The sequence below is a fragment of the Sander vitreus genome, chromosome 12, assembly GCF_031162955.1.
Source record: "Sander vitreus isolate 19-12246 chromosome 12, sanVit1, whole genome shotgun sequence".
Lineage (NCBI taxonomy): Eukaryota > Metazoa > Chordata > Actinopteri > Perciformes > Percidae > Sander > Sander vitreus.
In genome coordinates, this window is record NC_135866.1 from 13,110,916 (window position 1) to 13,178,026 (window position 67,111).

General features: G+C 41.0%; 1 protein-coding gene and 1 pseudogene across 2 annotated transcripts; both read left to right on the top strand.

Annotated features, from left to right (window-relative positions):
- The first annotated feature begins 1,630 nt into the window (after positions 1-1,630).
- On the top strand, positions 1,631-19,147 carry LOC144526427 (desmoplakin-A-like; annotated as a pseudogene). The gene is made up of 24 exons (XR_013502753.1): positions 1,631-2,028; positions 4,144-4,228; positions 4,447-4,565; positions 4,893-5,037; positions 7,027-7,151; positions 7,326-7,379; positions 7,490-7,657; positions 7,847-7,951; positions 8,033-8,128; positions 8,223-8,348; positions 8,555-8,707; positions 8,826-8,980; positions 9,347-9,473; positions 9,634-9,820; positions 9,940-10,162; positions 10,381-10,562; positions 10,770-10,908; positions 11,331-11,524; positions 11,665-11,827; positions 12,203-12,287; positions 12,417-12,524; positions 12,795-12,893; positions 13,056-14,873; positions 15,422-19,147. The product of XR_013502753.1 is annotated as a desmoplakin-A-like (transcript).
- A 992-nt stretch (positions 19,148-20,139) lies between these two features.
- On the top strand, positions 20,140-56,754 carry LOC144526429 (tensin-3-like). Its single transcript, XM_078263908.1, is given in 30 exon segments — positions 20,140-20,518; positions 28,377-28,544; positions 28,776-28,826; positions 29,100-29,222; positions 29,678-29,742; positions 30,780-30,863; positions 32,014-32,126; positions 32,627-32,687; positions 32,862-32,937; positions 33,010-33,139; positions 33,390-33,455; positions 34,686-34,705; positions 34,707-34,788; positions 39,281-39,759; positions 39,761-40,475; positions 48,759-48,855; positions 48,857-48,925; positions 49,019-49,152; positions 49,309-49,392; positions 51,354-51,483; positions 52,229-52,788; positions 52,897-52,983; positions 53,072-53,203; positions 54,682-54,777; positions 55,087-55,164; positions 55,352-55,429; positions 55,633-55,801; positions 55,886-55,954; positions 56,131-56,160; positions 56,292-56,754. Coding segments are annotated over 29 exon segments (4,173 nt in total). The 5' UTR covers positions 20,140-20,518; positions 28,377-28,394; the 3' UTR covers positions 56,437-56,754.
- Positions 56,755-67,111: the final 10,357 nt, after the last annotated feature.

Sequence of the window (67,111 nt, forward strand, 5' to 3'; positions counted from 1 at the left end):
AAACCACCTGAACCTAGTAGGGAGAAAAAAAATGTAGGGTGTGTCTTTAGTTGAGTGTGTTTCATGTTTGTAACAGGTCTTTCAAGAGACATAGGTCACACACGTCAGGTCAGGTTTTTCAAATATGCATTTAAAAAGTAAAACAAAAAAGGATAGTAATGCTAAGGTGTTGGTTTCCATGACCCATGCCTCCATCTCCCCCCATCTCTCTCTGTTCTCACACGTCTATGTGATGTAGTGTTGTAGTTGTGCGGATTCAATGGCTATAGCTCAAGGATAAAACACCAGAGGGCACAATATGTCCGTCAGCCTAGTCGACTATTCTTTTCTGCATCGGTCATAAAGGCTGTAAGAGTTTATTATGACCTACGACCAAAGCACTTCAGGCATTGTTAAATGTTTAAGTTTCAGACTTTTCATTTCCCACACTTTTTTTTTTAAACACTGCCTGACACTAGGCAGTGTAAGGTATGTGTCACCCTACACACTCGTCTTTTTCACTCCCTTTCACTTTTCAAAACGCCTATATGTCATGTGCTGTGTGTTTAGAGGAATGGAGAGATAAGAGAGACGTAAGGACAATGTGAGAAAAAAAAAATGGAAAAAATCTACTTGGTGGACTTGGCTCAGCTATAAGCAGCTATGCAAAACACTGAACTCTCAAATGGACTCCTTTTGACCTCAAGAATGTTGAACCCAGGATGACAAATTCTTTGCTCAACCACTATCTCTACTCACTCTTCTGGGGATTAAATGTGTTGGCTGCTGTATTTTTTAATTATTGTCAGCTGTGTGTATAGCGTTATTACTTGCCAGACTTTAAATGAGCAAACATTCCTGAGCTATAACAGAGAAGAATAAGAGCAAGCTAATTTATTGGGAACATAAATTTAAGAAGAAATCCCATTATGAGTTTAGAATAATTCTTCAGAGGGTGTATACATGAGGTTCAGTGAGCCTCAATGAAAGGACAGGGAGTACATAGCAAAAATATTATTAGAATGTATTTCTATTTTATTTTATTTTATTTCAGGAAAAATGCACAGTGATCAATATCACTGTGAATGTGTTAGTATCGGCCAAAAGCTGATTTTCAACTGCTGTCCCTTTGCCAGATGCATGGTAAATGGTCCATTAAAACAAAAATAATGTAAATCATAACAGGAAAAGGCAGAATTGTCCAGCTTTTTGCAGTCATATCAGATGTTATTCCAACAACTTTATGAAAAGATCAATGTAGGCCTATTCCAATTAGACTTCACAATATAGTCTATGAGGTGCACCTACTGTAACAATACAGGCATAACTCAAATTTACCAGAGATGATTAAATGTCTCAGACATTAAGCTGTTTATATAAACCTATATAGTTGAAGATGGAAAACAAATGTCTTTGTTTATAACAAGATAGGCAACTTGTTTATCCAGTAGTGGCAAATTAGCCTACTTAACACGCTTTAAGTCACTTTCCCAGGACTATATTCGTCACCAATGTTGTAATTCCTAATAATTCAATTGAGAAATCCAAGTTATGATTGCAACATAACTTTTTAGCAGAATGAACCGAGAACCCATTGAGCCCAAGTGTTTCGTAAACACAGCAAGGTGTGGTTTCTGTCCAAAAGCGGTCAGCTTCCGTCTATTCACAGCAGACCATTATCTGCGCAACAAGAGACGGTGAGGGGAAGAGGTGCGCGGTCTGTCCTCTGTCTGGACAGCAGAAAAAAAACGACGCAAACTTGAATACTTTCTTCAAACATAAAAAAAACAACAACTTGGCAAACATGAGTTTGTACGGCTCAAACCAAAGACTGGCTACCGCGGGCCAGAGAAGTAATTCGCGACAAGATTTGGCGAACATGACGACTTCAGGTCGAAACGACGTGTTCGTCGGTGGAAACGGCTTCCAGGGAGATTACCAAGGACAGGGCACCATCTACACCTCCTTCTCCAGGACCTCCATGCACGGCGGGGGGGCAGCGAAAGCGCAAGTCCTCGGCATGGGTGCGGGCGGAGGTGGTGGAATGAAGTAAGTAATCACCTGTTGCTTTGAAGTTAGTTTTACGGAACGAGTGTGTGTTTGAATTTGCCATTAAACGTTCATGTTCTTCCTATAGATAACAAAATGCGAAACATAAACTGCACATTCTTGAGAAATATGTCAGCTGTGTCGAAGCAAAGCCATAAAATCCAGTTGGAAATGTTTTAGGGGATTATGTCGTTATCAGTGGGCTACTACCAAAAAGAGAAACATGTCACCAAACGGTTCCAATAAGGCCATAACGCCATTGAAGAGCACAACCATGTTACTGAATTCTGTAGAGCTAATTGTTGAGTTCAAGAACACAAGAAGTATCCTGATTTTCTAATTTGATTTCTTAACATGTGTTTCTAAATCAGTGGCGTAACGAGCCAACACCGGGCCCCTAAACAGGATTATCAAGGCGGGCCCCCCTACTACAGCACGTGATGACGGGGCAATGTCCACGAGTAGGCTACCATCAATAGGACAGGATAGGATCATAGAGACACAGCATATAAGAGATGAGATGACTGACAAAATCAGGAGTAGCCTACGCGCACCAACAACAACAACAAAAAACACTGGTGAATGTGCACCATAACACATGAAAAAACACACAAGGGCAGTCCCTCCAGGATTTCCTGGCGTTTTTTTTAGATTGTTGCGGCCCAAAATGACTGATTTCGCGATAAAAGTTGCGATGTCTTTTGTATGTTTGTTGCAATGAAGTTGCAGAAGACAGTGAAAGTTGCAAAAAAAAGTTTTTTGTATAGTTCTTTAAAAAAAAAAAAAAAAGGAAACTTGTTTTGGGGAGAATAATAATTATTACTATTAATTAATTACTCTGGGCTGAGATTCCCTAGGAACCTTACCAAAAAGGCTCAGGATGCTGCAAATGTTGGTATAACATTCATACGGTTTAATAAAGTACTTATTGAACTTTAACTTAGCATTGCACTTCGGTAACGAGTGTAGCTGTCCTCAATTTAGGTCATCCTGTACGTCTCATGTCCGGTTTTTCCTGCATCCACCGTGTGTGATTTTGTGTGTGTGTGTGTTTGTCAGTCGCTCTGCAGAGATCAGACAGGATGTAAACAGCAGCAGCTTTCAGTGACTTTAGAGTGAAAAAACATTAGAGGGTACATTGATGTTAAAATGTTTACAGGTTGGCAGGACGGTCTGAAATGTTCTGCACGGTCTTTCGTTGTACGTTTTGTTGGTAAATGTGAGATGTTCGAGTCACACACAAGAGAACGGTCTCTGAAACAAGGAAATGAATTTGACCCGTTCTCACTCCCGCTTGGTCAGTGGCCAAATGCGATAGGGGGGCCCCGGCTGTCAATCAATATCTTCCAGTCACGCGGGCCCCTGATTGGTCCGGGCCCGTAAGCACCGCTTACCCTGGTTACCGATAGTTACGCGTCTGTTCTAAATACTCCTAGGTCACTCCTGATCTGTTTCATAATATTCTGAATTACAGGAACTACATGAACACTCCCCTTGAATGTCCTCCCACTGCTATCATCCATCATGATGTCAGTGTCTAATTTATAACAGTGATGTCTGTGACAGAGCTTTTCAAACTATTTCCATTTCTGTGTGGAAAAAAAACTCCCAATTGCTTAACTCATGATGAACAGAGGTTAAAGTAAAATACAGGATGTGCATGGGGGAGTTGCAAACTCTTTAAAGAGAGAAAGTCAAGAGTTGGTTGGTGTATTGGTGACCCTTTGGTGACCTGTTTCCATGTCCATGTGAGTTTGTGTTGGGATTAAAATACTAGTTTATAATTGTTAAAGGATTATGCCTCATTAGAAACTACTTTGGCCTTTCTTTGATTTTAACACTTTATTGTTGTTGTTATGCCATGTTGTTCATTAAGAATGTTGGATCAGATAGTATTCATTTTAGTTTCCATGAAATCCAATGATCATTTACAAGCATTTACCAATCTAGTAACTTATTAACTATATCAACAGTATCTGTCTTTGAAACAGTATAATCAAAACTTAAAAAAACCAAACAAATAAAACAAAGCTAGCTGTACATAGAATTGATTGATTAAAACACGTATTACGAGCTCTGGAAATGTATTTTTTTGTTTTTTGTCCTTATGTGTAGTGTCCAGGTAATTCAGCAAAAAGCTTTGTTCCTGACAAACCAGTGCCAGGAGTTCCTGCAGAGAGCGACTATGATATTCCAGAGTGTAAGTGTAGCACACAGATTACACTGAACATAATTGATCCCAAGTGTTTGTTTTCACTTCTAGTGGTAATTGGAATGGCATTGACTTCATTGTTATAATGTTTTCTGTTCACACATCAACATGATGATGTCATATCAGATTTAAAAAAACAGATATCATCATCAGTATAATTTTGCAGGTGGCTAGAGTTCAGTATCTATACTGTGTGATTTTTATAGGGGGGTCCAGCCGTGGAGGTAGACAACCTGTTGATCATGGCTGCAGAAACCATGGAGCAGATGAAGGTCTATGGCAGAGAGCTGCAACAAATGCGTATACCTAATGACATCTTCAGAAGGTAAGAAAAGAAAAGTGCAGTGTGAGTTTGTTTGCTGTATTTTCATGTTGGCATTTGCACGTGTTCATTCATGACTGTGTATATGCATTCTGCCCACAGGTTAATGAGTAAATTTGCCAATATTTGAGGTCATAGAGTAGCATCTTAATTTCATTTTGTAGTTAAACCAAACATTTTAAAGACAAAGTTATTCTGAGGAGTTATGTGCTCTCTGAACATTATTGTCATTCAGCTGTATTTGCCAAGATGAGCTCTTTAAGCTCTTAATCCATCATTGTGCCTTAGAAGATTCACAAAGTATTTTCCTTTTTTTGTACAACTCTACAGCTTAGAACAGTTCCAGCACTTGCATGGTGCTTTGCAACAGCAATTGGTCAGTAGTATGACCATACGACGGAACAGAGGCAGCGTGGGTTCCCTTGAGGGGGGGAGGATCTTCAATGATGCCATGGCCTGGATTGCCCAACAGAAGGTGAGCTCTTCATACGTCAGAGACTTTTAAGAACATTTAAAAAAAACAAAAACATATATGGCTAATGTGTCTGATGCCTTCTGTGACAGCATCATCCACAAACATCTTGGCAAAACTCCGTGACCAAAAGTTTTTTGTAACCTGTTTGTGCAGAATGAATAGCTGCACCTGCATGTGTGTGCATGTCTGTATACCTGGGTGAATTAGTGTACTGTGCAGCATTTTGTATGTGAAGGGAGGAGGAGTAGGGGGAGGGGGAAGTGTGCACTATCATTTATTCTGACCTCCTGTAACTGAAACCATCAGGACACACTGCCAAAACCTGATCCGTGAGTGAAAGAGGCCTGGGGGGAGAGGGGGTGAAGAAGGATTGAAACAAAGAAGAGGAAAGAGCTCTGCCATTTGAGAAAGAGACGGCGAGAGAGAAATGCAGAAAGAGAGACAGAGTTGGGAAAGAGGGAGGGGGATAAAGACGCTGGGGGGGCAAAAAGAAGTAAAGGAGTGTGATCTCTGACACTCTACGCTGAGTCAGTTGTTATAGGACAGGGTAGTTCAGCAGAACTGTAACATGCTCATGGGGAAAAAGTCATTCTACTCTCTACCTCCCCCCACTCTCACACCCAACCAAAAAACACACCCTGTCATTCTGTCAACGCGTCAAGCCTCACCCTTTATATTTAGTAATTAATTTCCTCCCTGTCATCTGGTGTAGAAACATTTCTTATATATTTTTTTCTGTGACAGCCTTTGCACTTTAGGTATTTGCTTTTTTAAAACTCCAAAACTGGGAACATATCACCTGATGCACTACTGCTGCCATTTTTACTTAGTGTCTCTATTTACTGTTTACTGTTACGTTTTTAGTTATTGTACCTACAGTCCAACATATAACTTTGTTGACCTTTCTACTCTGGACATTAGCTGTACTGCTGACAATCTCTTAACAGCCAAGTCATGTGTAGCTTCAGTCAAGAAGGAAAAGGGAGTGGTGAGAGAACAAAAGCTTTGAGAGAGAGAGAAAAATGCGAGTTAAGAGCAGGGACTGGCTGAGGTCTGTTTGCCTGCAGAGCTCTTATCAAAGCTAAGTGAGTGCTGCAAGCGAGGGGAATAGTTGGGATAGTTTCCTGCTTAACAATGGACTTAATGATTATATGCTGCCACCTAGAGGACAAAGAGTGAAAGAAGTCAGGGAATTGATAGCAGGCAGACTAGTGCATGTGTTGAGATTTAGAATAATATTGCCTTAATTCTTTAAGGAGGGCTCAGTGGGTTTTCTATTGTTGAAAAAAAACAAAACATAACAAGACTAAAACAATGAGTTGATTATATGAATAAGGATTGCCTGTGTAGCTAAAGCCAATAAAGCTTAGTCTTCTGTGCTCCAGAGCTTCATTGTTTTCCTAAAACTATTAAAAAACACATTGATGAGCCACACCGTTGCATTGCATGACATGTTGCACATGTTGTTACTTTGAGTCAATTCCACATACAGTACACTGTCCTGCAGACTAGAGCACTACATGTGTATTAATTCGCAGCTGAAAATAGTCCCCAAGAAATGCACAATTAACTCCTGTTTGAGTAGCATTTGCTAAACACTGCAGTGCCCAGGTGTTTAGGAAAATTACAGAGATTTAAGAAAAAAAGATTTTTTTTATTTGTGAATTATTTTAAATGATTTGTCTCTTTGGTAGGAATAAATAGGCTTAGGGCAGAGTTCCACAGGTAGGAAGGGCAGAAATCATTGAGAGATGGATTATGCATTGTTTGTTTTTCATGGAGTTTGTTGACAATAAAAAGTAATGATGCCTTATTCTTAAACATGTTTATATATACAGTATAAATATATTATTTCATGAACCATTATACAGTAACGTTCTACAAAATATGTAATTTTGCATCAAATGAGGTTAATTTTCACGTTGTTATTGTATGTGGAAGTTATTGCATTTTAAAAGGTAATAAATATTGTGATTCTGCATCTTGTAGCGCATGATTGAGACAGCTCCATGGGGAGATGACTCGAAACCATAGAAAAGCAAATCATAACCCAAAACAAAAACCACAGCTCCATCCAGAGGAGCCAAGAAGTAGACCGTGCCAGAGATGAACTGGTAAGTGGTCACCCTGTTTTCCTGTTTTGAATCTCTTCTCAGTTGCTTCTTTACTTTGGACTGGAGTCTTTAGATCTTGTTTGTTGAGGAGGATGGTCATCTATGTGTCATGTGTACAAAGGTTTTGTAATCCTATTTAAAACTGAGCAAAAAACAAAATCTTGTTTTTTGTAGAGGGGCGACAAGTACAACCTTTCCATCTTGGAACAAGAATGGGAAAGCTTACAGGTAGAACCAAACTCTTTAACAAAAATGGTATTTTTTTTAGATTGTCAAAATCAGTGGCACCATTGTAACTTTTTATCAAATTCATAAATTTACATTGTGTCTGTCTCAGAAAAATTTCCCACAGCCGTGTGGTTCAGCTGCGAGAGCTTCAGGGCATCATCGGGGAGATCTCCCGAGCCATTATGTGGGTGAATGAGAGAGAGGAGGAAGAGCTTATGTTTGACTGGGGAGACAAGAACATCGACCAGTATATCCCTAGGAAGCAAGAGAGCTACTCAGTAAGGATCTCTGTCTGAACTGTTCTTTTTCGCCTGGTTGGATGTTTCTGTTTTAGTTTATGGCTGGGATTATACCCTAATAATTGATATGTTTTTATTACATATACTATTTAATCTCAATTAAGTATGTTGGCTTTCAGAGTCCAAAGTCTAGCCTTTTGGGTCCCTTACTTTCTGTTCTCCTGACAGGGGCTGATGAGGGACCTGGAGGAGAAAGAGAAGGAGCTAAACAAGCTAAAAGGGAAAGCAGATGGACTTGTGAACAACAACCACCCTGCATCAGATAAGATTGAAGTAAAGTGTCTGGATGTTTTCCTATCCTAAAGAGCAAAGTGTTTATTGGTTTTGTACTGATGACTTTGTGTGTGCCCACAGGCCTACATGGACACCTTACAGACCCAGTGGAGCTGGCTGCTGCAGATCACCAAGTGTATCCATGTTCATTTGAAGGAGAATGCTGCCTACAGCCAAGTAAGCGCTCAGTTCAGCTCTAGCTCTTATACAGGTAGAGCACTGTATGTCATCATGTGAACACTAATCAAAGCTTTTTTGCTGCCCTCTTCAGTTTTTCAAGGAGGCCAATGAGACCTATGCGAAGCTGCAGAAGGAGTGTGAGACTATCCGAAACAAGTACACGTGCGACAAGAACACCCCACTGGATAACCTCACAGAACTCCTGAAAAACCTAGAGGTATCATTGTACTCTTCTGCACTTCTTCCTGCTGGTGTGAAGCACAAGACATGCTCAAACTATTGGTTCTGTTGTGTGACATTATTTTTTAGAGACTAAATAGAATGTCTCTGCATGTCTGCGTTCAATCTGTAGAGTTTTGAACTTTGAATGATAGTTGCAGTGGCTCATTTAAAAACACAAGTCGGATTTTTGCATGTTCACAGAAAGATAAGGAGCGAGTCATGGAGAATAAGAGGCAGGTCCATAGTCTGGTCACCAAATCTAAGACCATTGTCAGGCTGAAACCTCGCAACCCTGAGGATAAGAGCAACAGCCGTGTCATTGTACAGGCCTTATGTGACTTTAAACAAGACCAGGTGGGATATATGCTCTCTCAATACACACACAAACACACATGCACACAGACACAGAGTAAAAAGTGGAATATTACAAATATTATTTTCTTCTGTTTATGTGTTCTGTTTTGTGCTCCAGATAGGGATTTTAAAAGGGAATGAGGGCATCCTGAAAGATAACTCGCAGCGCAGCAAGTGGCTTGTGACAGGACCTGGAGGTATGGACATGTTGATTCCCTCTGTGTGTCTGCTGATCCCTCCACCAAACCCGTTCAGCATCGGCCTCGCCGACAAGTAAGAACCATTCAGTCAACGTAGACCAATGTAGGTCTGGGGAAATCCTGTTCAGATATTGGTCAGAGCAATTAAAAATGTTCAGATCACGGGGATTTATTTTATCTAATAAATATATTGGATACATACAATTTCCCAGAGCTACATAAGAAAACAGGCTTTCTTTTGGGATGGTATATTTTGCTGACATTGTCCAATAGATTCTAAAAGATTTTTTATAAGCATGAGAGACAAGAAATAACCAATAACCCACAAAGGTGCAAGTAATCATTCAGATAAGAGAAAACAGAATATCTGCGTTTGCTAAAAATTACATTATGTTTATCATGTAGTGTCTGCGTAGTAATGGCTTTTGCTGGTTACTAGGAATGAGCAGTATTATGAAGCCATCATGAGCATCTGGAATCAGCTCTACATCAACATCAAGAGTCTCATCTCATGGCAATATTGCCTCAAAGACGTGAATTACATCAACTCCCTCACTGTCAACATGGTAAGATTACAATAACTTATTCTGAGTTTTCCTGTTACAATAACATACCAAGCAAAACTGAATTAGATTCAGTTTCTGTCTTATCTGAAACACTGTCTGCAGGAATTGGCTCACTTCCTGTTCCTTTTGCTTAACCTGACCCCTCTCCATTGTCTTGCAGCTGTCTAAAATGCGTCCCGACGAGTACCGCAATATCATCAAAAGACTGGAGACTCACTACCAAGAGTTCATGCGTACCAGCCAAGGTTCTGAGCTGTTTGGGGAAGAGGAGAAGAAAACTATGCAGGGCCATTTTGATAAAGCCCAAAGCTACTATGATACACTGATTATCCAGCTGCCTGCTTACAGTGAGTGTCAAATGTCTTTACCTTATCCCTAAATTGTCAGTCCACTAAATTTGCAAAGATACTGCTGTTATTTTCCCACTTTAATCGATATTCTTAACATTTTCCACCAACCAATAAAGAGGAAGAAGGGGTAAAGCCTGACAATGTCAAGCCCCCCTGTCGTCCCTGGTCCCTGTCCATCCTCCCCCAGCCAGTTCTACCATCAGCCTTACCCTGCTCAACAGTCTGCAAGAACTTCGACGCAGGCTGGAGCTGGCTGAGTCCGGTCTCACCAGTCATCTACACGTTCCCCTGGGGGACAACAGTGTGCATGAGTGCTCGGTGCACATCCAGAAGCTCCAGGTGTGTAACTTTTTGTTTATTGTTCTATCTGATGAAAAATTAGGTTCTTCTTTGTGACAAAAACCCATTTCAAAATGGGCAAAATATAGATGAAATATAATGAGCTCTTTGTAAAACAAAAATAAAACAAAACATGCAATTTTTCTTTCTTGTTTCATGCTCTGTGAGAAACAACTGATTATGCTAAATGTAACTTATTATGACATATTGATATCCAGACTGTGCACCAAGACTTGGACTCCATTCATGATGAGTACCTGCGACTAAGAGAAAAGATTATAAAGCAGCTGGAGGGGATACCTGCAGACTCCGAGCATGCCAAGTTCCTCCGCTCAGAACTAGAAATCATCAACCAAAAACTGAGAGGCCTGCAGGGTCTCTACACAGCCTATCTTCAAAGGTACATTATTTAATTTAATCACATCTCCTTTTTATTCCTATTTATCCCACAATGATTGAGAAAATACTGCACAAATAAAATAAATACTGGCACTGGAATTTGTGGCAACATACAGCTTTACTGATTATAGACTAAAAATATATTTTTTCATTAAATGTAGTGAAATTCATAAGTTCATTTAATGTAATGGCTTTGTGTCTTTAACAGGCTGTCGGCTCTTATGGCCTTGCTCCAGAGCCTTTTCCAGGCTGAAGATATCATTAAAGTCAATGAGGCCCGGCTGACAGAGAAGGAGACCACCTCTCTGGACCTTCGAGAGGTGGAAAAATATCGGAGCACACTAAAGGTCTGACACACCTTTTATATTTAGTTTGAACTGCAGTCTCTTGCTTTTCCAGTCTCAAGACATATACAAACACTCACTGAATCCTTTTTGTCCTCTCTGGGACAAAAAACATGGCTGAGATTCCACACATGGGTCACATGACAAAACCCAGTGGTGGGAATGTAAGACAGTATATTTATACAAGTACTGTACTTGAGTTGAGGTACTTGTACTTTACTATTTCCATGTTTCTATGTTATACCACTATATACGTGTACACACCACTACAATCCAGTTAAAAATAAAAGTAGTAATAATCCAATATAAGATGGCATAATCATACATATTGTCAAAGCGCCCACCTCTAAATGTAAATAAGACTTAAATAGAATGTATTGTTACAGTTGAAATGTTTTAAACTATTTTGTGATTTTCTAATCAAGCAAATGAAGAGTGATCTGGAGCAAAAAAGAGACCTGCTGACAGCTATGGAGTCTGACCTGGCTAAAGCAGTGCACTGGAATGGTCAAATCTCCGCGCCCTTCCACAAGTGTGATGTGGACTTGTCCAAGTACTCAGACCTGGTGGGTCAGTTGTCTGACCGCTGGCGCCGCATCCAAACCCAGATTGACAGCAGGTAGGACAGTCTGTATATGTACACACATTGCTTCAGTACCTGTGAATATGTCTTCACATCCTCCATTCGTCAGTGCTGGTAAAAACACCCAAAAAAAATCCTTTCATCCCTTCCTCTTCCTCCCACTCTTTCCTCCTCAGAGTGTGGGACTTGGAGAAGCAGGAAAAACAGCTGAATCATTATCAGCAGAGCAGCAGTCAGCTGGAACAGTGGATAGACAATGCCAGGAAGCGCCAGGACACCCTTCAGACGGTTAAGCTCAGCGACATCCAGACTCTAATGGACCACCTCAACCAACAGAAGGCACGTCTTTCCTTGTTTACATAAACATATTGCAATCATGTAATGAAACTTTTTTTAATTGGAAATATCCATCATTTACAATTTATTGAGCTTCTGACAGCCGTGAACTTTGGTGTAGGTGTGTGGATTTTATACATCACACACAGCACAGCAGCAGTGTAAAGTGTTGCAAAAAGTGTCAGTTTTTCTCAGATGATTTATGGAATTCTGCTTACTTTCCCTTGAGACCAAGAAAATTAATTTGAGTAACTGCTTATTATAATATCATTAACATTGTTGTCTAAGAAAGTAATGGATGTCTGAGAAGAAGCACCAACTGGACAGTGTCATGCCAGATTAAATCAGTGATTTTAATGCCCCCTTTTGACTGCACAGGCACTTCACACTGAAATTAAAGGAAAGAAGGAGAAAGTAGAGGTTGTGCAGAAAAAACGCAGACACCTGTGCTACCTCCATAAAGGTAGGTTGTCACTTAATGTGCACCGTTTTCTTTCATTTTAAAACATTTTTATAGATGTTTACAAGCTGATGAACCGAAGGCACACATTGTACAAATAATGAAGTCCATGTTGTGTTGTGGGTTTTTTAGGACTATGAGCTGCAGCTGGCTTCCTACGGTTCAGGCCTGGAAACTCTGCTTAATATTCCTATCAAGAGAACAATGCTGCAGTCCCCCTCTTCTGTGGTCAGACAAGAGGTATGAGTGCTGTCTCTCCATTAAGTCATAGTAAACCAATTTTCATTTAGATATTAGTTATTACACATTCAAGTTATCATTATATGTTGTATATACATACGTATAAATTATACAATGGTTATTTTCTTTTGTATTATGAGCTCATGTAATACAACCAATTTAAATGTTAATCGCCTAATTGCATCCGTCATGTAAAGAGCTCACCGGTATGAAATTAACTCATGAACATTTGACATCAGTATTCATCCACCTTTTTTTAACTCCCATCAGGCGGCTGACCTCCAGTCCAACTACATAGAGCTACTCACCCGCTCTAGTGACTACTACAAGTTCCTTGGGGAGCTACTGAAGAACATGGAAGAGCTAAAGGTAGGTGTCGGATTTGTATGATGCCATTTAAGACATCATTAAAAGTCGATAATACTGTGTTAGTAAAATAAATAGTATGATAAAAAAATAACATCAGTGAACAAATTAACAATATGAAAGTAGTTGACTGAGGCTCTTTCTGCTTTTTGTCAATGCTCTCAGATCAGGAACACCAAGATCGAGATGTTGGAGGAGGAACTAAAGCGCCTGAAGGACTGACCTCCAGGACCGTAACCAGAAAAAACAAGTCTCTCGAGGATGCTTTGGCCCGCTACAAGCTGGACCTCACTCAATCACGAGAACAGCTCATTTCTATGGAGGAAGTGAAGAGAAACACAGCAATACAAGTTAGCGTTACCAAGGAGAGCCTGGACAGCACACACAACCAGCTTCAAGAGCTCAACGACCAGCTGACCCGCATTAAATACCAGCTGGATGAAGAAAAGAGGAAAAGAATGTTGGCAGAGGAACGCTACACCAGCCAGCAGGAAGAGTATGAGGTGGCTCTTCGCCGCAGACAGAAAGAACAGGACGAATTCAACTGGACCAAAATTGGCTTGGAAAAGTCTGTGAAGGACAAAGACCATGAACTGGAGAGGATGAAGATACTGCTAGATCGAAGAAGCGACTCGTCGACGAAACGCTGAGTCAGAAATCTCAAAGGTAAGAACACAGTGCACCCAGGAGGTTAATCAACTTAAGCAGACATACGAGACACAGATCCACGTTACCAAGACCACAATCCTAAAAGCCTCACAGCAGAAAGAAGAAGACACAGCAGAACTGAGACTGCAAGTTGACAGACTCACTGTCGAGAAGAGAGATCTAGAGGAGGAGCTGAGGAGACTGAGGCAGTCCATTGCTCACACAGAAGAGCAGAAAAGCAGAGCAGAGCAGGAGGCCAGCCAGCAGAGGGCCTCAGTGGTACAAGAAACAAGGATGCGCAGCGAGTTGGAGATTCAGCTGAGAACACTCATGCAGCAGGGAGGACAGGATGAGCTCAAACTGAAGGAGGCCATCAAAAACAACCAGGAGAAGTCCAGGCAGATCAGCATGCTAACATTTAACCTGGAGGAGGAGGGGAAAAAGAGGAGAGCTCTGGAATTGGAAATCCATCACCTGAAACAGGCTGAGGCAGACCTGAAGGCAAAGAACACCTCCTATCTGGAGTCCATTAACAAGCTTAAAGTGTACGAGCAGGAGATCAGCATCACCCGAGTAGAGCTGGAGAAGCAGACCAGTGAGAAATCCCAGGCTGAGCAGAGTACTGTCAGGCTGCAGAGCCGTATCCGAGAACTTCAGTGCTCTCTGAATGGAATGGAAGCAGAGTTGGAGAAGCAAAAGAAGTCAACCCAGGAGGAGTTCACACGTAGAAAGAGAATGGAGGCAGAGTTGGAGAGGATGACCCATACTTGCAGAGAGCACACCACCACAATTAGCACACTGAAGTCTGTCCAGCTAGAGACTTCCAACTATGGAAGGAAGTATGAGCAGGACATCAGTGCCCTCCAGGAGGCTCTGGATAAGAGTCTAAATGAGCATAAAGTCACCAAGCAAGAACTGGCAGCTGTCACGGCTGAGCTGAGGACACTTAAACAGAAACTCCAGCAGGAACAGGCTCGGACTCTTGAGCTCAACCAACGCAATGAGAGCCTGTATAAGACCATTGAGGAGAAGAGCCGCCAGCTTAACGAATACACTACCGAGATCGAAAAGCTGAAGACTCTGACGCAGAACCTGACCAAGGAGAGACTGAGGTTGGAGGAGGAGCTGAGGACAGTTAGACAGGAGAGAGATGAGCTGAAGCTTAGCAAAGCCACTATTGATGGAGAGAGTGCCACTCAGATCTCAGCCTTGCATGTCCAGCTTCAGAGTAGCACCAAGAAGACAGCTGAGCTCCAGGCTCTCATCAATGACCTGACCAAGGAGAGAGAAAAGCTTAAATTGGAAACAGACAAATTCCAAAAGCAATCAATCGAGGTATTTTTGATGGCATTGAAGGATCCTCTACACATAATTTAACTAATTGTTGTCTGCTTTTGCATGGATGGCTGCATTAAGACTAAGCATTATTTCAAACTGGCCCTGTTATATTAGTGACACCTGACTTATTTTAGGAGTTTTGCTTGAAATTCACTTGCTTACAAATGGTCTTGCTTTGACATGCATTTTGTTCACCCTTTTGACTTTGCATATTATGTGACTGACTCACATGATAAAAACTATCTCAATTAATCACTGCATACTAATTAATGTATTACATATATGTACATATCTTTTAACATACAGTATATACATTATCAATTGGTTCAACCAGTACTGACAACCGATTGACATTTCTTAACATTCAATTTGCCTGTGACTTTACAAATGATGAACAACTGTATATGTTGATAGGCTCTTAACAACATGCTGTGTAATTAGTTCATTAGAGTTGTGGCTCTGCATAGTCTGCTTTTTTTTCTCTGTGCATCACTTATTGGCATTCCTTTAAAGACATAATGATGTGTTTTCTTATTTCTCCCCAGACATCCATGATGGTGCATGATTCCCAAAGCCAATACAGTGAGCTGCTGCTGCAGAGGGACAGTTTGCTATCTAAGCTTAAACTGCTGGAGCAGGACAAGACTCGTCAGCAGCGCACAGAAGAGGAGCTCACCCGCATCAAGCTCACACTAGAGACTGAGCTCCGCAACAAACAGCGGCTGCAGGATGAAAAGAATGCTGTCCTCAAGGATTTCAACTACATGAAGAGCCAGTACGAGCTGAGAGACAGCCAGATTAGGCAGTTTGAATCTGACAGAGACAAGGCTGAACGAGACAGGCTCTCCCTGAAGAATGAAATTGAAAGGCTCATGCGGGAGCTAAAGAGTGTAGAGGAGAGGTTCAAGAGCCGTCTGTTGATCTCTGAAAAGGAGGCATCAGAACTGGCTCTCAAGAGAGATGCCCTGGAGAGAGAAATACACAGGCTGCAGCAGAGACCCAGCGCTCAGGCCAAGCAGACCCAGACAGATGAGAAGGTCCCAACAATCGATCCATCCAAGCTGATATTTGATGGGGTGCGCCGCAAAGTCACAGCCCACCAGCTTTGTGACTGTCATATAATCAGTAAAGCCACGCTAGACCAGCTCCTAAAGGGAAAAAAAGAGCGTGGATGAGGTAGCTCTGGACATCCAGCTCAGTCTAAAGGGTACCGGCATAATTGCTGGCATGACATCCGCTTCTCAAGGGAAAATGCCATTCACTAAAGCAAAAAACAAGAAACTCCTCAGCCCGGAGAGTGCCCTAATGCTCCTGGAAGCTCAAGCTGCAACAGGCTACATAGTGGACCCCGCATTTAATGAAAAGATGCCTGTGGATACTGCCTGCTCAAGAGGGATTGTAGACACAGAAGACAGAGACACCTTGGCGACAGCTGAAGCAGCTAGCACAGGCTTCAAAGATCCATACACTGGCAAAGTGTTATCTGTAGGCCAGGCTTGCAAACAGGGCCGCGTAGACAAAGTCACAGCCATCCGCTTGCTCCAGGCTCAGGAGTCTGTTGGAGGCATATTAGACCCTGTTCTGAGTGTGTTCCTTCCAATAGATCTGGCTTTGGATCGCAATCTTATTGATGAGGAGCTCTACAGGGCTTTGGCCAAAAAATCCCACCTGCTACATGGAGCCAGCGACAGGACAGAAGATAAGCTATAATGACTTAAGGAAAAAGTGTATAGTGGAACCTGTTTCTGGCTTGCTTCTGCTCCAGGGTCCAGAAAAGCCCATGACAGTAAAGGGTCTCCGTGGTGAAGTCTCTGTTACAGACCTTGTCGACTCTGAACTGCTGGATGAAACTGATTTGATGAAGCTCAAAGAGGGCAAGCTCACCAGCAGAGACATTGAAGACAAGCTAAAGTCTTATCTCTATGGCTCTACCTGCATTGCAGGGATCTATGACGAGGCCAATGACCGAATAATGCCTTTGTATCAGGCAATGAAGGAAGGCCTGCTCATGAGAGGAACCACCCTGGAGCTTCTTGAGGCCCAAGCTGCTTCTGGCTTTATTGTTGATCCAGTCAACAATGTGTTTTTTGACAGTAGAGGAGGCCTCAAAGAGAGGCCTGGTAGGAAAAGAGTTCAAGAATAAGCTGCTGTCTGCAGAGAAGGCAGTAACTGGATACAAAGACCCATCTACAGGAATGACAATCTCCCTCTTCCAGGCTATTGAGAAAGACCTTATTGAGAAAGGTCATGGAATCCGTCTTCTTGAGGCCCAAATTGCCAGCGGTGGGATTATTGACCCCAAAGAGAGCCACCGTATTGATGTTGCTGTTGCCTATAAAAGGGGATACTTTGATAAGGAGATGAATGAGATCCTAACTTATGAAGGAGATGATACAAAAGGGTTCTTTGACCCTAATACTAAGGAAAACCTGACATATCTTCAACTTAAAGACAGGTGCATAACAGATCGCAAAACAGGCCTAATACTCCTGCCACTCAAAGATAAGAAGAAGCCCCCAGAAGTCACAGGAGAGCCGTACAAATATCCTGCGAAAGAGGCGAGTTGTGATCGTTGACCCAGACACTGGGCTGGAGATGTCAGTGAGGGAGGCCTATCACCGGGAGCTAATTGACTATGACACTTTCCTGGAGTTGTCGGAGCAGGAGTGCGAGTGGGAGGAAATAACTATCAAGGGGTCTGATGGCTCTGCACGTTTGGTGATAGTGGATAGGAAAACAGGAACCCAGTATGACATCCAGGACTGCCTGGACCGCGGTGTCATTGACCAGAAGTCTTTGGATCAGTATCGCAGCGGAACGCTAACCTTGACCCAGATTGCTGACCAAATAACCAGCAGAACCAGCAGCACAGAGATGAACATTGCAGCCATCAACGTTGATGACATGGTCACCTGTAGCAGTCCCACCCAGGGTGCACCATCTTCTCCGACCGTCCGTAAACGCTTCAACAGTATTTCAATCACTGTTTCTCCCCCTGAAATGTTCGATGACCAGAGCCCTGTGGCTGCTATATTTGACACAGAGACCTTGGAGAAAATCACTGTGTCTGAAGCGCTCCGAAGAGGCATAGTTGACACTATTACAGCACAGAGACTACTGGAGGCCCAGGCAAGCACAGGTGGTATTATCAACCCTGCCAATGGTGAGAGATTGTCACTGCAGGATGCTGTCCATCAGAGTATCATCGATGAAAGCATGAGCGCTAAGCTGAAACCTGCCCAGAAAGCCTATGTTGGTTTTGAGGATGTGAAGACTAAAAGAAAGATGTCTGCAGCAGAGGCAGTGAAGGAGACATGGTTGCCCTATGAAGCTGGCCAGAGATTTTTGGAGTTTCAGTACCTGACAGGAGGCCTGATAGAGCCTGGCACTGAACGTCGCATCACCATTGAAGAGGCTATCCGCAGAGGTTGGCTAGATGGTCAAGGGGCACAGAAGCTTCAGGATTCACGGAATCACCAGAAGAACCTGACCTGTCCCAAGACAAAACTGAAGATCTCCTACAAGGAAGCCATGGACAGCTGCATGGTGGAAGAAAGCAATGGTATGAAGATGCTGCAGGCCTCCTCAATGTCCACCAAGGGAATCAGCAGCCCTTACAATGTTTCTAACCCAGGGTCACGCTCTGGGTCCAGGGCTGGTTCCCTAGCCGGTTCCAGGAGTGGATCTCGTAGAGGCAGTGTGGATTACTCCTCTACTTACAGCTATAGCTTCTCCTCCAGCAGTACCAACTTCAGCTCTAACACTCTCTCTTAATACACAGCATAGAAGGAGTGAAACTAGAGTAGTTATACCCAGCCTGTGGCGTTTGAGTGCTTTCGTAACAGTTTGCTTTTTCTAAATGTCTTTCTGCTACCTGTGAGATTTGGGGAGGTTTGTTTAAATACTGAATCTAATTGTTTTGGGTGATTTGGTGTTTCAATATTATACTTAATGCAGGTTATAATTAATGCTGAAAGAAATGTTAAAGGAAAATATTTTTTCATAGCTCATTTTAATATGTGGCTTTGTTTTAGAATGTAACATGTAACATTTGTTATTTCAAAATATGCTTGTTCACCTCAGCTTTAGCATGCAGTCAAAAATGCTAGTTTTTGCTCTTAGTTTTTTTGCAGCTTGACGTTTATGTTTTCATTTATGTTTTGGGGGAAAATAATGTTTTTGTTAATTGCAAATGCTGAGGTTTAGCTTAAAAATGTATTGATCACTAAAACGTTATTCTCACATGATCGAAAATAAAGTTGTCATAACAATTTCGACTCATTCATTTACTCATTAATTCATGTACTAGCTGTATATCTGTATTGTGCATAAAAAAGCTGAAGCAGTTCCCTGTATAAGGAGAGGCTCCGCAGTATCCATTGTGACCTATGGATGGCGCTAATTGTCATGCTAAAACGGTTTGAATGCAAGCCTGTTTGCCGTCTAAGCAAAGTTGTACCACAGAGGTAGAAAACAAAATTGTACACTTTGGTTATAGTGTAATATTAGCAGGACTGTGATGTTGGAATTATTAACATACTAAACCACTAGCAATGCAGGAGCTGTTTGTATAATGTTTGTATAGCCTCGTATAGCCTACCTATATATAAATAAATAAATAAATAAATATAGGTACTGATAACCAAGAATTACATATAAAGGATCAAGCATGTTTTTCTTGTAGCCTAAATATATTTTAACTGCGTGTCCAGACACCTCGATCTGGAAATTAAGACATTTTATTACAATAGATAAACCAGATGAGTATCATTTGAACAATAAAAGGCATTTACGAAGTCATTATACTTGGATAGGTCAAGTGCATTTCGGCCAAAACAGGGTAAACCCAACTATTATTGCTAACATATTTATGTAGCCCATATTATACCAGTGAACCAAAAAGTTAAAAAGAAATTGACATAATGTACAAAGTTTTGAACATAAACATACATAAAGGGCATTATAGCCCTTTGAGGCAAATTTGTGATTTTGGGTTACATGAACAAAACTGACTTGACTTAACACACAGCCTATTAGGCCTAAATGTTTGATTTGGGTGATGCAGCCTATAGTAGGAAATGCAAAAAAAAACATAACAATAGGCTAATATGTTTATTACTATGTGATTAAATGTCTTGGGTGGGGGGGGTTGGAGGAAGTCTGGGTGAGAACAAATGGAGACAGGCAGAGGGAGGAGGCCGCAGAGAGGGGAGGTAGGGTGGAAGGGGGAGGGAACGAGGGAGACAGCCCTAGCGGCGCAGTGGGAGGACTATCCCATGCCAGGACTTGTGGCGGCTGTAGCGGCAGCACGGACTGGAGGAGGAAGTTTGCTGGGGGGGGCTGAGCAGCAACAGCAGGCAGCAGAGGCAGCAGTAGTAGTTCAAGAACCGAGCAAAGGCTTCCATTTTATCACCGGCAGCCACAGAAAAGGCAAAGGGGAGCACCGGGTCCAGCTGAGAGCACATTCCAGCAGAGGAAAATGAGCCTCCCACCCTGCACTAAGCCTGTATGACGGGCTGAGCTCGGCTCTTTGATCAGGACTTCACCCCACTCTTTCTCTTCCTGCAGCTCGGACTGACAAAGGGACACAGAGGAGAAAAAAAAAGAACCACAGTAACGTTACTCGCTTTCAGGTCGAAAAGGTAAGCGATGTCTGAACTTTTCCACGTCAATCTTTAGCTGGGAGGGTTTTTTTAAAGTCTGGCTGGTCAGTAGCCTACTTAAAAGCAGGATTAGACTTCCACACACTGTATTCCCTCTTTAGCTCTTTGCTTAGTCACATTTCATTGAGTTTGCCCATTTATTCAAAGTGCAAAACAGGGCACTGCACTCTGTATTTACTTTGGCTCAGAATCCTACTAAAACCAGGGGGTGTGTGTGTGTGTGTGTGTGTTTGTGCTCCAGCTCCTCCAGCAGCACTCTGAAGTCAGAGAAGAGACTCATTCAAACTGACAAAGCACTGTGTTTTTGTTTCTTTTCAATGTGAAAAAGTATTATTTAGAGCTTTTGAATTGAACTCCCTAAAGCTTGGCTTGAACTATTTGGGTCTTTTTTATCTTTTAAATGTCTTTCTCAATGAACTGTGTTTTTTTTGTTTTTTTGTTTAAATATAATGGCTATAATTTGGGGCTCCTTGGTGTTGTGGGCTCTGGTGTACTGTTGGCCTTTTAATGTGAAACATATGGGGCCATTCTTGTGGAAGACTTGTAACCAGTAGTCTGTAAAGTTCCAAAAGAAACCTTTTGTTGACTGTTTGGACTCCGTAGTCAGTGGATAAATGATGGAGACAATCAGATCGAGAGAGTATGGCTTTTTTTTCTTTGAGCTACAGCTGCTGTGTGGTATTTGTGGCCCTAGGGCTATGCTTCTCAGGCAGCCATTGTTGATGACATGTACAAGCGTCCTTACATCATAACAGCTACAGCCATCTTCACCTGAAAAATCAGTCCTTCCCTTGCATGGAAATCAGACACACACCTGCAGTTACACCCTCTTGTGCACCTTTCTTTCAAGCAACATAAACCATGCAGGTTATTTCAAACATTTTGCAGGCTAAACTCTTTCAAGATTAGCTTTAATTACAGACCCATCGAGGCAGGAGAAACATTTTTGAACTGGCAATTATAGTTTTTGTTGGTGGTTCTATTTTGAGGTCAGAGTCGTGTGAACAATATCTTGCCCCTCAAGGCGAAATAAATGTGTGACAGAAACCCAAAATGTCAGGCAGTAATTACAAAGCTCTGGTAGGGTGACAGATGAATGGGGATCCTGATAGTGTGGTTTGGACAGGTGGGTTGGCAGAGGGTTGGGGTTGTGTACCATAAGAAGAACGCTGTGATCTAACCCTGGGAGGAACAGCATGGACAGAGCACTGGGGCATTTCACTTTGTCACAGCAGTGCCACGGCCACTTGGCTGACATGTGTAAGCCATTAAACGGAGAGAAGGATACCTGGAGAAGGAAGGAGAAAGAAAGCAATAAAGAGGGGAAAGAACGGCAAGAAAGAGGGGAAAGAAAGAGAGAGATGGAGAGAATGAGAGTGCGAGAGTGGGAACGTAATCCATTTTGGAACGCATTCCACTATGACCTTGGGATAGAAAACGGTAATTAGGGAGTACTTTAGGAGCCTTAAGGGTGCACAGATTTGCCCAGGGCTGTCATTTTTTTATTCCCTTCAACATATCTCATGAAAATGTGTGACAAATACACGTTAGAGTTCCAGAGTTACTAAATAAACTTACTAAAATTACCCAGCTCCCCCCTCCTGTGGCTTTTTTTCAAAAGTTCTCATGGTTTTGTTTATTTCAGTTCTTCAGCAGTGAATGGGTGTCAAAGGCACAGCATAAACATACAAAGTGCCTGACAGGAAAAGGTCGAAACAAACTGTGGCCTTGTCCCTCTCCGGGCCCTTCAAGCAGCATGTTATGTCACTGTGGACATGTTATCCTGCAGTATGAGGCGTGAGCTCTTGCCAAGTGTGAATACAAGCCAGTTTTGAACAGTGAATCTGATGGTATCAAGGTTATTAGGTGTGATGTGAATGCTAAATACCAAAAGGAGGTGGAGGGGGTGCTACAGCCAGATGACAAGGGCACAAATCTGTTGTGGTTGTTCCAGTCATTTGATGAGTGGTAAACAGGCATTAATTGTTCTTTTCATGTGCTGGGCAACCAAATAAAGAAAGTTAATGTGAAGAAACGTAGCCACATTTAGTAAAAATGTTTTTTTTTTGTTTTTTTTTGTTTTGTTTTTTTTACATTTCCATTCAGCAGTCACCCCACAGGCAGCCAGACTTCTTGAAGCATTTATGGCTCTTAAGGTGTTACTGTGGTTTGCAGACAAACAGTTTAGGGGATCATTAATCTGTCCAGAGTCTCCCAAAGAGACAGAAGTGTACTGTATGTGTGGCTGTATTTTCCACAGGTGCCAGCTCCTACATGCTGGGTTGGATGAGCTTTATCACCCCACTTTGATTTCGACCTCTATCCGTAGCTGTAGCAGCACTGCAGTGTATAACAGAGAAAGTTTGTGTTGGGGTTTGGTGCTCTCTTTTTTTCTCTCCTATTCGTGAGGAATATCAGCACACCCATTTTTCATTTCAGAAACATAATTTGAGTTTAATGGACCTATAAAAAATATTTGAGTTGTCATAAAATGGAAGCTGGAGCCAACAGAAGCAATTCAGTTTGATTCCGGAGTGTGTAGGGAGGGGGGGGTGCCTCGATTGCTTTCATATGTGTGCAGACGTAATGTTTGTGGACATTATAGTTATTTTTAATTGATTTAAAACTCATTGCTTCTCATACTCATTTGCAATCTATTTAAATATGGATTAGTCCATTAGATTTGATTCTCTTATTTGGTAAAACTAGACTAAAGTTGGGTTGTTGCAGCTTCTCTAATATAAGGATTAAATGCATTTCCGCTTCATAACATTGAATCCTAGTTGGCTTTGAGACATTTGGTGGTCTTTGATAGTAACGTAATGAGAACTTGTCATTATTTTTTGACATTTTACAAATGGAGCTGCTACTCCCCGCGACCCGAGCCCGGATAAGCAGATGAAGATGGATGGATGGATGGATAGATTTTACAAACTCAACATTGAATCAAAAAAAAGAACTGCTATTTTGATTGATGACAAAAATAAAAGTGGCAGCCCAAATGTTAATTAAAGCTTAACTCGCTTTTTTCATTGTCATTGCAGCAGTGTTGATATCCACATCTCATGACGTCTTTAAAATCCTTTACCTTTTTTTTAATCCTTTACCTTAAACTTGTTTTTTCTCTTATTTAACCAATACTCTATACTCTATTTCCTCTTCCACTGGTTGGTACAAATATGTAAAAAGCAATCTGCGCGATGGTGGCCATACTGAAATCGCTAATGGAAAATCCATTCGCAGAGCTGTAGACAAGTAGAAACCAGCCTACTCACATACAAACAAACTTTTGCGTAAATTGATTCAGTTGCTGTGGTTCAACCCAAGGCTCTGTAGAGTATTTATTATTTGTGACAGACAGGCATGCAACGTTTTTGCCAACTGTTACCACCACAGTGCACTCAAAAATGAAAACAACTATGAGGTCATGATTTAACCCTTAAGGTCTGTCTAACTGATGTCTAGATTTTAAGACAGTTGTCTCTGCAGTTTATGTCCTATTACATGATGCTGTCTTCTTTCATCACGTGGTTCAACTGCTTCTACAAAATGGAAGATCCCATACAATACAGGCCAGGTGAAGGGTGTGGCTCCTAAAATAGAATCAGGCTTCATCTCAGCACTTCAATATGCCTTCTGGTTCTTTCTTCCCTGCATTTCTTTTATGAATAAACTGAATGTTTGATGAACTTATTTTCAGCGTTCTGGGTGATTGAAAGAAAGGCATTTGGAGCTGGTCCCAAGTGATGGTCATGCATGTGTGAACGTGGCTGACAGCACCCACGCAGCCTAGTCAAGCACTTACCTGAGGGGTTGGAGCTGGGGTAGCCAGACACACCCTAATCCCCCCAACATCCTGACCTCAGTAAACCTGTCGCAGCTTGTTCACAGTAGATCTGGCAACCCATTTTCTCGAATCTCTCTGCCTACCCCGCTCCTCTACCAGCCTTGCTCTCCCAGTGCCATGGGTGGGCTTGGGATTGTAGTTCCTTGGCACTGCGTATTCTGCCTTTGTGAGCTAATGCTGCACCTCAAACCAGGAACAAAAGCAGTCAGTGCAAATTAAAGACCAATTATCTTTAGTGCGTGCTGGGGCAGGTCACTCATGTTAGGTTGAATGATGAGTGGGAGAAGTGAGAGGTCTAGTAGAAAAAAGGTTGTTGATTACTGCAGCATTGCACATGAATGCTTCATGACAAATTAATAAGCCGCACGATAATGTTTAGAATTTTTTTACGATTTATTTTAAAATGTGATATTAGCTCGTTTTGTGCATCTTTATGGGTTTTATTTGAGTTAGTTGAAACCTTTATTTCTCTTTGTTTAGTTACCTTGAAAATAGTTGTCAGTTAATAGTTTGACTTTTTAAGCTTTTTTTACTCTCTTGCAGAGAGTTAGATTAGAAGACTCATATCTGTCCTTTACATACTGTATAAAGCTACAGCCAGCAGCTGGTTAGTTTAGCTTAGCTTAGCTTAGCTTAGCGTAAAGTCTGGAAACAGGGGATAACAGCTAGTCTAGCTCTGCCCAAAGGTAACAAAAACAGCCTACAGCACATGCAAAAATGAAAGTGGGAAAAAAAACACAGTTGTGGTTTTACGGAGTGGTCACGTGCCAGACTATTTCTTGACTTAAGCAATTAAGTAGGAAGTTACTGCGCCCGGCTAAGAAGGAGAGTCGTTTCCAGATGCTAACCTTAGAATTTGTGAAAACTCACGCGACACTCGCTGCCCAACACCCTATGCTCCTAAAGGCAGTGACACACCAAGCCGATAATCGGCCGTCGGACAGTCTGGCGAGGTCAGTGACTCGAGTCTGTTCGGTGTGTTCCGTGCCGTCGTCCGTCGGCCTTCATTTTGGCTGACCTGACATGTTGCGTCGGAGGGCGGGCAGTCGGACTCCATGACCAATTTAATTGGTGGAATGCTAACCCGGAAATGACGAGCGGGATGAGCGTGACCAGAGTCTCTCAAAATTGGATGAAAATCTTTTAAACTGATCTTTGTCGATCTGAAATGAAGGCAACTGCATGGCCAATTTCTCGCTTAAAATTTTTTCAGAAACACGTTTCGGTAAACTATCTTAGTAAAATATGAGATCGTATTCTGAACGAGCCGCCATTATGCCCCGGTTGAAAAAGCCAGACCCACGTGACGCGTTCATCCAATCAGCTGCCGGTTTTCATTTTTTGGGCGACAATACAGATTAGCGCCGCCTCATGGAGACGTATTACATGGTCAAGTCGGCGTCGCTTCGGTGTGTTCTGAGGCACTTTTTGGACCTTGGGGAGCCGAATGATCAGTCCGACTGCCTTTTCTGCCAACGGTCGGCCGTCGGGTTAGTGTGTCAGGGGCTTAACCTTAACCATTCAAGGTCCATGCCTAACCTTAACCATCTGGTAAGACTCTCACAAATCTTGGCATACCATCTAGACACGACCGAGAAAGGCCAGCACCGGCTACTGGCAGTAACATTAAGCTTCATTTTTACTGCACAGACATAAGAGTGGTAACAATCTTTTCATCTAACTCTCGGCAAGAAAGCAAATTAATAAGTGTATTTCCCAGTGTCAAACTTAAAAAACAAAAAAAAATACACCTAAATGAATTAAGTACATTCTTTCACACTCCTGGGTCACATGGAGGTAAGGTTTGACACTGGTACTTTGACACTTCCAAAACATTACTAAGCCTTCTTCCCATGCCCCTGCCCTGGAGAGACACAGAGCCTAAGTACTGGCCGACCTGTTCATTAATTTCCCATTAGTCAACAGTTTTTCCTTAGAGTCTCGGGGGAAATAGACTAACCCCGCCATTAGTTCCAACAATCCCTGAGGACCTCTTCCCCCCCGCTCCCACCACCTCTACCCACACACACACACACACACACACACACACACACACACACACACACACACACACACACAAACAAAACACACCTAGCCCTGTTTCCCCGAGTGATGACCTCTTCATACACATGGCCTCTTTCATTCCGCTCTGAGGGTTGGTTTAAGCCATGCACTGTCGCTGGTTTATGGCTCCCTCTCTGGCCCCCTTCAAAGTGTTGGGCTGTAGCCTGCAGTCATTGCAGACTTAATTGACGGACACATTTTTGACTGTGGGTCGTTTAATCACAACAAACAATTGGAGTCATTTAAGAAGGATGGTGATATCTTTGGCAGCTTAAGGAATGCATTTCTGTTTGTGGGAGTGTGTACTTGTGTTTGTGTGAAATCTGAAACATGTATCAAGCGCTATTGATCAGTTATCTCTTACAAATGCTACAAAGGAGTATAGATCAATTTTTTTTGAAGTCATTGACATACAGCCTAATTCTGGCTCACTCAAAAGGTAGGATTTGGTTTGGTTTGCTTTATTGACAATAATGGTATATATATATTTATAAAATATGCAATAATAAGTACTGATAAAATAAATAAATGAAATGAAAAAAAATAAATGTTAAAGTAGATAAAATAGAAATACAAATAGAAATAAAAAAATACGAACTATGCAAGAGAAATTAAACTCAAAACTATAAGGCAAGCAGTACCTACAGTGTACTTCAACTAATATTGCAATAATGTTCCAAGTGAAGTGACAAAGTTGTGTGATTAGTAGCCCCAAAGTATAGTATATGCAATATGATCCACTATAACAGCATACACCAGAATAATATATTATATGATCACGTAATTATACTTGATCATATTGTTTGTCTGTATGGATATAAAAATATGACATAGTACATGCAGTAATGTAATAAAACAGTATAACATAACATAATATACAGTATAGAACAGCAATATAATAATAATATCAAATATAATCTAGAATAATATATAATGCACAATATAATACATGTTTATATGTATTTGTTGTGAAATATTTGCAAATCAGTCCAACAATATATCAGGTTTTGTCAAGGATTAAAAAAAAATACATTTTAGAATAGTAAATGTTTGTATTCCATAAAATGTCAGTTAATAGTTTAAAACCTCAGTCTTAATATCCTACATCCTAAAATAACAACTTTAAATTGTTTCTTTTGTTCGACCAAATACCGGAATTTATTAATTTGACAATCATAAAAACAGAGAAGCAGCAAATCCTCACAACGAATAACCTGGAAACACAACAAACATATTTGGCACGCTCGCTCAATTAAAACTATTCATTTGTTTGAGTTATTGATTAAGCGACTATTAGTGTCGGATCTAGTGTTGTCCGCAGTCAACGCACGCAGAGCATACATAGATGACTAGATAAGAGAATAAGGCCTGTGGATGTGGTGGTGTGAGACAGGCTCTCCCCAGGCCACCGCTGCAGAAATGTGCATGGCCATGAGGTCACAGGGACACGCCATCACTCAGGGATTTACAGCAACTGGTTGTAACCGGAATTCTTTGAAAGTTTTTTTTGTCTTTGTCATTGTTTCTCCGACTGACTGACATTGGGTACTAGATTGCTGGTTTTCAATTTGTTGATACCACTGCACTGTATCTCTTTGTGCAGTAGAGATAAGTGGCACTCATCTCTCATGTTAAAAGGCCTTGATATATTGTTTCATTTCAACCTGTTCACAGTTCTACAGTGTTTGTGACTCACACTGTTAACCGTTTCTGCACAAACAAGACACCCTCTGTCATGCAATCTGAAATAGTGGCCATTCTCTAAAGATATCTGTAGCAAACCTGGAAACAATGACTAAAGCTGAGGACTTTGGCCTTTTAGGCCATCAAATATTGACTTGAGCAAAGTCACCTGCTCTAAGTGGGAATGGTGTGAGGTTATTGAAGGGCCTGAGCCCTGAGTCTCTGCTTTGATGTTTTTAACAGTAAGCCGCAGGATTCAGGATGGAGGAGGGATATGAACTCGACCTGACGTACATCACAGAACGTATCATCGCTGTGTCCTTCCCCCGTGGCTGCACAGAGGAGATCTACTCTCACAACCTGAAGGATGTCACACGAATGCTCAAGTCCAAGCATGCAGATAATTACCTGGTCAGTGCTTGTCCGTGTGCTGCTCGCTGTCTCACCTTGAAATGTCAAAGCTGAAGTGTCAAAGTCCATACAGTATTGATGTCAGGGCTGATGGGCTTTCATGGGATATTGATCTCAGAGTGCATAGTTAATTGTTCACTCAACCTGATGTAAGAATCAGTGTTAAAGCATAATGTAATAATCTTAGAGACAACATTTTGAGTCATGGGCTGTCTTGTATGTTCTCTTTAGATTATCAACTTGTCAGAGAAAAGACATGATCTCACTAAAATGAACCCCAAGGTAAGTTTATGTGACATTGTGTCATCTACATAAAATAAGCACAAATTAATAATAAAAAAGTCGTAGCAGGATGAGTATATATATATATATATATAAATATCCATCAGTTTGGAAAATAACAAATACAATTCATTTCAACGGCAAAAGATCTCTGTTCAGCCTCTTTGATCAGCTTTGTCTAACCAGCTACAGTAAACAGTATACTATTGATTGGTACTGGATAACTGTATAGAGTTCTACTGTGTCTGTTTACAGTGAGTAATGTGTTTTCAGACTCTAGATACTGGCTGGCCCGACATGCATGCTCCGCCACTGGATAAGATCTGCACCATCTGTAAGGCAATGGAGAGCTGGCTCAATGCTGACCCCCTTCATGTGGTGGTTATACACTGCAGGGTGAGCATCTACAGGTTGTGTTGTATCAGCTGTGTCTCAGTTTTGCATTAATAATTAAGCAATTACTCCAGCATTGTAATTATTTTGTCATTTCACAAGTCCTTTTTAGTTGTTTAACAACGTCTTAAGTATTTTAAGTATTTCTCTATGACATTGAGTATTCATGACATCATATTCTGATTCGAAAATAGCTCAATTCTAATTGGTGGATGGAATTATGTGACTGCCTTTTTCTGAATAAGCCATGCCCGCTTCAAAGATACAGATGCAGAGATACAGATATGTGTGAAATAACCAATAATCTTTCAACTTTGGCAGAGAATACTGTGTTTATGTACGATCCCATCACTTACAATAGGAAAATGATTGAAAAACTAAGTATTTGTTGCCTTTTAAAACTTAGAGTTTTGCTGCGTGTGTAGTAAATCATCTTCTGTCCTCTCTTGTTTCTTCAGGGTGGCAAGGGTCGAATCGGTGTCGTCATCTCATCCTTTGTGCATTTCACCGACGTATCTGCCAGGTAACCACTAATGTGTAACATTTTCATGTTGGGTTACTATAAATGCCATAGTTTGCTCTGAATTCAGGATTTATTATAATATGAGTGCACCCACTCACTGTTGGCAGGAACAAGAACCCACAACAGTTCATGAAGGCTTATTCAGTAGACCACAAGAAATGTCATTGCCTAACCACGGCGGATTTATTTACCTGCTTTAATTTAGGGTCAAGGTGAATCAGAGAGGGAGTCAAAGAAAAGTCACCTCTTATAAACTCAAAGGGAAACCACACAATTTAAGCCATGAATCACCCTGTATTGAATTGCATGAATCAACTTGGAAACAAGCTAGTTACTGTAATAGCTTCTGGACACAGTGTCAGTTTCATGAAATCTATTCATGAAGGAACCCGATTTCAAATTTTCTAACCATTGTCATTGTCTAAGCCCTAAAGTAAAGAAATACAGCAAACGTTAGGAGAGTGTTATGCTACTATGTAGATCCTCTCTGCACACAGCAGTCATTGTGGCATGAGCGCACATCAGCCTTCGATTTAGACTCCGCTTCCCTTAGTGTTTGCGTCCCACTGGGGAGGACCGGGTCGGTAAGGCAAATTTGAAAGACACAAGGCAAGAAGAAGTAGAGAAAGAGATAGGAAAACAATGAGGCAGATTTACAATGGAATAGATTCATGGGAGGGGGCAGAGGGAGAGGGTCCGCGATAGAGAAACAGAGCTGTGGTGAAAAGGCTCCAGTGCCTGTTGGTTTTAGGTCTGTCTGAATAGCAGAGCTGTGCACACACTCTGGCCTCTCTCTGTCCTCTTCTCCCCTTCCTTGTTTACTTAAGGCTGGCATTCTCTTCCTCTCTGCTGGAATCCCCTGTCTCTCCGCTTACTTTCACTCTTGTCCATTATGCATGTTTATGCATGTGTGTGTGTGTGTTGTCCTAATTTAAGTCAGGGTTAACACTATTCAATTATAGTGCAACAGAGTGTAATCTCTCTCTTGAGTTATAATTACCCAAAGTGTTTAATGTGTCTCACTGTCTCCCTCAAAGTGCTGATCAGGCGTTGGACCGCTTCGCGATGAGGAAATACTACGATGATAAGGTTTCAGCTCTGATGACACCTTCGCAGAAACGGTAAGACCCAAAACTTGAACACGCCCTTCTGTATAGCAACATGCTCCTAACCGTGTGTTGTTTGACTGGTGCTCTGAAAACACATTCATGTCCCAGACCCACCTGATTCAATACAAAACTTTACAAGTCCTGGTGCTGTTTGTCTATTACTGAAAAGCCCGTCATTCTGGATCATTGTAATGAGAATGGGACACCATGGTGACTTGGTGTAATCCTAATGCTGTGTATCACTGTGAATCATCATTGCTTACACTGATTGCTCTCAGACAGAACTGGTTTCTCCACATTCTTTTCTTCCAGTTCCTCTAAATGTTCTTGTCCCCCAAGTTTATGTGAGGTAAACCTTTAGCAATTACAACATGGCAGATGAAAATGTCTTGATAGCAATGCAAATTTGATATCTGAGTTACGGTACCAAAACCAAGACGGTAATTTATGTGATTCTTTGCTGTGAGGAATATAAACATGTTTTGCTGTAAAACCCTTTTTTTCATTTAATAAAAGAAGCCAAACTTCTCCAATTATAAATGTTGATTTAAAGGAAAACATTCAACGTAAAGACATGAGAGTGGTATACATCTTCTCAGCTAACTATATAGGGAATACGAGTAATGTTCCAAACTATTGTTAAGTCTGAGAAAAATAACCCTGGTGATGTCACCAGGGTTATCTCCGTTTGGGCTTGGAGATTACCATTTTTTATGCAAGGCTGGAGTTACACACTTGAAGCTTTAGTCTAGAACATTTGCCAGGCAAGGAGGGTCTAATGATACAATGTCATCAAGTTGCATTATGGGAAGTGTAGGATCCAGTGTCTGTGGAAGTTGCCCCCACACTAGGGATTCAAAGCCTGTTTATCTCTGCCCTGTGTTGCACTAATTATGAGCAATCTCTTTTGCTGTGGAGTATCCCTTTAACACAAGCAGTTGTCTAAGAATGTTGCCTTTAGTAAAATACAGTCTAAAATTTGCAAAGCAGTGGTCAGTAAATATGTGAATAAAAAAATAAATAAACAAGTCTACCTGACACATTTTGGATTGTCCTAAAAAAACACGTGATACCCTTGATATTTAGTTTTTTGGTTGTGGGAATTACTTCTAATAGTCAGTCGTGTGTATTATTTACATCCATCTCTGTTATTTCTTGTCAGGTATGTTTGGATCCTCAACAGTCTTCTAAGTGGATCCATGAAGATCAATGCCTCACCCTTGTTCCTGCACTGCGTCATCCTTCACGGGATCCCAAACTTTGACGCCACTGGAGGTTAAACTCATATTGTTTACCACTATACACAGCTGCAACTCCCAATGAATATACAGTGACTGCCACCATGACGGCATAAAAGAACCCAGACACAACCACATCAGAGCTGGAGCAGTAAACAAGATGGAGACTTATCTGTACTTTACATCGTTCTCTTTTTCCAACACACACACACACACACACACACATGCTCAGACAGATAGAGGCACTTACATAAACAGAACTGAAGAGAAGAACTTCTTTATACGTTCCCAGTAAACCCATGGGAATTCACTCCCATGTTTGCATGTAAATAGCTGTTTTTACTAATTTCACTGAAACAACACAGGTCTTCGTCACATCGTGGAGCTGAAATCCCTTTCTCTCAACAACTGCTTATTACACTTGCTGTGAGCAAAACAATCTGAGAAGCTACTCATGAATATCTTATCCTAACAGGCTACTTAATTCCATGTTATTAACTATTATTTATTTGAGAATTTATCTTTTTTTCTTTCCAGTATGTCGTCCGTACATCAAGGTTTACCAGGGAATGCAAGCAGTGTATTCATCTGGAATCTAGTAAGTAGCTTTTACATGTGGTACAGTAATTTGTTTGCTTCCAAGAATATTGGAATATATTCAATTAAATCATCTTTGTTGTACTTACGTTAATGCTGACTTAGTGCTTTCTGTAAATATCTGTGATTGCTTCCAAACTCACTTTGAATCACTTCTCTGTTGTTTTTGTTTCAGTCACATTGGTCCAGGCCACAGAGACCGTGTATGCATTACACTGGAGCCTGCCCAGCTTCTAAAAGGAGACATCATGGTAGTAGCCTTCTCAAAGTTTCTGACATCAGTATTGATTGTAGTAATAACATTGATGTATTTTCTTTTGCAGATTAAATGCTATCACAAGGGTGACGTAACTTCCGATCGTGAAGTTATTTTCCGACTGCAGTTCCACACGGGAGCAGTGCAGGGCTACAACCTGATGTTTGAAAAAGAGGACATGGAGACTGCCAACAAAGGTAGACCTGAAAAAAAGACCTGAGAGCAGGTCTCAACGTGCCTCTGCTAGTTTACGGCGACTCCTCTGCTCCACGCAGCATCTGCAAGGTTCAGTCTGGACTTAATTTAGACTTGGCACTTTGAGACCAATAATCTTGTTTTACCAAATATTTTACGTGTACTGAGAGAATCCTATTCACAGACAACACCATTTGTCCTTCCACCTCTGAATGGCCACACTAATGGCATTCCTGTGTGCTTAAATTCCAGATCCCAGATTTGCAGATTATGGTAAAGTGGAGCTGGTGTTCTCCGAGGGACCAGAGAGGATTCCAGGTAGATTCCTAACTCTTCTGGGTTTTTATAAAGGTTGCTACTGGGAGAGGTAGTTGGAAAAGCAGACACAAAGCTTTCTCCATTTTCCCCTCCGTGTTGTCCTGGGCTCCGTTCCTCCCCCCTCTGCCCCATGGTGAGAAGGGATGTGGAATGCTGCAGAAGGGAAATGTAGTGTGAAGTGTGTGCTGACAGAGAGGTAAAGAAACACAGCATGTGGTGCCCCAGAGCCCCACAGGAGTGGGATGTTGTGTGGATCTGTGTATATGTGTTGTATGTATTTGCTTACTATTGCTGTAGCATAATTAAAATATTCTGGCAAGGGTGATATTGTTGTCCCCCCAACAATGACATTGCAATCCATAGCATCATGGGTGAAAGTGAATCCTTGAATACAACTTGGACTTTATTTGTCATTAGTATACCATGATATGCTGAGGCTATATATTTTAATAGATAAAAATAAATAGATAATTATAAATAAATAAAAAACGTATTCACTTTCTTGCAGGGAGTTAGATGAAAAGATCAATATCAACAGTTAGCTTAGCTTTGCATGAAGAATGAAAGTGGGGAGCTAGCCTGGCTCTGTCCAAATAAACTCTGTGTACCACCACCTCTAAAACTCACCAATTAACACATTATATCCAGTTTAATCCTTAATAAAACAAAAGTGTAAAAACGACAATTGATGTTTTACCTTTGACAAAGCCAGGCTAGTAGTTTTCGGTCTTTATGCTAAGCTAAGCTAACTCTCTGCTGGCTGTCGCATCATATTTAGCATACTGACATTTCAACAGTATTGAACCTCTCATCTCACTTTCAGCAAGAAAGCAAATGAGCGCATTTCCCAAAATGTTAAACTATTCCTTTTTAAACGGCTTCTATACCTGAACAATCTAGTAAAAGGAAGGAAATGCTGAAGCACTTTCTTTTTATAGTTTTGTTTGAATAGTAAGATTTGTGCATACTATATATATATATATATATATTCAGGACTGAATATGAACTCTTCAAATCTACCATAGTGATGCAATTCCACTAAAAGCTCTTAATATTAAATTATTGCCCATCCCTAAATATTTACACAAAAATGTCCTGCTAAGACAGATCCTTCTTTGTCCTCCCTCGAGCCATAACATTATGATGAATAGTATTTTATGCTACTCACTGTGTGGTAAAGAAAAAAACACCTTGATACAGTATCAACAATAATGTTATTTTTGGGTCCAGGTGCTGAAAGGTGGCAAAATGGGGGCGGATGTTATTGTGGACTACAACACAGCAGATCCAATAATCCGCTGGGACTCCTACCAGAACATCTGTGATGGTGAAGGTACAGGAATTACGCTACATTAGTCACTACATGACTCACAAGACTTTATAACAATGCCAAGGTCTGCCTAATGAATCAGGCTCTACCTGAGTGAAAATACCTGTGGCTGTTTTATGAATGGAAGAAGTATGAGTAGGTTGTTATTTAGACATGAAATGGAGTTCCCCCCCACTTTACATACACACACACACACACACACACACACACACACACACACACACACATGCTCTCTTTTTTTTATCTTCTCAGGGAATTAACACAGCTTGACAGGTCCTCTGCTCCATGTTATTAAGGGACTGCAGTGTGATTGCATTAACATGCAAACACAGTCACCACTAACTTGGTTTATGTTGCAAGCCGCTTACAGGAGTTATTACTCATGAGTGGGACTTAAAACCCAGGCAGCCAGGCCCTGTGGAAACAAGACTTTTATTATGGCGAGGAAAGGAAAAGAAAGCTAAAATGTACCTTTAGGTTGCAGTATGATAGGCATGACAAGCAGTGTTGTTTCTCTGTGAAGGATAGGGAGGATTGTTGTTGTACGTAGGGAATGCTGGGTTCAGAGGAAGAGCAATTAGTTCTCAAGAGATTTCTATTTTGTTGTTTCTTGAAATGAATAGGCATGCTTTAACCATCCCACACACAAACACACACATACACACTCTCACTAGCGCCTGCACAGACACACATAGACTCCGACTCAGAGCCACCCTGTCGGGGCGTCCTGTCCTAGCTGTGGTTGTTGCTCTCCACTCAACCGCAGAATTCACAACAACCCAGAATAGAGCGACGTGGTACCACCACGTCGCTCTATTCTGGGAGGTTGTTGCTCTATTCTGCATTAAAACCCAGATCCACCCTTTCCCAGAGTGTTTTTATAAGCTAAGTTCAGCTTAATGAAAATGAGCTGCCGTTTTTTTTCATTTAAAATAAAATACCCCAACAAGTCAAGTATAAGTATAATTGTATGCACTCTTCTGGGAATGCAATGAAAGAGCAAAACACTCAAATTTAAGAAGCCATCAAAGCAAAGCAAAGACATTAACAAAGGAACATTTTTTTGTCTTGCCTTGATTCCAAAGCATTCATGTGGGATATTTACAGCCTTGCTTTCTCATGTAAACACTACATTGGAGACAGGAGACTGGGAGCTTTGTTGGAATTCTGCATCTTCTTACCACCAGTTCTCTGGCAGGCCCAGTTTGACTCTGAAAGGCTGTCACTCAGAGGTTGGTCAGGAGGAGGAAGTCTGAAAAACATTTGCCACTGTAGTGCTAAGGTTGTGAAAAGAAAACCTCATTTACTTCAATGGCTTTTCCTCAATCACCAGTGAGAGTGTGTGTTTATCCCCACGTGTGAATGAAGAGTTGAATTTTAAAAGATTGTTTTTCCAGAAAGGTTGTTTACTTTGGTTTACTGTCAAAGTAGGCTGTTGTCTTTAGTGTAGCCTGGCTTACAGCTGCTGACTGCACTGAAATGAGAGAGTTAATCAGACTTCAAGATAACTGAGGTGTACAGGTGTAATATATAGGAAGACTAGACTAAGACCACAAATCCACAGTCCTGGCAAGAGTTCTGTTGGATTACCAGAATTTATTTCGGGACCCCAAAGTTTATAAAAGGTTCAATGTGGTTTAAAAATATTTGATGGCTCATGCTCATACTTCCTGGGCTTTTTTCATTTGGCAAATAAGATAAGAAATACTTGGAATTGAAGTTGATTGCTCTTTTGTTACACCTGAGCAAAATCCCAGATTCATTTGTGATACAGGATGACTGTCTCTTTAAAACACTTATGGCTGCAGGCAAATCCTCTAACCAAGAATAACTGGACTGCAATTGTACTGTCTTGCCCATTTCATACCATAGACTTTTCTTGAAAATTTCAATTTAAAAAAAGTTGCAAAGAAGTATCAAAGCTGTAAAAAAAAGAGAAAACCACAAAGTCAATGGATCACCTAGAGTAACTGAGAAGTTGTTTCTGCAAGGTAATATATGCATGGAATTTTTTAAATGTAGTTTTTTCAATGTTTGTTCACCTTCACAGCATTTTAGAGGCGGAATTCTCAGTGATGGATATCTCAAATCTGTCTGCATTGTATAATACCACTAGGGGTTTGAGAGAAAATGTTAATTTAACTCTTTCATAATGCAGTTTTTTTCATACATTTTCTGTACAGCATGTTCTGTACAAATTGTACACAGGACTTTAAGAGTTTTTTTTCCCAGAGGGCTGTCATCTACACACGGAGGCACATGTAGAAGCTTGGGCGGAAGAAAATAAGGATGATGAAGATCATCATTATGCTTTCGACTCACAGTTTTGGCATTTAGGAAGTGCAGGATGGTAGTAACTGAGAAGGAATGGAAAGGGTTGGGTAATTGCATATCCATACACAACCTGACCTCCTCCCGCGACACGAGAGCAGCTTGAGGAACGGTTCTGGTTTTGCTGCTCTCTGCACTTTAATTGGTGGATTATTCAGGGACTGACCATACCACAACATGATGAATGCTAGATATAAATGGTTTAAATGATTTTCTTAAGCAAAGAACATACTTGGTTAACCATTCATGGGTTTGTTAATGTCAGTGTTAATCCTGATAGGTAAAACAGTTTTTAAAACAATTGTTGAACCCCATCATTAAGTTTGGGGCACATCTGTCTCGTGCCGATATTATTCATGAGGACAGCAGGCATGCAATTTCATGACACCCAAGAGGGAGAGAAAAACAACTTGGCTTTGTGCTTTTCAGAACTCAAAGTAGAAGGCAAGGATTTAATGAAAAAGTGTCTTTTTAGAGAGTAAAAAAAATCTGGAGCTGCAGGAATGTTGTTTTCTTTCTCTGATCCTCTCTGGGCCGCCCTCTCTCTTTCCCTCTTTTTTTTCCTCCCTCTCTCCCCAGTGGGGTAGTCCCCCTAATGCAGGGCAAGAGGTCGGGTTACGGCTTTCCTCCATCCTGCCTCCGTCCTGAAACCCCGCCTCACTTGTTTACATTCCTCTGCCCTTATTTGGAGATCTCAAGGTCCCCCCCCTCTGTGTGGAGTGCAAACACTCTCACCTTCTCAGCAGAGAAAGAAAGCAGGGGCCAACATATTCATTCACTCTTGTTTTGACCCTGACCATTATCTGCTGGTTGAAAGCCATGTCTGCTCTCTTGTGTCTGCGTTGCCGCTTCTCTACAAGTTTTGTTTTACCGGAGACTGGGATTGTCTTGTGTGCTTACCTGGTAGTGGCTGCGAAGGTAAGAGATTTTTTTTCATGAGACAGATGGGCGGCCATGAGGGGGGAGGGAAAAGAAAAGAGAGGCAGGACGATGACAGGGGGTGACAGAGAGAGAGAAAGAAAGATGGCCAGCATTGAGAGAAAAGGGAAACATCCATCCTAAAACCTGATTGCACCTTGCCACAAGGATTGTTACAAGAGGGATTTGTTGGAAAACTCCCGGCGGAACTGGCCTGCATGGAGGCCTGAGCCAAGGCTGCTCAAGGCCAGATGCAGGTTCCACTGGTGTGTTTGTGTGAGCCAGGGGGGGCTAGCTATACATACAGGAACTTTGCAGAGGAGTAGGGGGAGCTTTTTATCATGCGTTTCTGGTATTCAGATCCTCCAGTCATGGTTTGACTGAAAGGCAAGTACTTAAGGCGGCAGATTGAGGGAGAAGCGTAGGAGTCATGTTCCAGCTGCTCACATGCACTTCTTCTCCAGCCATCATTTTGCGTAAGTCTGGGTAAACTAGATTCTTGTTGTTTTCTTTTGTGATGGATTTGACTCTGCCTTGCATAATGACTGTGATTTGTCTTTCACTTCTGAGGATTAAGGAGGTTGTTTGGACATATGTTGGGCCAAGGGGCAGGCGAGAGGGAGTAGGGTGGCCTTAATCACAGCTGGGTGAGGAATGCAGGGGTCAGACTCTGAAGATCCTCTTGTAGCGCCATACGGAAGACTTAACATCTATTATATAACGTGAGCATGAGGAACACCTTTGTCTGCTGTAGACGCTGCATACACTAGCACCTTGGCAGTTCACCTTGTGGCAAGGTGGAAGCTGTTATGGCAAAATGAGCGGAATATCTTTGCTTGAAATAAACTCAATTCAGAACAAAGGATTTGCATAATTTTGGTGATTCTACTAGGGATTTTTTTTCTGACACATCTAATGAGGCGAACTGTTTCACATATATTTTATTTTCACATATATTTGTTCTGTCAATGTATGAATGTCCTAGTTATTTGTAGTTGGGTGTTTGTTCTATGTTGTCTGGAATGTTGTCTTTGTCAGGTGAGTCAAGTGTTGAGCTTTGTTTGTAACAGATTCTAAATGATGGAGGTTGTGAGCTGACATGACTGTGCATGTTAACAGAGTCCTCTCTGTGGTTTTGTGCCATTTGTGTTCGTCAGCGTGAGCCTCTGCTGTCTGTGTTTCTCTGTGTGTACGTGTGCCCATACCAGCTGACCGTATGAAGCGCTGCATCTCTTCTATTTTCCAGCGCCACGATCTCAAGGCCTAACCCAGGACAAAGCGGCTAACAAGAGGAGCCCCATCGGAGGAGAAGCGACGCTGGGCAGAGGGGCCCGCACAACCTCCGCCACCTCCAGCCCTGACCACAGTGACCACGCCCTCTCTGTCAGCAGCGACTCGGGCCTGTCTAGCACTTCTCTGTGGGCTGACAGACCCACACCTGTCCCCACCCCAACCACCACGACCACCATCAGGCCTAACCAGGGCCCCAGCCAGCAGGAAAAGGTCCAGTTGAAGCGTCTTTTAAGTGGCTTTGGTCTTGAGGACCCCTCACTGAGGGAGATGGGTGATCAAGGCCCCATAGTGGGCATCCAGCAGATAGTCCCAGCGCAAGTGCACATCAACGGAGACCCCAGACCCCGAGAGAGGGAAACGGACATCCTGGATGATGAGGTCATTACAGGTCATGATCTGCACAGTGTGGACAGCTTAGGGACCTTGTCGTCCCTCCTGCCACAAGAGCAGCCAGAACTCCCTGCTGTCAGATGGCTTTGGGAGTCCCGGGGGAGAGGAGCAGCAAAGCCAGAGCCAACACCACCTCCACCACCCTGCACACCCTCCTATGGAGGAGTATGAGAGAGCCTATGCTGAGGCGAGAAGGGGCTGTCTGAGCTCCAGGAGCAACTCTGTGGCCTCTGCTAATCCCAGCAATGCTCCTATGCCCAAGCAGCACGTCTACAGACAGGGAAGCTATTCCACACAGTCCTGGGTTCGCCAGCAGCAGATGGTTGCTGCACAACAGTTTATCTACATGGCAGAGGATGGAAATGAGACAGAAAGATACCCAGGGAACAAGCAAGGGAGCAGTTCACCCAAAGCAGGCCTGCTTACTGAGCCACAGGGCCCTAGCAGGGACATGACAACAGATGCTCTGAGAAACACAGCGCCACACAACGAACAGGCAACCATGAACAATAACAACAACAACAAACGTGACGAGGAGTTCAAATCTCTCACGATGGACATTGACAACTCCATCGACCAGCTCAACCAGCTGATCATGGACTTGGATCCCACCTTCGCGCCGGTTTCGAGCCACAGCAGCTCCATTAAGAGGAATGGCGGGACGCACGTGAACGGCTCAGTCTCCAAATGCTCGAACGGCATCAATCTCCGATTCAACGATAATAACGCAGCGACCCTGAAAAACACACAGCAGACAGGTAAGTCTAACAGTCAGTCAGTCTGGGTGTGGTGGTGGTGATGATGAAGTGTGGTCTGGAAGTGAGTTTGTGAAAACAAATGTGTGACAGTCATTATGAAACCAGAGAAGTTGTTTTGCCAGAAATGTCTGATAAATATGACAAAGATATAAGTAATAAAACAACTTTAATTAACATGCTAGGAATATTTATAAATAGACAGAGTTGTTCCTCTCTAAGAGTATCATCTTGTCTTCTCCCTTCACTACAGAGTTAACTTAACAAAGCACTCCTCCTCCTCCTCCTCTTCCTCCTACTCCTCCTCCTCCTCCTCCTCCCTCTCCCACCTGGCATGTTTTAGTGGCAGAAATAGCAGGGTTGTTGCCAGGTTTTCAGATGTTTTCAGTATGAATCTGAGGGAAGAGCGCCGTCCAGACTTGTCTGTATAGCTATCTGAGTAGAGGATCAGGACCGTACATCAAGAGAGGGAGAGCAGCTGTCATCGACCTCTGAACATTGCCGTCTCTCAGTGTTTGATTATAGAGATTGCATGATGAATACAGATATTTACAAAATCAAAGTCCTTAACCTTATGTTTCCCTCAGACCTTCCCACTGCATTGTTGTGTGTAGAAAAAGTTTGAAGCATTACATAGAACACACTCGGGCTGCTTGATTATGGAAAAAAAAATCATAATCACGATTATTTTGGTCAATATTGATATCACGATTATTTAACACAATTACTCATTGACTTTTGAAAAGATATTGCATTTATTGAACTTAAAAAAACAACTGTGAAACAGTTAAACAAATCAACAGTGAAAACACCTAGAACTGTGGAATTTCCCTTAGTACTTTTCCATTTGAACTTTTTTTTTCATTCAGAACACAAGACAAAATACGAGTTTATCTGCAAAATATAGTGTGCAAAATAATTGTTTTTCTTCATTACTCTGTTTTTGTGATCATTAGGAGCTGAAATTGTAATTGCGATTAAAATTTCAATTTATTGCACAGCCCTAAAACACACACACACACACACACACACACACACACACACACACACGCACATATTTAATTTGAATCATCTCTAATAATTGCTCTCCATATTTTTGTATCATGTTCACCACATTTCCATCTGTCCAGACTCATTTCTTTTAATTTCTGCAAAAGAATTTGCAGAATGTGTTTCAGTAACTGTATGTCTGCTTCTACCAATAATATTTATAGAAATTGCAAGATTACAAAATTCCTTTCTTTCCCATGCTGCAAAGATTAGAACTTTTATATCAGATTTGGCTCACCCTGACAGGTTATCAAGTTTGGTACCATTGACTTGAGAAAGTCACACTAGGTACGGCTCTTTTTTTTTTCTTTCTTTAGCTGAAAACCAGTGAGGCAGAGAAAAAGCAGAAAGCTGTTTGGGTTTTAGCAATGCGTGAATCACACTCCAGCATGTACATGTGGTTGCAGTGAGGCACAATATGGGGAGGCCTGAGGAATTTCCAAGAGAGGAACAAGTGAGGCCTGAGGCAATGTTTTTTCCATTCCAATCCAAAGTCATACCTGTCTGTGCATATCAACTACACAGAAGCGTCATTCCAAGGAACAAATGCGAAAGACTATAACTTTTGCTAATTTGCAAATAACTTGTAGGATGTAATGGATTGTTTTTAATGTAGGCTTTTATCTGTTTGCATTGGTGATATGATTCATGGCTCAGAGTTATTCTGCCTAGCTGTGTTGTAACATGAAGTTGGAGCAAATGTTTTTTTATCATAAAAGAAGGCTGGTTAAGTTATATTAATGAATGATTCATGTTGACTGTTGAAAGCAATTCAAGCTCTAATAGTGCTTTTTGGCTTACATTTGCATTCAGTATCCATGTAACTAGACCAGTCATGTTTTTCCTGCTTGTTCTCATCACATGATTGCACCACAGCTCTATGTTGTTATCGTTTTCACAGTAAAAAAAAAAATAGGACATGGAGGAGTGAGGTTACAGTATTTACAGTGGGACAAAAAAGTATTTAGTCAGCCACCAATTGTGCAAGTTCTCCCACTTAAAAATATGAGAGAGGCCTGTAATTTTCAACATAGGTACACTTCAACTATGAGAGACAAAATGAGAAAAACAAATCCAGAAAATCACATTGTAGGATTTTTTATGAATTTATTTGCAAATTATGGTGGAAAATAAGTATTTGGTCAATAACAAAAGTTCATCTCAATACTTTGTTATATACCCTTTGTTGGCAATGACAGAGGTCAAACATTTTCTGTAAGTCTTCACAAGGTTTTCACACACTGTTGCTGGTATTTTGGCCCATTCCTCCATGCAGATCTCCTCTAGAGCAGTGATGTTTTGGGGCTGTCGCTGGGCAACACCGACTTTCAACTCCCTCCAAAGATTTTCTATGGGGTTGAGATCTGGAGACTGGCTAGGCCACTCCAGGACCTTGAAATGTTTCTACGAAGCCACTCCTTCGTTGCCCGGGCGGTGTGTTTGGGATCATTGTCATGCTGAAAGACCCAGCCACATTTCATCTTCAATGCCCTTGCTGATGGAAGGAGGTTTTCACTCAAAATCTCATGATACATGACCCCATTCATTCTTTCCTTTACACGGATCAGTCATCCTGGTCCCTTTGCAGAAAAACAGCCCCAAAGCATGATGTTTCCACCCCCATGCTTCACAGTAGGTATGGTGTTCTTTGGATGCAACTCAGCATTCTTTCCTCCAAACACAATGAGTTGAGTTTTTACCAAAAAGTTCTATTTTTGGTTTCATCTGACCATATGACATTCTCCCAATCCTCTTCTGGATCATCCAAATGCTCTCTAGCAAACTCCAGACGGGCCTGGACATGTACTGGCTTAAGCAGGGGGGACATGTCTGGCACTGCAGGATTTGAGTCCCTGGCGGCGTAGTGTGTTACTAATGGTAGCCTTTGTTACTTTGGTCCCAGCTTTCTGCAGGTCATTCACTAGGTCCCCCCCGTGTGGTTCTGGGATTTTTGCTCACCGCTCTTGTGATCATTTTGACCCCACGGGGTGAGATCTTGCGTGGAGCCCCGGATCGAGGGAGATTATTAGTGGTCTTGTATGTCTTCCATTTTCTTATAATTGTTCCCACAGTTGATTTCTTCACACCAAGCTGCTTACCTATTGCAGATTCAGTCTTCCAAGCCTGGTGCAGGTCTACAATTTTGTTTCTGGTGTCCTTTGACAGCTCTTTGGTCTTGGCCATAGTGGAGTTTGGAGTGTGACTGTTTGAGGTTGTGGACAGGTGTCTTTTATGCTGATAACAAGTTCAAACAGGTGCCATTAATACAGGTAACAAGTGGAGGACAGAGGAGCCTCTTAAAGAAGAAGTTACAGGTCTGTGAGAGCCAGAAATCTTGCTTGTTTGTAGGTGACCAAATACTTATTTTCCACCATAATTTGCAAATAAATTCATTAAAAATTTGATTTTTTTCTCATCTTGTCTGTCATAGTTGAAGTGTACCTATGATGAAAATTACAGGCCTCTCTCATCTTTTTAAGTGAGAGAACTTGCACAATTGGTGGCTGACTAAATACTTTTTTGCCCCACTGTATGTTGTGTAAAGTGGACTGGGGCTGACATACAGCAATGAGAGGTGAAAAAACTCAGGAAGGTTGGGGGTCCTCTCCATCTGAGGCTAAAGGAAAGTAAAGCTTGCAGGAGAAATTTTTGTGCATCGCAAAATTCTTTGTACTTTTCTATATAGCTCTGCTCTATATCTCCAGTAACTTCATGGCTTTTAGAAGGCAGTACCATTTTAATTATATTTTTATTATATTTTTATATTAACAGTTACCGTGCATTTGATCAAACAACATTATGGCACAAGACCCATTAATACAATGTGTTTGTAAAATGCACCTGCAGGCATTGCTTATGTTAATAACCGTATAATTGACTTGATAAGTTATTGTGGTTTTATTATGATGTTAGATCAAATGACTGTCCCAGTATACGATTCCTCTTTAGTAGGAATGAGCAATATGGATATAATCTCATAATATAGTATATACTTTTATATCACTAGGCTATATCATGCTGAAGTACATGTTCTGAAAAAATCATTAAATCTTTTATAGCTAAAATAACCAGATGGGAGAGTTTTGGGAGAATCCAATGAATTAAATGCCTAATACATTAAGGAGTTCATTGCATTGATGCAAAAGTGCTGTAAAGCCAATATTGCCTTGAAGCAGTCCTGCTCATTGATTTGCAACGGCCGGACACAACTAAGAACTTTAGCCACCTCAGTGGAAATGGACACATCTCTATTGCCTCACAATACTGTATTTATCCTGATACTGCCCAACCCAACTCTTGAGGGTATATTAGGTTACAGAAATGATGGCACTGAAAGTAAGTCATTGCAGAGAAAGATAATTTGTCTCCACCATTCAGATCCATGCTTGCCTGTCTCCAGGACTGTTTCTCATACCTCTTGAATAAAATCCTGTACACTGATGTATATAAGGGAAGATAAAAAAAACTTGTGATGCATGCACAGAGAAACCCTTGACACGCACGTATGACACTGTCTGTGTCATCCAGACAAAGTGAGTATTTAGCACTCCTGCACCTTTAGCATTCTTCCGGGCTGAGAGGTCGGAGCCTGCTGGGAGGGCTTAAATTAAAACCCTGGTGCTGAGTGGCAGCAGTCAGAGTAGTCACAACACCCCACACACACACACACACACACACACACGCACACACTTCACACGCTCCAGCCCACCAGCCAGACCCCTGGCATTCCTCAGCTGTCCTCTCAAAACATGGCTATTAATGCAGCAGATTAATGGCATATTTCAAGAGAATCATTCAAATTGGTATACAAGCATGATATTTGGCACAGATACTGTCTAAGGGTCACTTTTTTGGGAAAAAGGCGTTGGCCACCCAAAAATTCAACATGACGGGCATTTTTTTCAAGATGGCAGCTATTTCTGTCAAATGTTCATTATGTCAATCGTTCAAACAGTGATGTAGGCATAACATTTTGTGAAAATACTCTCTTAAGAATGTTTTTTTTGGAAAGCGGTGCTTGTCCCTAAAGGAAATTCAAGATGGCAACCATTTTTCAAGATGGCTGCCATTTCTCTTGAATCCTTACATCAATTTTTCAAATGGTGATGCTATCATCAAATTTGGTACAAATATTCTTCAAGGAACATTCTCATGGAAAAAGGTGTTTGCCACTAAAAAAAATTAGCCATTTTCAAGATGGCCACCATTTCTGTCAGAGCTCAATTTAATGTGTTATGGAAGGTTTTGTTTAATAGAGTGAACATCAGTGTTAATTTTGACAGCAAATTCTGATTTTGATTTGATAGTCTTAGTCTTTTGAATAACACTCCATTTAGTTTTAGTCTTATTTTAGTCATCTGAAATCTTTTTAGTCTTAGTCTAGTTTTAGTCGACTAAATATCATAAGAGTTTTTAGTCTTAGTCTAGTCTTAAGTCTTTTAGTCTTAGTCTAGTTTTAGTAGACCAAATATTAGCAGATTTTAGTCGACTAAATCTACAGTTGACTAAATGTTTCTCCAGAATTTCCGGTCATTGGAAGTATCCGTCAGTCTGTTATGGAATGGTATTAAGGTTTGAATATGCAATACAGACACAGATTTAAGGGTTCGTCCTAGACCTTAGCTCTGACATTTCTGTTGTTCATGAGACGTCATTGCCTTCGGACCGGGTGCACTGCAAAACGTTAGCGTGTTGCTAACGAGCGAAGTCAACTGAAATCAGCCAAAGCTGTGTAACTAAGACTCTGCAACTAAACACAACTAAGTATAATGTAAACAACCTTACTGTTGTGAAAACGTCCCTCAAAACTCTGCAAAGTTCTGCAAACTCGTCCTCCTGTGTAACTGCTGCTGCGTTTGTTTAGCTGTTGCGCCTGCATTTGCCGCAGCTTTTTTAAAATGGCTCTGCTGCTTCCGCATAAATCAACCTACCCTCAAAGATTCGCTCTGATTGGATTTCTTCCCAACTTGTCCCAACTTCTCCATTCGTCCCTCCCTAACATTTTCGTCTCATTTTTATTTGTTGACTAAAGTGTCTGTTATATTTCGTCACAGTCTTCGTCATCATATCTGACAATTTATTTAGTTTTTTATTTAGTTTTCGTCCGTGAAAAAGGTATTTTTCTTCATAGTCTTCGTCAACGAAATTAACACTGGTGAACGTCATTACACAACCAGGGCACACTGGTGACTTCACTGCTGTAGAACTCAGCATGGGGTTCAGTGTCAGCTGATCTAGTTTTACTTACACTGTAGTTCTTGACTAGTAGTAATAGTATAGCTAAGTTTAGTGTCACAAATGCTGTCTAACAGCCCCTCATCAATTAGCTAGTAATAGATGTAGTTAGATAGCTGCACCTGAATTGACAGGTTGTGCCAGCACGGGAGAGCCGAGCCAAGGGTAATACATGACTTGTTCATGTATGCTTAGCTGGAAGGTGTACAGATCACACGGGACTTAAATGGCACTGGATGAATGATCGGGCTAGGTGTAGGTGACCCGAACCTAGTTGTATCCCATACCTGAATGTGTACTATGTCTATGATTGAGGTGGTAAAAGGATAACCCCTCGGCCTTGTGGTGGGCCGAGAGCCGATTTCCTGATTCTGGACCGTGATGTATATGTACACCTTCCTGGATATGTTGCCCCCAATACAACACTTGCTGACTGCCAAGCAGGGAGGCATTGGCTACCATTTTTAACAGTCTTTATTATGACTCGGCAGGGCACAACCTCTCAATCTCAGGTTGGACACTCTAACCACAAGGCCTTTGAGCTGGTAAAAATGTGAATAGAACTAATGTTTTTTTTTTTTTCAATCCTTCCTTTTAACTCAGTCCCAACAGAGTACACTATTAAAGAAACACCCACCTTGAAAAATGACTCTTGAATTTTTGCGATTGCCTTTTTCTAAAAGTGTGGCCGTTAGAGTATTTTTGCTAACATGCATGTGTGCATCAGTGTACATACTATCAAAATGACGGCCATCTTGGAAAAGGTCTCCATCTTTATTTTTTATTGGCCATCCATTTTTTTCCAAAAAGTGGCCTTAACAGAGTATTTGTGGCATATTTTCTGTATCACTATTTGGAAACAGTAGCCATCCTGAATTTTTGCTGTCCACTTCCTTTTTCTAACAGTGGCCCTTCCTCTCTGTGGACTGCACCTTGCCGTGGTGGAGAGGCTTGTGTACTCCAATGAACCTGAGAGCTATGCCGGCAGGGATTTTATATCCCTGGCAAGTTTAACTAAGCCGGACAGGTCAAAGGAGAGGAGGCAGACAAAGCAGACATTATGACTATTTGACAGAAATGGTGGCCATCTTGAAAATGGCCACCATCCTGAATTTTTGAGTGGCACATACCTTTTTCCAAAAGAGTGTTCTTTGAAGAGTATTTCTGCCTAATTTTATGCTTGCATCACCATTTGAACAATTGAAATAAGTAATATTCGACAGGAACGGTGGCCATCTTTAAAAAATGGTGGCCATCTTGAATTTTTTGAGGGACAAGCATCTTTTGCATGCTTGTATACCAAACAACAACCAAAACAATTTTTTTTACTAATCTGCTGCACTATATAGGCAGTACACCCACCGGTAGCAGTGTGGTGATGTCACTTGGACAGGCTAAATTCAAATGTTAATAATCCCAGACATTTGACATTTTGACAAGTCTACATTAATATGAATTGAATTGACATCAGTGTGATTATTAGAATACACAGTTCAATTTAGTACAGTGCAGTAAATCAGAATTATAATTTAATGAATTCATCTGAATCATGTTAGGATGACATGATCTTGTCAAGTTACCGTACCTCAAAGTTTTGTTGAAATACACATATTAATAACTAATAAGTATAGTGGAATACATTTAATTGCTTTGAACATCAGGTTTATGTACTTACATGTGACTTTTGACATTGTGATACATATCAGAAAAATGCCATTATTAATATTGTGATATGTTTTTCAACCATATTGCCAAACCCGAGTCTATTATGTCTTAATTTCAGAGTAGACCGACATTTCAATAGTACCTTGACTAGAAGAAGATGCAGTGTTGGGAAAAAAAACATTTTGCTGAATACTTTCCTAAAAGGTATCAAAGGTTAAAGCACTGTTATTTTTTTTCTTTCAGTGCTATGTACTTTACTTCCTTGAAATCAGTGATGTCTGTGAATCTGTTAACATTTAATGACCTGCTTGCTGCTGTCTACCTGTGTGTATCCAGCTGTCCAGTCCAGTGAGGGACGGGTGGGTGTTACGCAGAGTCTGAGTAGCCAAGGAAGTGATGTCACGGATCATCCAGGCTTCTGTAACTCAGGGTGGGGGGACAGAGGAGTACAGGGGTCAGCGGACATACTCCCCCTGTTTGCCACAGTCTCAGGTAAATACAGCGTGTGCACACAGTGTATAATGGCTCTTTCCCTCTTCATGAATCATTCTATTCTGTACGGTTGGTTACATGTATGCGTTTGTTGTTTGTTACAGCACCCCCCTGTTGTACAGGACAGACAGTGTTGACTACAGGGCCCAGGGCCCGGACATGGACAGTGGGGTCGAGGCCAGGAGTGACATGACTCCACCCACTCCCGCCTTCCCCATCTCTCCACCAACACCTTATGGTAAGTACTGTATGCTTCCCGTGTCTGTTGTCATTTACACTGAAGCATCTCATTTGTAAATATGTTTCTTTTATCATTTGATTTTGCATGTATTTGTGACCAGCTTTGTGTGGTAGGTTTAATTAAATGTCCCTGTCCTTGCTTTTGTGTTTTCAGTGAAAAGTATGTCGGAATTGACTCACCTCAGGCAAATACCATCTCCTAGCATGCAATCTTACGGAGGCTACAGAACAGATCATGGTAGGTTCAGATCTCTTCAAAAGGCAAACTGACCACATCATATGAATCTGTTATGGAAATTCTTTAGTCTGAGGGAAGATAGTGGTCTTTTTCTGTGAACTTAAAAGCAGTGTTTAACACTGGGATACAGAGCAGTATATAATTTGACGGTATATATTTAAAATGCAGAAATGTCATTCCATTGTAAAATAAAAATGGATCATTTGACCTTTTTCTAAGGCTATGGATTTGAGGCACCTTATCATAGGAAGTTAAACAGTTGACCAAGTTGCTGTGACGAACAAAAAAGAAACCATTAGGACTGTTATTTGTGCAACATTTCCCCTATTATCCCCTACCTCATATTCCCCTTCTCACTAGAATGGAGCTATTTCAGGTCCCTCTTTCTATACCTAATAATGGTGACATGGTTGTTTGTAGAATTTTAGTGGTTTTGAGACAGAAGCCGAAAACAAAGACGCCTCATACATGGGAAAGTAGGGAGATTCCTAACCAGTCTCTGCCCTTCATGTTTGGTTTTCGGAGAATGTCTCCGTGGTCACGGCCTGTAGAGAAAACATTTTTAGACACAACAGTGTTGTTCTTTAGATTAAAATGGAGCACTTTTTTTTTGTATAGATGTTTTTTTGTGGTGTTTATCTGAGGCGGAACACACCCTGGCTATAATATTGTCAGAGATGGGAAGAGGTGTGCATTCATAGCACTTTGTAGCTTCAGCATTTGTGGACTTTGATGTTATTTTACAAAAATCCTTAATGTTTTTATTGTTTACTTTATCATAGAAGTATTGCATAAAACTGATGTATATTTTGTGCCCCTAAGCCTTTTAAATGAATTTAGCTGTTTTACTTGGCATGTTTTTAGATTAGTGGACATGTATGAAACTACACACACATATATGGATTAAATCTCCATGAACGTAAACTTTACTTTCATTTTCATTCTAATTTGAACTCTTGTGGACTTGTTTCCATAGTGATCTACAATATGTCTAAAGGTTGTAGGGCCTGGGAGCAGATCTGTGCCCCTGCTGTGCCTCTTACTACCTCAGACACCCAAGCAAGAATCACCACATTCAGTCCTGCCACATCTCCATGGTTACTGTAGGTCAGGAGGCATGACACAAAAAAACTTTTCTTCCCCCATGAAAGTGTCTCAGTGTACTCAGTGGGGAAATAGGGACTAGAAGAAACCAGCAACTATTTCAGCTTTGCACCTCTCATTCCTATAAAAGTAACCCAGAGAGAACTTTGCTGTAAGGCCAGAGTTGGAACATGAGCTGTTTTAGATTTCGGGGCTGTTAGTGGCTCCCGGGCTATGACTGATTTGAAATAAAAGCTTTTAGATAATTATGTCAGAAGGCTTTTAATTTCTAGCTGCAATGGAATCTGATTTGTTGACTCTGTGGGTTGTGGCAGGGGTAATTGTTGACTGGTTTTATGTAGATTGATGACCGCGTTCAAGGCCAGTTTCATTTCATTTCAACGCCAATATTGATTGTTTGTTACTGGAAATAATCCAGATCTTTTTTGCAGGGTTTTTCTTTGCTGTATCATACACTCTACTTAAAGTGTTAAAGTCTGCTTATTTTTGCTTATTTCAACTTTTTAAGTTTGTTTCTCTCAGTAATACTTGTGTGTGTGTGTGTGTGTGTGTGTGTGTGTGTGTGTGTGTGTGTGATATATATATATATATATATATATATATATATATATATATATATATATATATGTATATGTATATATATAGTAGTATATATGTATATGTATATATATGTGTGATATATGTATGTATATATGTGTATATATATGTGTATATATATATATGTATATGTTTTCAATCTATTTGTATTTACTTTTATTTAATTCAACATTTCAAATAATAACAGCACCTGACTGTGAATGCGGTCAATAAATGTGCTTGAATTTATATTTCTGATTTGTTTTCCTGCTGTGACACAGAACCCCGGGGATATTCAGAGATAATCAGTCATGTTGGAGTCGACAATTTACCAGACACCATCAACTGCCACAGGACGCTAAGTGCTACACACTCTGCCTCTATTGTTGGGTCCCTTCAGTGGACAGACAGGTACAGATCTGTCCTAACCAGAACTTTAAAGCTGGACTGACCATTTTTTTGTTCTAGAGAGCAGAATTTTGCAAACAATCTTTGGACTGGTGTGTTGATTTCCAGCTTGACAGTACCAGCGGCACTTTTAAATTAATGTCAAGTCTACAAATCATCTGCCTCAGTGCTAACCCGAACTGATAAAAAACAATAAGGCTGTTTTACTCCACCTGTTTTTATGCACAATTTCAATTTGAGCATAAAGTAAAAGTACAGTGGAAACACCATAAATTAAGAAAACAAAGTTGAAATATTGCTACCACGTTTTTACACTTGGCTGAATTGGAACAGTTAGTGTATTAATAAAAACGAAATGTGACAAAGTGCAATGAAAACAGACTTAGCCAATGAATACCGACATACATGAAGCATGTGACTTAAAGGTCAATTAAGTCACTGAAGAGATGAAAAATGGCGGCAGATGAAAACATCTGATCTGTGTGGAGTGAAAAGGAGACTGTAATGTTCCTCAAATAAATACATGAAATAAATATAAATGCAATATTTCCATCACATTTTCCACATTTTTACATTGTTTGAGATTTGACTGGCATTCTTTTAGTTATCTCGTTTCACATAATAGTAGTGGATAGAAATGTGCATTAATTAGCATTCTTTTGCAGCTTTTTGCTTCTACATTTGAATGGTAACTTGGCTAATGTTTTTTTTTACAATATGTTTATGACCTTGATATTTTTCTGTTAAGTTCATCAACGAACCAGTCCTGGCCAGAGCATCCTGTCCTGAGCCGCCACTCATCTCTGAGCGGCTACCCCTCTACGAGACAACCACCGCCGCACTCCATGTCACTGGACTATGGCCACCACTCTCCTCCCCTGCACCACCCCCACATCCACCCTGCCCCCAACGCCCATAGCTCTCCCCGAAGCAGCCAGCGAAGCTGTATGGCTCGCTACGCTCTCAGCCGCAGTCCCACTCAAAGCTTTGACGAGCAGGATGACTCAGGTCACGACTATGGCACGGACTGTCCAAACACCAACTCTAATCTGCTGGGAAATGGAGGCATGGACAGGGAACTTTTGACCTCCATGGATGGGCTGACTCAGTTACAGCTGCCCCAGATGCTGCCCCCAGTTCTGCCTGAGAAGAAGAGGGCATCAGATGGGGAGCATTCGCTGGGAACAGCGTCTCCAGCCCTCAGTGGGTTCTCGAGTCCCCACAGTGGGAGCTCCCTGAGTATTCCCTTTCCCAATGTTTTGCCTGACCTCTCAGCTCAGGCACTGGGCACAGCCTCACCTCTGCCAGGTAAGCTACCTAATGAAGCCAAAACCCTCATTGGTGTCACATGGTTTGATAACCACAAACAAATGAACACTGTGCTGAATATTTCACTGATAATTGTGTGTTTTCTAGATGTACTGGCCAGCAAGCAGGTTACTGTAAAATTTGTGCAGGACACATCAAAATATTGGTATAAGCCAGATATCTCAAGGGATCAAGGTAGGCTTTTGTTCCAAAGTAATAAAATAAAGGAAACATTTTCACAGAACTACAGAGCCACCTCACAATTATGTTTCTCTTCACACAGCCATTTCAGTCTTGAAGGACAAGGAGCCTGGTTGCTTCATTGTGCGGGACAGCCATTCCTTCAGAGGAGCTTATGGACTGGCAATGAAGGTGTCTACTCCCCCACCATCTGTTCTGCAACAGACCAAAAAAGGTACAGCAGATGTGGATGACAAACTTGTTGTTTTAAATGGTTGGTTTATACTAATTTGGTTTCAAAATGAGATCCAATTCATTAAAAGTGTCACAGAAGCCTTATTGTTTGCATATCTTAGTGCAAATTCTAATCTTTTTTCTTTTTGAATGAACATTTGTTATAATGACAGGTTAATATTTTGGGAAATACACATATTTGCTGGCTTTCAATGAGAAGATTGATACCTCTCTCATGTCTGTGTGTTAAATATATAGCTGAAATCAGGATGTGGTTAGCCTAGCTTAGCATAAAGACTGGAAACTAACGGAAATGGCTAACTTTGCTCTCAAAAAGTGTATTTTAAATAATTCTTTCAATTATCATAGTGAAGATATCAGAGATTGGTCCAGTAATACAGATTCCCTGGGAATTATTCATCAGACAATCACACACAAAGCCATCTACAGTTACAGCCCACTGTACTCGTCTTCATGCTGGAACTTGAGAGTGCGTTGTGCCAAACAGACCCCTTTTGCCTGATAGTCTTAGAAGTACAGCTAATGTTTCAGCCCTTAACAAAGGATGTGCTGGGTCCATAAGCCAACTCTGATCCCAGGGCCATCTCCTGGGAAGCTGTCTGCCCCACATAACTCTGTCTATTATGGATGCAATATCTAGGGACTGGGGTCAAAACAGGTTGCTTGGTTATTTACTTCCTAGCATGGTTGTTTAGCATATTCAGGAAATACAGGACGGGAGTTTTTTGAAAGAAAACAAAGTCTAGATATGAATCTGGCCAAACATTCTCTGGCTATGTTTCAACATGAAACCAATAGCTGACTGAGTGGTGATAGAGATTCACGCATCAATTTTTCTTATTTAGAAAAGGGCTAGAGGACAATAAATCACACACAGATAAATAATCCAACTTGTGTCTGATACATATTATCATAAGCAACGCATGGGGGCACAAAGGATGCCCTACCTGCACCAGGCCACCACAGCGTTCAAAGCTTTAATATTATCTCCCACTCACACCTGCCCTGTTGTTTGCCTTCAACACCTACGCAGTCCAACGGCACCTATGGTGACATCATGACATGGTCATTCTCTTCACTTTAGTTTAGGGCATTGTGGCTCCTTATAACAGTGAAACCAAACCCACCTTTAGGAGCGAACCTTTCTCCAAGCCTTTGTGTCAAGACATTCCTGACAGACTCCTCCTGCCCCCTCAGAGGCGCTTCTTTTGAATCATAATCCCATTAATCTCTGGAGAGATTGAATGTAGCGATTTCATGTTTTATGTAACTCTTAAAGGCTGGGAAATGACGTGTTGTTCTGAGATAAGTTTTTGGAGCTATTATTTAGGTCAGAGTAAATCTAGGCTGTCCGATAGAGGACAGCTTTTACTGAAACAGACCACAGACTATTGTGAGGAATTAATAATCTGTCTTATTTATTTTTTGCATCTTCTATCGGCCCTTTTTTTCTTACAGGAGGCGATCTATCCAATGAATTAGTACGCCACTTCCTGATTGAGTGTACACAGAAAGGAGTGCGGTTGAAGGGTTGCCCCAATGAGCCCTATTTTGGTGAGTACCTATTCTGTTAAACTCTCTCTTCACAGCTGGTTAACAACAGTGACCCCTCCTGGCTGTTTGGCTACATAGCACAAAAATGAAAGAATTCAGACAGCCTACTACTACTACTACTGCCCTCTATTGGTCTGTTGTGCATTGTGCAGTATGTGCCTGCAGCATAACATGACAGAGTAATGCACCTGGCACTTTATCCACAGCCTGCTGCTTCTTGTTTTCATCTGTTGTTGTGAAATTGAGAAATTGATGTGGCAGTAAAGCATCAAATCTTACAGCAATATTTGATATATTTTTGTTTTACAGGAAGCTTAACCGCACTGGTCTGCCAACATTCAATCACCCCGTTGGCCCTGCCCTGCAAACTTATCATACCTGACAGAGGTAAACATTCAATGCGCTGTCACAGACCTAATGTTTGGTCGGAAGAGAAAATAAACATAATTTAGGTTTTGTGTCTACCCATATCTGTCTGTTTAGCTGTCTGGCCATTTGGTCGTTTTGTGTTTATGAAGCTGTTGTGGTTTTCACCCAAGAATCTCACTGACTTATTTGCTTTACTTGTTTATAGATCCTCTTGAAGATGTTGTGGAGACTACCTCACAATTAGTCACCAACTCTGCGGCTGAGCTGCTAAAACAGGGTGCAGGTAATCAGGCGTCTTAGATCACTTGCTTTGAATAGACATTATGGCAAAGCAATGATGGCACTGTACATAAAAACAGACACAACGCACAATTCTGTGCCAATCATTTTTCCTTGTCCTGTTATTATGGACTTTGTCACTGAATACACTTGCTCTACAGTTATTTGCACTCAGCAGGTGTAATTTGAATCTGTGTGTCCCTGCAGCCTGTAATGTGTGGTACCTGGGCTCCGTGGAGATGGAATCCCTAACAGGCGTCCAGGCAGTGCAGAAAGCCACCAGTATGTCTCTGAGCGCCAACCCTCCACCAACTTCCACTGTAGTCCACTTCAAGGTGTCCTCCCAGGGAATCACCCTCACTGACAACCAGAGGAAGTGAGTGAAACATGAGCATATTCACACCATACACACATGCAGAGACCTTTTTTCTTAAAATACCCCCCCCTTGTCTCTTTTTAGGCTGTTCTTCAGGAGGCATTACAATGTAAATACAGTCATATTTTGTGCATTGGACCCTCAAGAAAGAAAGTGAGTATTGCTGATTTAAAGTTTGAACACATATCATTTAAGAGTTAGTAGAGTGTCTGTCGTGGCTATTGTTAGGCAAACCTTTTATTATTCTAAACAGGTGTGGTATGTCAACACCTTGTCACTGTTGGAAAGTTCTACCAAGCTAATAATAATCCTCCTTTCACTGCTCACAGGTGGAATAAAGATGGCTGCCCTTCAGCAAAGTAAGTCAATGATTATTATTTTCACATCGCTTCAACCAGAGCCAGCATTAAAGCAGTTCTTTTTAAAGGAACGTGGTCAGTTTGAGGCAGATGACAGTTCTGCTATTAAGTATTTTTATGCACCTCTGCAGGATCTTTGGCTTTGTGGCGAGGAAAACTGGCACTTCCATGGACAATGTATGTCACCTGTTTGCAGAGCATGACCCTGAGCAGCCAGCAAGCGCCATTGTCAACTTTGTTTCCAAGGTGATGATTGGCTCGCAGAAAAGTAAGTAGGCCTTCCTCAGACTGAGCTGATCACCTAGACAGACTTGTACTCAGAGTAGAAACAAGAAATAAAGACTGAAAGGCTGAACAAAGGACAAAATGTCAAGGACTGAAGATGGTGGCATTAACCCTGAATATTAACTGGATATTATGTGCATAATGATTACTTACCAGCACCAGGACATTTAATTACATTCATTTTCAATAGAAAAATATAAATCCCTTCTATGCTGTTACTTTTCTTTCCTGTAAAATGAACTGTAAAGTAGCAAACAAAATCATATGAGATGTGATTCCAACTGGCTGCTTTTTCACATTTGTGCATAGCATTTTTTATAGACAAATCAAGAAAGCCGTACCTTGTTGCATGTAATTGTTTTCTAATATTTAACCAAAACAAATTTCATTTAAGCTATTAACATTCTGTAAAGTTGTAGCCAATGTAGAAGCACCTCTGTGCTGCATCTGTCCAGCATGCAGTATTTTGTTGTGGAGTTTAATATGTGGAAAGGCAGTGCAGCAAATATGTATAATTAGGCCAGGCTACAGGCTCATACAGGATTATCTTATTTTGTCTATGCAATGTAAATTTTTATTTTTTTAAACCACGGCCTTCTGTACACTTGCAGCATGTATCTGACTTCTCTAAACCTTGTTAAATAATTTTCTTTCTCTTATGTGAATATGACCACTTTTAAAGCTGTCAGTGACATTTTAATGAATGTGTGTGTGTGTGTGTGTGTGTGTGTGTGTGTGTGTGTGTGTGTGTGTTGAAATGAGAGAAATCATAGAAAAGTATTTTAATTAAACCCTAATATATATTGATTTGACATGAGTTGGTTAAAAACACATCAGTACTTTGCAAAGAAGATAGTACAAGTGGCATTTCACTCAGCTGCCAAATTTTTACTTTATTTTGCTCTCTTTTGGGGGGCTCATGGCCACTAACACTAAAGCACTGCAGTGTTTCAGTATCAAAAATATATTGGACAGTATCCTCGATTTTGTACATTTCATTTGAAAAAAAAAAAAAAAAGACAGGCTGCTACAGTATATGGAGCAAACAAATGCTGCAATTGTGTTAGTGTTTTAAAGTTCTTAAAAGAAAGAAAAGCTCTCTGTGTTGGAATTGTACAAATAAATTTAGGATTTGACATATACTTTATTAGTCACATATAAGACGATGACCATAAAACTTTATTCCTTTCAACTTTTTTTTGTGTTGGGCAGCCACATTATCCAGAGAGGAACTTACGGTCACAATACATTTCTGTTTTGTTTTTTTATGTACACGTGTTATCTTGTTATCTATTATCTGTACCTCATACTTATCTCATACAATACTGTGCCTCTGTGTATAACATGCTACATGTGAACAGTTTATTTGTATATTATTATTGCATTGTTTGATGTGTTCTGTAAATAAATAAAATGAAACATGGATTTAATCTTGGTGATGTGTTATACCCTTAAAGGAAAAGTTTGACATAGCCAGGACCAGATGCCAGGTAGTCATTTCCAGTAAACTAACGGGCGGTTGTTAGCTTACATTTCCTTGAAATTCAGGATCATCTTGGTAACTTAGTAAAATGTTGGATCTCCACTAGAATTTAAAGTAAAGTTCTGTGGGTTTAAATAATGTTTGGCTGCACACCATGCATTGGTAATGTTAATGACTGACACACCGGTATGCTGCTATTAAAGGGGTTACGCACACTGCTGAACCAAAGACAGCATGCACAGGTCTTGCCTCATCTCAAGTGCTAAGGGAATGAGGAGAGAATGACTCCTTGACGAATATGTCTATCAAAACTTGAGGTAGACCTTTATTTTCGTAGCCATGATGAAGTTACGGAAAAAGTTACAATCTCAAAGTTCTCTGTTTTGGTCTCTTTGGCGGCATCTATGGCGATACGTGGTAATTGCAGGTGTGTTTTTGGATCTTGCTTGTGATTTTTCTCAGGAATGTTGCCACTGACACCCAGTTCCTAATACTCCAAATGCAATTGTGATTGGTTTAAAGAAATGCCGATAAACCAGAGCGATTTTTTCTCCTATCCCAAAATGCTGTGTGGACTAGTCAGTCCCTCCTCCGCAGCGCCGTGGAAGAAGATCTGGCAATGCGAGACTACGGCACAATAGCCGCTGGCTTACAGAACAACGCAATGTAAACAGCGTTGCAGACTGTTTAAACTAAAGCCACATTCCTGATGTTAGCTACTATCTAGCATTAGCTAACTTCCGGGCGTTTCTCAACTCAGTTGCCGATGTTGGAAAGTAACCAAGTATTACTCAAGTACTGTACTGAAGTACACATTTGAGGTACTTGTACTTTACTTGAGTATTTCTATTTTCTGCTACTTTATACTTCTACTCTACTACATCTCAGAGGCAAATCTTATACTTTTCACTCCACATATATATTGTGGCTATACAAGCCACCCAGCAGTATGTAAAGCAAGCAGTAACACATAAAATAATGAAAATTAGCACCACATTTAGCCTACCAGCTGCAAAATGAAAGCGATGAACACATTAATGCATCAATAATTCTAATCCAATAATATATATGCAAGAAAACATATTCGTTTATCAAAACAGGATGTTTTCTCATTGTATTATAATCTTAAAACGCTCCAAAAGGTTTCACATGCGTATTACAATCACTGAAATTTTCTTTTACTTTAATACCTTGTCACCGTTTTTAAGTATAGAGTTTTCATGTCTGAATCTCACAATACTGAAAAGTAAACAGAAAACGACACTACTGCCCAGGGGCCAGTAATGACGAACCTCTGCTGGAAAAACATTTAGTGTTACTGTAGAGCAGAGATCTTCAACAGGGGGTCCGGGACCCCTAGGGGGTCCTCAGAGTTACTGCAGGGGGGGCATCAAATTATTATTCATTTTGTTGAAAGTGTTTTTCAAAAATTAAAATGTCTTAACATGAATCCAACCTATTATTATAAGCAAATATAAATCAGTCTATTTGTGAAAAAAACACATTGATGATAGGCTTACTAGCCTATAGGTAAGGCAGTCATCCACAATTACAGTTATTTCTAAAGATCTAACGTTACTGTGCCACATTTAACAATAAAACATGATTTATAAAATTATGCCAACAGATTTTTTTTTTATTTTAATAGCTTTGTATTCTTTGCACTAAAAAAGGTATATATAAAGTATATAAAGTCTTTAGGCCACCCACATGTAATTGTAGGCCCAGTTTAATGTGCAACTTAATTTTATACAATATATGCAGTAGGGGGTCCCTGATCCGTCTCTCTCTCTCTCAGTTCAGGGGTCCTTGGCTTAAAAAACATTGAAGACCCCTGCTGTAGAGAAATGAATACCTTCAGTCCTATTTGCAGCCAGCAGAGGATGCTATCAACACAACACTTTTGAACCTTAACATGTGCAGTCAAGTGGAGTGGTTTAGTGACGTGGCTTATTTCCCCAGTCAAATTGAACTTTCTTAGCTGTAGCTTAAAGGTGAAACAGTAATGGTGACGAACTTAAGTGGATCACCATCACATCTTTTAATAAGGCTGACACACAAGTGCCATTTGTCGGTGTCTTTCTTTCTCTGTGCACACACGTGTTCACTGTCTCATTTATGAAGTAGACTAAAAGAGGAGTTTACCGCCACACAAGCCTGGGCAGGTTGCTCTAATGTGCTGAGAGGGAATAAAATTGCATAGCCTAGCCAAAGAGGGAGGAAAGGTGTAATGGGGTAGACCCTCCCTCCTCCTACTCCTACTACTGTCCCTCTGCAGGTGGTGAAAGTGAAGAATTCCCGGGGAGGGCAGGAAGGAAACGAAGACCCAGGTGTGGCGACTGCAGAGAGCCCAGTCTTCCTCTGTTATTTAGTGTGGAGTGGTCTCAAAATAAAAGAAACCGGGGAAAGTCCAGAAAACCAAGTAACATTATTAGACCGCAGAGAAACCCTGTCAGGAGACAATATTTTATAATGACAGTGTGTGTGAGCATGAGAGGCCTATATAGGTCTAACTTGATACTGCAAAAATTCCCCATCAAACTTGATATATATGTCTTCATATTTACTTTTACCAAGCTGATTAATGATATAGGACAATGTACTTTAAAAGAAAAACAGACAAGAAGATGCCAGACAGCAGAGTCGGGTTTATTTTTTCCAACCATTAACCTACATGGCGACCACTGATGAGCCTCTGTAGTCTAATATAATCACTGCTATTGTGTTGACATTCCTGACCTGAGCAAGGACCCGTAACAGACACTGATTAAGCCTGTCACATACAGTATGCCTCTCTCAACAAATAACAGCTTTCCAATAAACTTTACAGATTTATAACAGTCACTTCTAGTAGACTGAAGCCAATCAAATTTCACATTGCAGATAATGTGGAGGTGAATGGTCGTGTTTATCAGGCTGACAGAGCTCATTCTCATTTCTCGAGCACCCCAGCTCTGAAGGATTTTTACAGCCATTTAATTAGAGGGTCGGGGCTCATCTCAGTCCTCTGAGGCATAATAAAGGTTGTGGAGCAAAAATAGAAAGTGCATTCTGGCATGGCTGCACAATCTGAGGCCCCCTAGATTTTGTTTTTCAGCAGACGCGGAAATCTCAAAATGCATTGTGAGATTAATTGTCAGCTTCCATATCAGGCCACGTCAGGTCAGGTCAGCTCAAAATGATGCCAAACACCATCAATGGATTATCACTCTGTATTGAGTAATGCAATATTAATATTTTTGTGTTTCAGAATCATTTCAAATTGTATGTAGTGTCAAAGCTGCACATTTCTGTCCCATACAAACCAAAACAGTTTGTTATGTAACTGGAGGGTTGCAAGTGCTCATGGGTGCTACATGCCTCCCAGTCTGTTGACTATAGCTGTGAAAAAGCCTGGAAAGAACCAAGCAGTAGGGTCAAGTACTGCCTTTGTCATGTGAATTTGAGCTCTGTACTCCATCAATACCACCATTGATCATGCTCCAAATGTATTCATTTTAATATATTAATACTGGATGTTGTGTTCTGGATGTATAACTTAATGTTGGTTATGTAAAAGTGGATATTGATGCAATATTTTTTAATTCAAGATATAGAAGCTTTGTAGTAGGTTTTTGTCAACTTTCCACTACCTACAAAGGTTGGTGGGAGGTGTGTCCTGCACAGACAGCCTGCTGGTTTATAGTTTTTTTATGACAATATACTAAAGATCAGCCTCACACCAATTCATAACGCTTTGTATATGTTTATTTACCTCCTAAACGCAAATATGTGCATCAAGTTAGCTGAGCTATTCTACAATCTTTCCACATATACTCTCTGGCAACAGCAGAAGTAGCTCCTGGGGTACAAGTACTCCTCGCCAGTTATTGTAACTTGTGAATAGTTTCTTGTTGGGTAACTTGTACCCCTCATTTACCTAAATGTTTACTCTCCATTGGCTAATTCACTATAACATTAGTCTATATCCTTGATGTTCCACTTCCGGGATTGCTCTGGTGTCGCAGGAAATTCCGCCAGATGCATGTATTTTTGCCAATGTCCATTTCCTTCCTCTTCCTTCCGCTTTCTTTTGTGTTGGAATTTTTAAACTCTGGTGGATTTATGAGGACTATGGTTGACTGCTCCTCAGATCTCTGCATGGTAAATTGAGACAGCTACCTAGACTATCTGTCAAATATGAGTTTTCTCTCTCACAACTATTTTACAGCGGCTCCATGTGGAGCTTAGCGCCACCCATGACAATTGTGATTGGTTTAAAGAAATGCCAATAAACCAGAGCACCATCCCGGAATGCTGTGTGAACTAGCCAGACCCTTCTCCGCTCCGCAGCATGTGGATGCTGGCCTGGCATAGCGAGACTACTATAACGTAGACCAACAAAATGAACTACACCATAAAATAAACACATACACACATATAATTGCCCAAAAGAGATTAAACAACAAAAGGAAAATACAAAGGAATCATGTAAAATATGGCTTAAATAAACATACTTGCGTAAATACAGAAAATAAATTAGATTAGCTGGGTGGACCTGTCAGAGACAGCTATAACATTTTACACTGACTGTGATAAGTTTCTGTGTTTTCTCTTCATTTCAGCATCAAACCACATCTTGCAACCACAGACCACCCTCACTTATTAAATAAATGGAGCATTGTAGGGCCTGTATCTGCAAGGGATATTCCCTCCTCCACCAACTATAATTTTGTCTTTGTTAACGATGAGTAGTAGTATGAGTAATGGTGTGTTGGTGTCAGTTAGAAAATGATATGTGATTGTGCAAGAATAAATTATATGTAGCTGTCCCTTTCATTTGTATTAAAGTCTTTTGACGCCATTGTTGTAGATCACAAACACAAGAAAAAAATATATAAATGAAGCATGAATGAAAAAGTACAAGCTTAATCAGAAACAGCTTTATTGGCAGTACAGTAGTTTACATTAAAACCATACTTTCTGAATACACTTCAGTTACTACATGCTCAAAGTGACAGAGTGAAAAAGAGAGCAATATGGTTTGCACATGTGAGGAAATGTACATACATGTGTGAATACATGTTCAAAGTCCTAATGTGTCTATACGAGACATAGAAATACAGACATAGGAAGTGATACTATCTAGGGGGGATTCGGGGCCCAAAGTGAGCAGTGCCACTCTCAGCCTACTTCCGAGCACTCTGCAATCTGTCAGGCTGAGTGCTGAAAGCTCCTCTTTCTCCGTCCTCCACTTCGCTCAGGCCTAATTAAAGCCTTGGATTGCCTCAGGGGCCAAGCCTCCAGAAATGGGGACCACGTCAGCTCCACGAACAGACCACTCCAAAAGAATAATTAACTGACCCTGGAATTAGCTGAAAGGTGGCCTTTGCCCCTTTTGGCTCTTTATTTTGTCCACTATTCAAACCACATCTAATAATCGAATAATTGTCGAAGCTCTGTATGGGTCAGAGCAGAATCAAAGGGAAAAGATGATCATATTAATTATAATGGAGACGTTTGCGTCCAATGCTTAGAGTCTGCTCGAAAAGCTCTCAGAGGGGGAAATTATATGAGAGACGGTCATGAGACTATGGAGAAAAAAAAAGAATAACAGTGACCATACCAGACTTGACATGTGGTCTGTGGCAGCCTCATTCCTAAACAGTCCCACCCCTTCCTCTTACTCCAACACATACAGCACCCACACATTCTCTCTCTGCTTTCACAGACACACTGGACCCCCCACTGCCATCCAAAAATGCCAGGTAAGTATGGGGAAAGAGTTTGGTAATGTTTGAGAATGATGGGCACGCACGCGCACACACACACACACACACACACACACACACACACACACACACACACACACACACACACACACACACACACACACACACACACACACTCATCATTCTCTGGGGTCCACCCAGACATGTTCTGCATACCTCCATCTGATTAAACTATGTGCTTCTCAATCTGTAAATGTTGGCCCTTGCTGCAGATTATTGTGCTGTTCCCCATCACTACAGTACATACATCAAAATAATGAATAACAATGAAATAAATGCTAATAAGGCATTCTGCTAATGTATCAGTAATGTAAACTATATTTGTTCTCCCTGCCCGTGATTGTCAAAGGAACATCAGATTACCATAGATTTAGACAAAGATCAGTTCACCCAACACAAAAAAAAATTAAATCAGGTATATCACATGCAATTGACATGTTGGTGTTTCATTTTTAAGATATATTGTGTAAATGCCAAAATGATCTAGCCTAGAAATCTAGACACACCCTAGCGGCAGCAAATGTAATTTGCAGCCAGGGGGGTCTAGCAGCTCTCCGTTGGCTTGCGAGCTGGAAAAACCAAACTCTGGTCAGGCCAATCACATCGTGTTTAGAGTCGGTGGGCGGGCTTAACATAAGGATGGCAGAGTTGCGACGGTTCCCGCGTGAATTCCCTGCTACTTGAAAACAAAGATGATGGCTGCTGCTGCTGCTGGTGAACAATGGTCTTTCGAATCGGCTTTAGCCGCGACTCTGGAAGACTTGGAGTTAAGCACTGAAGTCATTCTTAAAAAAGGAAGATGTGTTCGGAGTTTTGCCGATCGGATACAGCAAAGGTTTAATCTATCAACTAGCGTTGCTCTGGTTGGCTATGAGTGCAGAGGGAATTTGAAAGACAACCCTTTATCCCGCCCCTCGGATTGAGCCCTGCCAATGGTGAGTTCCCAGACCCGATATCTTGATGTGGGTCTGGCTTGTCAGGCTAAAAATGATCTGCACTGCTAGAAAGTCTTTTCATAATTTAGGTGGACTGATCCTTTAATAATTGAACCTGCAGTTTTATAATACTAAATACAGGGATAAAGATATATCTTTATATATACTGTATATAAATAATTGCTCACAGTGACACAGAGCAGCAACCTATGGCGTTGATAAGATTTAAGATGAAACTGAGAATATGTGTGGCATCCAGAAGCAGGCATTCAGTATATATTAGCCAAAGGCTTCAGTGCAATAAGATACAGTCAATGCAAGACCACTCTCAGAGCTGCAAGTGAGTGCATGTGATTTATCCAAATCATCTTAAAACAGTGGAAAATTGCTCCGGATTAGGATTTGACAAGCAGTTGCGGTTGGCCAGCGTGGGCTTTGACAGCAGGTTATGTTAAACACATGTACAGTAATATCCTGTGTGTGCAATAGCAAATTCTTCACACTCATTCTTTATTGAGTGGCTGCTCTGCGACGACATTCCTCCAGTACATTACTCCCTGTGCCCGACGCTCTCCTCTGCTATGCTGAATATGCACAGGTGGCTGAGAGACCCCCTTCCAAAGAGCTCTGAGTGGAGGAGAGGGAGGAAAATAAGCCGTCTTTTTTCAGCTTATGAAACAAATGTTTGGCATTCCACTGAGCACTGCTCTGCTGTAGACCTGTCTGTTAACAGGCGGCAGTACGCCAGGGTTTGTTGGCAACTGATTTGACATTGGCTTCCAAGAAAATTCAAAAGCAAAGAGGAACTGTACACCTCTCCTCTCCTGCAGTTATTCTTTTGAGGTATTTTGAACATTTTTGCTGGTGTATTCCCTCTCTCATCTGTAACCAATTAATAGTGGACCTAAAAACTCTACAGATGTAATTACTCAGGAATTTTCTCACTCATGTGGTATGTGTCCTTATTTTAAGATCTGCTTTGTAGCACTGACAAATGACTAGACCTGGCCCAACTATGTCACATGTCCTAAGAACAAGCTCAGAGAACACTGCTTTACTGTATGTGTGAGGAACAGGTACATGAGGTACATTTTACACGGATCAAAAGCACTGAATACCATATAGGCGGGTCACCTTGAGTTACGTTCAGCTGCTGGATATTCTCCACGTTTTGAACAAAACTGATTGTGTAGACTGATAGCAGCAGATCTTATGGCTGATTTGACTTTCATCTGGCCTACATGAAACCTGTTTATTATAAAGTCTCATTATTGGATAATCTTAGTTCCATTTATAAAACCCTGCAAGAGAACATGTGAATGTAGTCTTGCATTTCCAGAACTATTATTTGCAACCTTTTGAGGCTACAGTTCTGCAAATGCCAAGATGTTAGGTAAATAAACAGATAAACCTGATCTACATATATCTGTGTACAGGAATAAATAAGGGGAATAACAAGATCATTATTTATATTATATATAGTGTATACATATATGTTTTGTACAGTGGTGGGAGAAGAAAACTGTACGGACAAGTTTCAAAATTAAAATTACTCATTGTGCAGATTGACCCCTTTTAGTGTTATATTGTTATACACTATAATATACTGATAGATGAATGTGTAAGCAACCTTTTAATAATTTGAGATGGTCAAAGTGTAGAATTTCCCATAATGTTGCTTCATCTTTATAAAAAAAATATTTAATAAGATAACCATTTGTTTTGTAAAGTATTATTCTGCAGGGTAACTAGTAAAATACAATATTTGTCTCTGAAAATGTAGTGGAGTAGAAGAATAAAGTGGAAGATAGGCATACAAATACCTGAAAATTGCGCTTAAGCAAATGTACGCAGTAACATTCCACCATTGGTTTTGTATACATTCTTTATTATGTCAGTGTGTTGTAGGGCTGCACTCTTGTAGCTTGCACTGTATCAAAGCTTTAAATAATGATCATATGCATGGTTGGCCAACGATTATGTGCTTAAACCATTTAGAGGTCATGCAGGGTCATGTGCAGCGGCTTCTTGAGACGCAGATCAGTGGATTCACATACGGATGCAAACACATACTTATGTGAACACTTGTACATTTAAACACGCAACCAAGCAAAAAAGCTGCACACGTTCAGAAAGCTTAATGCTTGAGACACACACGCACGCACGCACGCACACACACACACACACACACACACACACACACACACACACACACACACACACACACACACACAGACACTATAGGCGCCCCCTATGAATGAATCTGCGCATGGCAGATGCTTGGACTTGTGTGGGCTCTTCAAATTGAGAGTTGATACAATTTAAAAACATTGTTGTGTATTTATTTGGGTAACATGTTTATTTCCTTGAATGTGTGTCTAATAATAGCCTGACAACTGAATTATGTATTGAAATGTGTTCAGATTCAGAATATTAAGACCTCAACTAAATCCCTCAGCTAAGGTAAAGGGTTGCTA